The sequence below is a fragment of the Argiope bruennichi genome, chromosome 6, assembly GCF_947563725.1.
Source record: "Argiope bruennichi chromosome 6, qqArgBrue1.1, whole genome shotgun sequence".
In the NCBI taxonomy this organism is placed as follows: domain Eukaryota; kingdom Metazoa; phylum Arthropoda; class Arachnida; order Araneae; family Araneidae; genus Argiope; species Argiope bruennichi.
The window spans coordinates 63,696,325-63,768,413 of NC_079156.1; the positions used below are offsets into that span (position 1 = coordinate 63,696,325).

At 27.6% G+C, this 72,089-nt stretch overlaps 2 protein-coding genes across 4 annotated transcripts; one reads left to right on the forward strand and one right to left on the reverse strand.

The window, feature by feature from the left end:
* The first annotated feature begins 5,389 nt into the window (after window positions 1-5,389).
* LOC129971101 (probable serine/threonine-protein kinase kinX) lies at window positions 5,390-37,232 on the forward strand. The gene is made up of 9 exons (XM_056084580.1): window positions 5,390-5,470; window positions 17,859-18,099; window positions 21,415-21,488; window positions 22,728-22,784; window positions 22,871-22,927; window positions 27,627-28,875; window positions 32,233-32,345; window positions 34,349-34,543; window positions 37,085-37,232. Exons 1-9 carry the CDS (start codon window positions 5,434-5,436, stop codon window positions 37,141-37,143), a joined length of 2,082 nt encoding a protein of 693 aa, XP_055940555.1. The 5' UTR covers window positions 5,390-5,433; the 3' UTR covers window positions 37,144-37,232.
* A 1,302-nt stretch (window positions 37,233-38,534) lies between these two features.
* On the reverse strand, window positions 38,535-49,681 carry LOC129972091 (evolutionarily conserved signaling intermediate in Toll pathway, mitochondrial-like). Of its 3 annotated transcripts, none has more exons than XM_056086072.1 (5): window positions 49,645-49,681; window positions 48,891-49,435; window positions 47,918-48,141; window positions 44,480-44,687; window positions 38,535-39,019 (listed from the first exon to the last, which is right to left on the reverse strand). In XM_056086072.1, the coding sequence occupies exons 2-5, from the start codon at window positions 49,426-49,428 to the stop codon at window positions 38,712-38,714; spliced, it is 1,278 nt and encodes a 425-aa protein (XP_055942047.1). In that variant the 5' UTR covers window positions 49,429-49,435; window positions 49,645-49,681; the 3' UTR covers window positions 38,535-38,711. The 3 variants fall into 3 exon arrangements, with proteins under 3 accessions (XP_055942047.1, XP_055942046.1, XP_055942048.1); XM_056086071.1 differs by having other exon boundaries at window positions 49,564-49,674; XM_056086073.1 differs by lacking the exon at window positions 49,645-49,681 and adding an exon at window positions 49,548-49,566.
* Between the last annotated feature and the right edge of the window lie 22,408 nt (window positions 49,682-72,089).

Below are 72,089 nucleotides of genomic sequence, written 5' to 3' on the forward strand. Positions count from 1 at the left end.
TGCTTTAGAAGAACGAATTCAAGAAAGTAGAATTAGCAGCTCTTTTGCTGTATTTGCAAAATCCACAAAACATTTCTAGTTCAACGAAGAAATCTAGTGTACTTTCTTTGGCTTCAAAAACCGATATTATCAAGTGATTTGGAAATATATTGTCTAGAATATTTCCGAATTCTTATGTGGAAATCAATTCTGATGAAGAGCAAATCGAAAAAAACTACTCATCAAAGTAATGCCTTTTCAAAAGAAGCCATAGAAAAATCAATTCATAAGTTTCTTCAAAACCCTGAAGGAAAACTTACAAATCCAAAAACACTGAAAGCTGAGTTTTCATTATTTGAGGCAACGAATAAAAGAAAAAAAACTTAGATTTGTTATTTGATGCCATGAAAACTATAAAATCAAGCTCAACAGCTAGTTGAATGAGTATTTTCAATTTCAGGCAATATTGTGTCCAAAATAAGAACAAGACTTAGCCACCGTTCAGTGGATATTTTATGTTTTTTAAAATCCCATTTTCTTAGGAGAAATTAAAATTAATGAAAATAATATAAATTTTATTTGAAGTTTTTGTTTGAGTTTTCGTTATTTTGTCTAAGTAATATGTATATGAATCCTTAATTTTTAAAATATTTTAACTTTGACTTTGATAATGATTTTGTTTTTTGTTACTTTATATAAATTAAATAAAATATTTTTCCCTATTCTATTTTTTTAACAAAAATTCGAAAATCGGCTAAAACCGGTTTTTTGGAAATATTGAGTTTGAAAACCGGTTTTTCAAAAAGTCGGTTTTTGTATAAACCCTAGATTTAACGACGAATCTTAGTTGAATCAGGATTCCTCCAGTTTTGACTTTACTATTAGCCTGCCTGTTCAGACAAGCACAGAGACTTATTTCTAAAAATGCTTTTCTTGCTCAAATACTGCAAATGTATTTGAAGATTCAAGAAGTTCTTAAACTGATTTTTTTTTTTTTTTTACCTTTTGACATTTCTATTGATAGGTGAAAGTGTTAATACAATTTCTCTACAAAGCAAAAAAAAAAAGAAAAAAAAAAGAGGTGTCTAAAATTTATAATAAATACATAATATGAATAATCAGGTTAGATGTAAAATATAAAAAAAAACAAGAAAAAAAACTAGAAGGTTTATTGTTTACAATATAATATAATTCATATAAAAAGTAAAAATTTATTATAATTTTGTTAAAGAATTTTTGTAGTATACTCTTTTTTCTTAAAGGACAGCATAAAATACGAGAAGAGATAAAGAAAATATTTGGCAAGTAAGATGAAAACATTTCCAGAAGCATCTAACGGCAGAAATCCAGTGCCAATTGTGTCACAATGCACTGTAGACATAAATTTGGCCAGATTCCTTTTCTGCTTAAAACATCTGTATAGAATGTACTGCTTTCACGCTTTTCGTATTTTTCTTTTCTAAAGCAAAAAAATATCTGTTTAGAAAAACGATGCAAAATTCAAGTTCAGTATATCAATTCAGTTTAAATCTTTGTTATAATGAAATAACAAAGAAACCGAAACTTAAGTACTTAATTTTACATTTTATTCGCTTTTTTTTGTTTGAAATGCAGGCAAGCAGTTTCGTGTGACACTTGAAAGAAACGTTTATTCTTTCTTTTGGAAGCATTATGGAATCGTTCCAAAAAAGTGGGGAGTAAATCAATATGTTTTCATTACTAACGGTTCTATTTTAATCAGAAAAAGAAAACTGTAAGCTACACCAGCTTTGAAGCAATCGTTACAGTATTTTGTATATTTTTTTTTCTTTTAATTTAAATGCGTTAACGTCAAATAAGAACTAAAATAACTTAGTTGTAATTATTAATGTGCATGTAAAATGTGTCAGGGAGTTGATTTAAAATAAAATTAGGTCAATGCATTTATATTTGTCAAACATAATTCGCATCTTGAAAGACTGAATTGTTTATGCAATATTCTAGTATTTACATAATTTTCTCAAAAACAGAGAAAAAGATTTCTTCCTACTCGGATATAACTGAATATTTTTGCATAATTCTAATATCAACATAAACTTTTCTTTTTGAATAAATCTGCTGGTTAAAAAGAAAGCTATTTTTTATTTTTTTTATTTCCTCTTTTAAGAAGTTATGCACAGACAAAATATTCGACCTCCGATTTTTGTTGAATTTTATCATTCAAGATCTATCTCTAAGGGCCCTAAGTAACCATTTTCCGACTTATGTCAGTTTTACTTTCTCGTATACGTTGTATAGAGAAAGTATAGTAACCGTCAAAAAATTCGAACTCGTGATTTTGACGAAATTCTGCATTTTAGATCTCCTTGAATTAGATAAACATATTTTTGGAAAATGTCCGCCTGTCTGTGACAAAGATAACTCAAAAAAGGTATGAGACAAACGTATGAAATTTTATATAAGGCCTTTACACCAACTAGTACGGCCTTTATATCAAATTTTCACCAAAATCCGCTCAGAAGCAGTCTGTCTGGCTGTCCGAGTTCTGTTGCTATAGTTCTATTGCTATAAGCCTAATTAAATTGTAGAATTGTTGTGTGTTACAAATTTTGGACTCAATACTCTAACGGCAAGAGGTGCAAAGAGGTTCAAGTTTTTTTCACCGAACTGCGAAGCTCAACACAAAACTCTTCGCAGTAAATAATACACGAAAGAAATCGAGGCCCGGGAGGGGGTACTCCACTTGGTTTTATTATTTATTTAAATGGTTTCATTTACTCAACTAATAAATATATGAGCCGGCGTCCTGGCATACCCTTATACCCTGGCCATGGGGTAGCGCGTCTTCCCCGTGATCTGGGCGTCCTGGGTTCGAGTCCCGGTTCGGGCATGGTTGTTCTTCGTCTGTTCTATCTGTGAGATGTGTGAATGTGCCCCCCTGTAAAAAGGGGCTGTGCAAGCGAATGTGATGCGTGAGTAGCTAAGACGTACTCTTGGCTCTAGTCGGCTCTACTTAAAAACAAGAGACGCACCCTCGGCTTAAAATCGCTGACTTCGTCAGCGAGCTTGTCTATGTCAAGTGCTATTAGAAACAACAACAACAACATAAATATATGAATTTTGAATCGTAGGCAGATGAACCGAGGACAATATTCATTTCTTCTAAATTCCACTTCATGTTAGCGTGGCACTCATTTAAATTGTGACACATCATACTAACTGATTTTTTCAAGCTATTTTAATTGAAAAAAAAGAGAGCCCGATAGTTGTTTCAACTTGAATTGTTTATTTAGAATATGGCTAAAAATGCTTTAATCTCTAATTGCGCAAGATCATCGAATCTCAATTGTTTCGCTGTCTAAACATTATTAAATAAAAAATTGCGAAATCAGGAACGACTGCAGCGCGCAAGCGGTTAACGACCATAATTCGTTGAAAGATTTTGTTCGTTATCAGAATCGTTCACAAACGGATCACCGTTTCAAAATAGATATTTTTTTAAAATTTGATCAATAAATTCCTGAGCCCAAAAATAAGTAATATAATTTATCACTACGAATATTTGTTTACAATAACAAATTTATCACAACGAATATTTATTTATGATAACAAATATATTACAACAAACATTTGTATACAACAGCAATGCATATATTTTATTAGGTTTGTATGGTCATATAAACTATTTTTATTTAATTTTACTTGCTTTATCTTTATAAAGATAGAAACATTAATAATCGACTTTTTTCACTCATTTCTTTATTTGCTAACGTTTGGAAATTGCACATGGGCGATTTTTCAACGATCATACACTGTTTTAATATTTTTAGAAAAAAAATCAGTCAACTGACAATTTCAATTACATTTTGAGTTAAATGACTGTTAACACCAAATTGTAACAAATTGTTAAAAAAATTGATATGAAGATTTCATAATATTTTTATTATTTAAATAAAAAATAAATAATAAAAGAATAACAATAAAAATATATTTCCGCTTGGACTAATAAAAGTGTGCTTTTTAAAAACCGTCTTTTTTAATATTTTTCAACTAACAGTTTTTTTTTTCAAACCAATATTCAGAAAAAACCGTTTAAAAAAAATCAGAATATATTAATAAGCATACATCAATCAAAAAACTTTTCCCTGTTTTTATCAAAATATTGATATGCTTAACCATATTCTTCGAATGGGTATTATTACAGGAAAATTCATATTCACTATTACGAAATTAAGAATATTGGTATTAAATTCTTTATGGAATATGTACTTTTTTAAGCATCTCAGCCATATATAGATTACTTAAACAATATAAATAAATATATTTTTAAAAGCACACAAAAAAATGCACGAAATAGGGGGAAAGAGATACTCTCACTTTAATTTCATATTGCAAATTTTGAAATCAACATATTCTTCTCTATAAATTTACAAAGTAAAATTCGAATTTGCGAAAAATTCTCGAATATATTTATTCAAAAGTTTTAATCTTTTAATAATTTTCTGAACAAGTTTGGAATGTTTTCTGTGTTTATTCTTTGGGAAATTACTTTTTTATATTTGAATAAAAACATTTTAATATGTTTTTTACATCTTTAAATTCCAATTTTTTTTAATTCCGAATTTTGGTAAATTTTTTTACGGAAAATTTCATCTATCAAAATCGATTGATTGTTTAAATTTGGTTTGTTTATTGTTAAATTGTTTAAATTTGGTGCAATAATTTCTCAATATGTTTTGTAGTTCCTGGTCTACAGAATAAGCAATCTATTCATTTAAAAATATTTAATAGTTATTTTAAAGTTTCAGAATACGAAAAAGTAGAAATTTCATATTATTTATTGTTTGAAACCATATTTAAAGTTTGGGTAGAAATGCAGCTTATTTCTTAATTGAGAAACTAATATATTTTCCTAAATTATCTGAAAGATTTGGAATTCTTTATAAACTTGTAAATTAGGAAGTTTTTGCTTTATATCTGTTTTTATATAAAAAAAATTCTTATAATTTTCAAAATATTATCGCCATTTAGCTGATACATTCTTCTTTCCTGGGAGTGTTTTCTTTTTTTATATAAAAACTCAATAATAGAATACTTTTTTATAAAATTGTCATCATCAAATAGCTAAAAATACAAATAACTACGTTTCCATCAATAATCAGAAATGTTTTGATAAAATTATTATAATGTTTTTAGCCTATATTGATAAAAATGGCCCGTGTTAAGCTTCAAATCAATCTTATTTGCAGAAATTCGGTTAGTTTATTTTTTTCGATGGAAAAATATAGTCAAGAAATCAAAACAGCACGTTATAACAATAGATTTTTGCGAAAAATGGATAAATATTCCTGGAATTGTTTGTTTACGGATCTAAGATTTTTGCGCAGGTCAGAAAAATTAACATCGTTACTAAAACAGTCACCATCCATCCTTTTTAGCTATGTTTTCGACTTGAAGATTTCCATAAAGAACATTATGGTTCAACTACTGAATTCCATCACATTCATCATCTGTAAGTACAGTTTAATTAAAAATATCATTAACCTATAATCATTTGGTGTTGACAAGAAGCAATAACATAAATAACTGCGACTTGCATGTTATCTAATTAAATTTATTCTGTGACATCTGCATTGTCATCATTTTCAAACATTTGAATGAATTTTGGACAATTTAGTAACTAATCAAAGGTATTATTATTGATTATAGATTTGACTTGAAAAGTTATAATCAACAGTAATATATAGATTATAGTTTTGACTTTAAATGAAAAAATCTTAAATACAAAAAAGATTGTAATCATTCAAGAATCCAATTTCAAAATTTTGATGAATTTTCAAGTTTTATTACTTCTCTGAATCCTAAAAATAAAGGAAGTCACAAAATCAATTCTTTATAATTTATTAATCTTGATGTAAATGATTTAAATTCAACTTCCTCAAAATTATTTTTCCCCTTACTCTTGTTTGGAAAGATTTGTATAGCTTGTTATTAAAAAAAAAAAACGTTCATTAATAGATGTTTCTGTCAAAGAGAGAAAAAAAATCGTCTGCTATGCTAATGACATATAACTCTATTTAATGCGCTCATCCAGAATTCTGTATTCTTGTTCGTGTTGTATTTAAATGTTAGAGTTTATAAATCAACTAGAAATAAATAGTTGTGTTTCTGTAATGTAGTTAATTTTATAAGCAACTTCACTTAGATATAAATAATTTGTTAAAGCAATGTTTAATCATACTTTGTGATTTTTTATGAATAAATGATAACAAGAAAAATGAGCTTTATATCAATTATTTCCATCTGCTTTTAAGACTTTTGTTTTAACGTACATGTACATGTTCTTAGATTTCAATATAATGCAAAAAATAAAACAAAATTTTTAATTTTAATTGGCGCCATTGGTTTTTTTATTATTATTTACCATGTATTTAATCTTTTTCTGCTTTTTCGTATCAAATAAAGAAACTTGATTCTCAACATTCCCAACTTCCAGATTTTTGGCAAGTTTACACGTTTTAGGCTTCTCTGAATCCGAATCATTTTTCGAATTTTGTGCATTTGTCGGGCCGTATAGAATATGATAATTCCAAAACCCATTTAATAATTTGTGTTATCTAAAAAAAGAATTTTAAAGAAATTGCGGCAAAATAATTACAAGAATTTGTTTTAATCATGATAAAAAAAATTACAAAATATATTTTTAAAAAAAGCAAGAAATATATTAAAAGCAAGAGTAAAAAATGTTTTTACATATGTATTAAAATTTTTCAAAAAAATTGAAGATTAATATTTTAGTACATATTTTTTAAAATTTAAAGGCAAAAAAAATATTTTTTATATCGTCAGCTCACATATAACAACAGAAAATATACGACGAAATCAAAAGAGAATTTTGAAAATGATTTCAGTTTAAAAAATTTCTATTCTAAATTATATTCTAAAAATTCTTCTTCCTATTTTAAAATGTATTCTAAATTTCTATTTCAGAAATTTTAAAATTGATCCTCTATTTAAAAAAAGTTCTATTTATTATTAATATAAATAAATTATACATAAAGTTTGATATATTACGCTGTGAAGAATTTTAAGTAAAATAGCGTAAGGCATGGAAAACAATACAAGAAAATTCAATCAAAATGATAGCAATTCCCTAATCATTTATTAATAGTTAAAAATATATTATAAAACATTTAAATTTCAATTTATTGAGAATTACTTATAACAGTTCTTTTCTCTTTTACAATTAAGTTATGAACTTCAGATTTCTGCTAAAGATATTTTTTTCTACTTTTTAATCTTAATAAAACAATTTTTTATATACCTTACCTGTCTTAATTCACCAAGATGCAAATTTCTTTTCGAAGGTAAGAAAAAAAAGAGTTGTATTGAAAGAGAGAAAGAGAATTTCAAATTAAACACATTGTATGTGCAAAAGAAGGTCAAAGTTTAATGAAATTAATTTTCGCAGTTTACTTTTAATCGCTTAATCTAATAAAAGACACTATTTGTTGCATTTTTTAGAACTATAAAAAATCATAATTAACCGCAGTTAATCATTTAGCGATGCGGAAGATAAGATTAGTGGCTAAAAAATCTAAGAAAAGAATCATTGATATTTGACGAATTTGTTTCCTTATGCTATTTTATGTAATTGTTTTTAAAAAATCCGGTATAAATTGTTCAGTAGAATCCTAACAAATCATAGAGAGGACTGTTTACGACAAGAGAACGATATGCAATTTTATGATTAAGTATTGAATTAAGTAATATGAGAGAAAATTGTAAGAGTGCGAATTTAGTGATCATGTGTATTGTAGTCTATGATATGAGTGAAACTTATGATGATAAACCTAATGTTGAACCTCATAATGAATAGAATGGTTTCCGGATTATTTAAACGGAGCTTTTATGATTACATGTGTTTTAGTCAGCAATTCCACAAATCTACTTCTCATGATGTTGAATCTAATGACTCTTGCTTATGAAAGTGACACTTTTGAGATGACATATGTGTGTAAGTTTATGATTACATAAATCGCATTCGCGTGATGAATAGCGCGAACAATCGATAATATAATCCACAAATGATGTGTCGAACACAGTGATATCACGTGGACTACTGTCTTAATATGGATGCAGATTAATATTGTTATAGTGCACCAAGAGGCATTGTTATGTTAACATTAGGAGTGTGGTATATTAACGTCTCGATAAAGTGATTTGCGCGGTCACAGTCAACCACATACAAGTGATCACAAAAGCCCCTCTTCAACTACCTTTGATGTTAACAAACCATTGTCATTTAGAGCAATGATCACAACTTATAATGATTTAATAAAACTAATGAGAATAGTTTCCCCAAAACTTTCTCGCATACTCTCTAATAAAGATGTTATCCCAGTGAACGACTTACATGGCAATGGCGTACAATAGCAAAGAAATATTAACCTTTCAACGAAATATTATAGAGGTGAATCTATCTTGCGATTCTTGGCAAATGTATTGGCGATTAATCTCTGAAATGCGATCAAAAATATCCTAAAATCGAATATATGTTTCAGATGCGTGCTTCCAAATCGATAATGAAACAAAATTTTTGGCATAAAATTACACATAAAATCACAAAAACGGTACTGAATTTCATATATTTAAGTTATTGCGTTTTCGAAAGTACTGACCGACAAATGGTAACCCTTTGTGAATTTTTGCTCAAAATTTGGTATGCGTCTATACTATAGATGTTAAATCTGTGTACCGAATTTTATCTATCTAGCTCTTGTAGTAATCGCGCTGCTCAAAATTTGATAAAATCTGCAAATTTTGTTTCAAGCCTATATAGAAGTTTTTGAGTTATCTTTGTAGCAGATAGACAAAAGGACATTTCCCAAAAAAAAAAATGTATTTTCCGAACTGAGGGAGACCGAAAACGTAAAATTCGTTAAAATTACTAGTTCGAATTTTTTGATGATCACTATATATTTCTATAACTCGTATACGAGAAAGTAAAAAAACTGCAAGTTTAAATCACTAAAAATATAACATTGTTACGATTTGTCTGGTATATGGTAACATACAATCGGACGAAGCTAGCTCCGAAACATATTTGTGCTCCGGTATATAGCAATTTAAGGTCACATCATAATTAAAAGCGGCAAAATGAGTCTATAAACATTCGGCATTTACATTTATTTTTGACAGAACGTGAAATAGGTGATATTAACCTTTTATCTCTATCATTTCGATTAGATTAGCTTAAAACAAAAGCGCATCTCCAGACGCTGCATAAAGGCTTGTGTATTACGTCAAATGACGTATTTTAACAAGCAAAATGCCTATCAAACAGCTGAATAGAATAATAAAAAAAAAATAGTAATCGGAATATTGATTAGTAAGCTCTAATCTGAAATGCGAAAGGTTGCTTTTCGTTTCGAGAACAACCGATTGTACTTTTCTGGGAAAAAAAAAAAAAAAAGAGAAGAAATGCAAGATATCATCTGAAAAGTCTCGATCGTCTGCTCCTAAAGTTATGCGCACAAAGGTGGCGAACTTGGGAAATGCAGTCACGGCCAGATTGATTTTTAAGGGGAAATCTAAAGTCAGATATATTTTTTAAAACGTATACGTTCCTCATCACTTAAGAGAAGAAAAGTTCAGCAGTAAAATTAATACACCGTACTAAAATGTTAGATATAAAATGTAAAGTTAATGCTACACTTTCTAACTATAAAACGCGAATAAAGTTTTAAAAAATCTAATTCCATAAACTATAATCAAAATAAATTAATAATAATTAAAATAATACCAATCCAGTTTATGCAATATTCTGATTAATCCGTATGGTCAATTATTGGAGTTCGACAATAGTTTAAAAGTGCAGTTAGTTAAATAGATGAGGTCAGGCACTCAAAATTGTAAATCTGAACCAAATTTTAGATTTAATTAAAAAAATTAATAAGTTTCAGTAATCATTCTCGATTTCTTTTGATATATGGTTAAGCGAAACACAAAATTTATTATATTACAGAAAGTTCTTAAACATTTTTGAAATGATTCGATAAAAAACAAGATAAAGAAAAACTAAAAAAGCAAATGCTTTGAAATAAAAATTTCTGGCAACAGTTTATTATTTGAAATTAAAAATATTATCAGAAATAGCGTCGATATGATAAACTATCATTATCACAGCAAAAGAAACAACTGTTTTAAATTAACCCTGAACGATAAACTAAGAGCTTTCTGTTTAGCAATGTCTGCAAACCAGGAAAAAATAATTGAAGAAATCGGTTAAGGCCGGGCTCTTTCTTACTTCCCGGTATCTTTGAAACTTTAAGATGGTGGGGTTAGGGTTTAGGTGGCCATTGATAACATACATAGAGATCTTGAGCATTCATCTTAATATAAATAAAAGCAATTATGACTATGTAGGTGTGTTCCACATACCCTCTTAAACAATAGGGGCGCATTCCCTCAAATTTTGAGCAAATATTATGCAAGAAAAGCAAAAGAGCATTTTCACCTTTTCAAAGCAAAAGGACATTAAATATTTACTTAATTAGAAATTATCCATATATTACTTTTTTTTTCTCACTTTGAACCACTCTATCATTATTTATTTAATTTTAATTTTAATACTTTTATTAGTTTTAAAGCAGTGATTTAACGATGTTTAAGAGCAAGAGTAAGTGAATCGCTCGAATTCAAAAGAAGACATCACGAATAATCATTTTTTTATTGAAGAACAAGAACGCATACAAAGAGTTATTGCTAGGACACGTTAGCAGAATTCTAAAAGAAAAATTTCAAAACAGAGGATTAGAAATTTGTATAAGGAATAACTATTGTTATGGTTTATTTTTATGCTTCTGATTAATAAAAAAAATAAATATTGAATTAATTTTCTCAAAATATTCTTTAAAACCTTTCTACAGTGAAAAAAAATTTGCAGTTGCAGTACTAATATAACAAATATTAATAACATGAAAACGATTGCTTATTGGTAGTCTTTAAAACTTCTTTAAAAACCTCTAATTCAATTAGAATTCAACTGATATTCTAATTTAAATTTTAAAAAACGTTTCAAACTAAAGGAGGATTTGGTAAATTATAATATTTTATGTAAAATCATAATATTTTATGTTTTTATATTAAAAAATTATAGACGAAAAGATTTTAATCTCAAAAAATGCCGGGTATGACATTAAAAATTCCCTAATACTAGTATGAAATAAAAAGTTTCGAAATCGTTACAATGGTTGTAAAAGGAGGTACCCTGTCGCGGGTTTTTCCCATAGAGAGTATACAGCGAAGTATTATTTTTCAGATTTGTTTCAAAAATAGAAGATAGAGGAGGGAGGGGGACGATTTTTGACAACATATTTAAGAGATATAAGCTTTCACGTGAAACAAAATTGGTGAAATCGGATCAGTGGTTAAAACTGAAGACTGATTCTTTGCCTTTTTACGGTAAACATAAAAACTAATTTTAATAAAATTTTATATAGGGAAAAATAAGTATATGGTTAGGAAATGGTAATTGGTTTAAATCAACATATTTACAGCCCATTTTTATGGTCTCTTTTAGTGCACATATACTTTGTAAAAAGACGTATTTTTCACATCCTACACGCGCTTACGATTAAAAGGAAACATGATAGCATTTATTGAGTTATCTGCGGGAGCTGGTCGATAACAATGAAAACACGAAAAAGGCCTATCTTCTAAAATGCGCTGATTGGATATCAGATAGATGACCTTGTGATATGGCATTGCGTGACTGGATGTTATGTCTTTCAGCCTGGGCTGCAAAGGAAAACCTACCACTGCTGTTGAACAAAAGCACGATTGTTTCATCTGTTTTTCCTAAGTTTCCATTATCTCTATTTCAGAAAAATTTCAAATCTCATTTACGTTCTGTGCTTTAAACTGATAAATAAATCTCGGAATAATGGAATTATTTAGGCCTATTACATTTTCAAATAACTTTAGATGTAATTTCATTTTTTGATGTAGAAAAATTAAACAAGAATTAAAAATAAAATTGTAGCTATCAATAAGACATTTATCGAAAAACTTTTCATTCCATTTAAATGCATAAAAGTCCTTTAAATATTAAGAAAATAAACAGCTAAAATTAAAAATGTGCAGCTAAATTTCGTTTATCTTTCCTTGTTGTTACACTCATCACATTTATATCCTCTAGAAAATGTCCTCTTCTAGACGGTCCTGTTAACAATATCTCACTGATAAGCTAACAAAAATTGCAGGTCAAAATATCATGAACACATGCAAATTGCTTAAAAAATCCTCTTTATTTACAATACACTTTAATTGTAAATCTCTACTTATAAGAAAGACGAATGTGTGTGTGTGTGTGCAGGACAAATAGTTTGGTCTAAAGCTACCAAATTTGGCCCAGATATACTTGGGAATGTGTACCTTGGAGCGATTTTGTTGAAGTCTTTATTAGAATTTTAATTAAAGGATATACTATATTTTGATATTTTTATGCGATAACTTTCGAAAATATTCCTGTAAAAAATATTTTTATACCGTTCAAGAAATTATCTTTCCAATGATACAAATTTTAATTGCTGTAAAATTCTTTAGTCTAAATTTAATTAACTTTTGAACATATTTTTTAAGTATATTTCACAACAATATTTTTATCGTCAAAATTGAAACTGAAATTGATTTAATCGAGATTGAAATCGAAATTAGATCGAAACGAGAAATTTTGTTAAGTTTAAAAAGGGAGAAAGTGACGTAAAATCGCAGCTTTACTTCTTTTTTTTTTTTTTTTTTCGGTTTCGTATATTTTATCATTAAATGTTACAAATAAATTAGGAATGCGATAAAATGACATAAATTGGAAAGATATATGAACGATGGTTTATAGAAATTTTCAAATGTGGAATAATTTCAGAACAAGAATTTCAGAAACCTTTCAGAAATAAATAGAACATATTCTGTACAAGTTATGATACAGAAGATTTAATAGGGATGTTATATTCAAGTGTTCTTGAATTATGGGCCATTGATCTAAATAGAATTTTAAAAAAAACTTTTAGATGCCAAAATTAATAAAAAATATTTTTCTGTGAGATTCTTACATCAAGAAACAATAATTTCATTATAATAGGCCAAATAAATGCTTTAAATGAAATTTCCTTTTAGCTACTTCCACTTGAATTGGTTAGATTTTAATTGTTTTTATTTAACTTGAATTGCTCCATGTTTGTGAAGATAAAATTTTGTAATGGATTGTTCACTCTCTTTTTGGAATTGTAGTTTTAAAAATTCTTAATCTTTTCTATTCTATATGCTTCATAATCTTAAAATTTTATTATCAGTTAATCAGACTTAAGCGTTAAATTTGGAACCGGAGGGTTTCATGTTCGTGACCCGATTCCACAGAAGAGCCGTCGTGTAAGCGGGTCTGGTGTACGTTAAATCCGTCCGGGCCAAACGTCCTCCCGTTGGTTGGTGCGGTGTGGAGAAGTGGGTGCCAGCTCAGGTGTCGTCTTCGTCATCTGACCGCGGTTCAACATTACGAGGTCCGTCCCAAATAGCCTTAGTGTTGTTTTTAAACGGGACGTTAATATAACTAAACTAAACTTAATCGTTAAATTTCTTTCAAATATTAGTGGCGCCTCTTCGTTTTCGAATTAAAAAAATATTTCAAGATCAAAAAATAAAATAATGCTCTAATAAAAATATGTTGTAAATATTTTCTTTATTAAATTTATACTTTCTGAAAATAGAATAATCAATATTTCTTTTAAAAAGATTGGAGAAAATTTTATGTATTTTTACTTTTATAAAAAACTTCTATTGGAAGATCTCCTGGTTTCAAAATATTTTTTCTGTGCAACTGCATCATTTAATGTCGGTGTTTGTATCATTTCCAAAAATGGGAAATGTGAGAACAAAAATGTGTCATCTGCATACTTGATTCAACAATCGAACCCGTGATGTGACGAAAATTTTACGACAACAAAAATCAGACACGAAATTTATCAAATTACGCCCTTTCATCATCTTTTTATTGTTTGTCAGTGCATATTTTGTCTCAGTAATTGTTTTGGAATAATCTTTTTTAGAATCAATAAATGCTTACGGATGAAAATTGCAATGTAATAGTCATAATTTCTTCTTCTTTTTTTATTGTTTTGTAGTGATAGTGGTGGATTTCTATCTGGGTAGAGTAAGCAGCTGTTTAGGGCTGCTGGATAGATGGGAGATGTGGGATACAGCCAAGTAGATTAAAAATGTTCTTGACTAACTAATTACTTTAAAAAAATTCATTCATAAAAATAATGTGGTATGAATGAATCAAGATCATTATGATCCATGCAATGGAAGCAAGAGGACATAAGTTTTCGGAAACATTTCTTTAATGATCACATTTCACACAAACACGAAACGGAAAGACAAAACATTAACGCGCGCACAGAAGACTTGTATGTACAATTCAAGGAGAACCCGCTTCATCCAGAAGCTATCTCCTGTAGTGGCGGTAGTTTGGTGTAAATTGGACATGGCTTTGATGAATGTCTTGGACTTTCATCTTCCTTTAGTGCTTCATGACAGTATAGCACATCATCTCCTTATAATAACAATCGCAATGCAGTGTGGGATGTGTACCTAAACAAGCAACGCCATCTATTATCCAAAAAAAAAAAAGAAGATAGAGTAATGCAACTGCTACAGTAATAAGCTTTTAAGATAATATACGTATACACAACTATAGTGGAATAGACTGCTATTTGATTCAATACAATTACTTAGTTATTACAGTATTTATAAAAGCCAAATATCTTTTTAATATAAATAACAGCGAAATTGGATACCTATTGGTCGTAGTAAATAAATAAATATATTTTCATAGCCGGCGCCCTAGCATAGGGGTAGCGTGTCTTCCCCGTGGTTTGGATGTCCTCGGTTCGAGTCTCGGTGCGGGCAGGGTTGTTCCTCTTCTGTGCTCTATCTGTAAATGTTCCCTTCTGGAAAAGAAAAGAAAAAAAAAAAAAAAAAAAAAAAAACCCTGCTCCTTTTTTTCTTTTTTTTTTCTTTGGCTGTTTTTAGTTTCTTGTATTCAAGATTATGGGGGGGAAATTGAATAGCTATTCCTTTGATAGCTATTTAAATTCTATTTTTTAAAATTTTATTTATGAGCTTTTACTGGTGTAACGCCACTTTTGGCACACATCTAATCATCATCAGAATACTGAAAAAACAAGAGACGCTCACTTGGCTTAAATCGCTGACAGATAACTGTCAGCTGGCTTGTAAAGTGCTATAAGTCACAACAACATATTTTCATAGTATAATATAATCAGCAGGAGTAGTCTCCTAAAAACTTTTTCACATATTCTAAAAAACTTGTCATGCCAGAAAATTTAAATGACATTTGGCGTACAATAGTTACGAAATATTAATTTTTGGCGTGAATTTAACATTTTTGCTTAATATATCGTCTCATCCTTGGCGAGCTATTTGGCGATTAATGGCTGGCATGTATTAATTGTATTGAAAAATCGAATTTGTGTTTCAGACGAGTTTTTCTCAGCCGATTGAAATCAAAATTTAACACAAAACTCCACTTGTAGTTATAAATTACCATACTAAATTTGATATAGTTAAGTCACTGCATTTTTGAATTGTGGCGTTTACTTATTTCTAAAAGTACAGACCGATAGACAGTCAACCTGTAGTTGAATATAGCTAAAAAATTGAGAGATGCCTACACATAGATATTGAATTTGTGTACTGAATTTTATCTATTTAGCTCTCTTCGTTTTGTAATTATCGTGTTACGTTATCTTCGAACAGCCGGACTTCCTCTGAACAGATTTTACACAAAATTTGATAAAAATCTGAAAATTTAGTGTAAAACTCATATACCAAATTTCAACCGTCTAGCTCAAATAGATTTTGAGTTATTTTTTTCACTGACAAATAGATGGGTGGATATTTTCCAAAAATGTATTTTTCGCACTAAGGGAGATTCATCACGTGGAGATTCGTCAAAATCGAATTCTATTTCAAATTTTTTGACGATTACTATGCTTTTGCTATATTATGTATACAATAAAGTAAAAAAAAGCGATCTAAAATGAATAATTTACATGTTTTTTTAAATAAAAAATATATTGAAATATGAAATTAAATTGGGCAGTTTTTTAAAATAGGGATTTAATAATATGGACTTTCTAGAATTGGAAAATGATCAAATCCGTCAATGAGTATAAATAAAGAATTATTAAGAGAACACAAAGTTCGAAGAATCATCCACCAACTTTTTAATTAAATTTATATGATAAATTCAGAACATCAAAAGAAAATTCTTGATAAGATTTCAATTAGGTTTTGAATAAAAAATTTACCATGTCACTGAGTGAAAAGAAACACTTATTAAGCTAATCTCGGTCGTAAAAATTTGAGAATTTTAGATAATTATTAATTAAACTAAGCGATAGCAAATAATTATTTTTCAAATGCGCACTTTATGAGTCCGCGGTTGCTAGGTGGTACTCGGCTTCGGCACCGAAGGGTTTCTATACCGAATATAATTTTTTATGTTATTTAGAATATTTTTTCTCTTGTAAATATACGAATACATCAAACGATTAAAAGTACTACAAGTCTACAATTAGAATGGATACCCTATACATTTGTATTTATAAAATGTGTTTAAAAAATGTTGTATTTATCGTATATACATAGAATTTGTCTGTTTCAATAGACCTTATAAGTATCACACGCCATTGGATTTTTGTGAATTTGCTGAATAATTTAATTTATTGATACGAATAATATAAAATATAATTTTTTATGCTATTTAGAGCATTTTTCCTTCTTGTAAATATATATCTTAATCTAAAACTCCCAGTTCATGATTAAAATGGACATCCTATACATTTGTATTTATAAAATTTGTTTAAATAATGTTGTATTTATCGTATGTACATAGAATTTGTCTGCTTCAATAGATTTTAGAAGCATCGAGCGCCACTGGATTTTTGAGAATTTTCGAATAATTTAATTTATTGATATCACTAGCATAAAATATAATTTTTTACACTATTTAGAACATTTTTCCTCTTGTAAATATACGCCTATATCTAACGGTTAAAAACACTACCAGGTCACCTTTAGAATGGACAGCCTATTCATATGTGTTTGTAAAATTTGTTTGAATAAAATTGATTGTGTTTATCATATGTACATAGAATTTCACTGCATCAATTGATCTTAGAATCATCGCACGCCACTGGATTTTTCAAAATTTTCTGAATAATTTAATTTTTGTAATTTATTGATACGAATCGGATAAAATATAATTTTTTATACTATTTAGAACATTTTTCCTCTTGTGAATAAACGGCTATATCTGACGATTAAAAAACTATCAGTTTACGATCAGAATCGATACCCTATACATTTGTATTTATAAAGTTTATTTAAATAATATTGTGCTTATCATATTTACATAGAATTTGTCTATAAATTTGCACTTTTAACTAACATAAATGTATTTTAATATACATTTGTATTTATAAAATTTATTTAAATAATATTGTATTTATCATATGAACACAGAATGTGTCAATACATTTGGACTTTTAACATAAATGTATTTTAATATACATTTGTATTTATAAAGTTTATTTAAATAATATTGTGTTTATCTTATGAACATAGAATGTGCCTATATATTTGCACTTTTAATTAACATAAATGTATTTTCCTATACATTTGTATTTATAAAGCTTATTTAAATAATATTGTGTTTATCATATGTACATAGAATTTTCTGTTTTAATAAATCTTAAAAGTATAGCATGCTACTGGATTTGGGAGAATTTCCTGACTAATTTTATAAATATATTCCACAGGTCTTGCACCACTTATTCTCTGCATTTCAAATGCTGCTGAGAGGAGACACGAGATAGATGTTGCTCATGGAGATGAAGATATTTTTAGAAACACACCTCCACCTCTACCACCACCGTCTTCGCCCTCCAAAATCGATATCTATGTCCATGATTGGATAAGAAAAGTTCTTGAAGCGAATGAAACAGAATCACCCGCTGATGTTCAGAAAGATGGAAATTATCCTCCTATAACAAAAGATTTGTAAGACAATTTTTTTTTCGTGTTCTGTTCAGGTTTATTTGACCTAAAACGTTTAAGAAAAATTGAAAAATGAATTATTTATTTTATAGATATTTCGTCATGGTGATATGTTATTTCTCTGAAAAGGATTTTCTTTCATTTATATATTTATTATAACTTTTTTTTTCTTTCAAATTCTATTAATGTATGGTTCAAGTTCAGTATGAGCTATTATTTTTTTTCTCTTACTCTTGCTTAAAATTTTATACTGTATATTTCTATTTCAACTAGAAAGAAGTAATTTAACAATTAGACTCAAATCTGTTTATTATTTTTTTTAAATATCAGTCACAGCGAAGATTTTTTTTTTTTTTTTTGAAGTTTCACTCACAACAGAGATTAGCAATTATTGATCTGAGAAACGCTTAACCGTTTCTCACTTGATATTTAGCAGACATACATATATCAAAAACAACTTTGAAAAAAACAGCCTTGCACATATCAATGATGCATATGTAACGTTACATATAGGGCTCTAAGAATTTGTTAAAGAGAGCGCCAATGAAGAAAAAATATTCCACTCAACAACTTTAATTCAGATTGATTTAATTGAATTAATTATTAATTGCAATTCAATTAAATTTAATTGATTACATATATTTTAGGGCAGATCTAGGATTCTAAGAAAGATGCTGATGATTTTTTTTTTTAGCTTTAAAAATGTAATATAATCAACAAAAATGATTCGATTTGATATTTTTGTTGATTGAATTTTGACGTTTTCACTAAATAGTTGTCGATCTGCTTGACTTTTTGACGCAAAATACATCAAATTACGTTTACAACATAGGCTTTTTTTCGATATGAATGATAGCTGATCCATTGAATGTTGTCTATTACACTGAGCTGCTTTATATATTTAGTACAGGTGCAGAAGAATTGCTAGAAAGAAAATCAACTTATCCGACATGTGAATAAGGTGTGTGTGTGTGGGGGGGGGGGGTCCCTTCACCTTCATCTTCCGTCCATCACTGTAAATACGCACTTATATTTATGACTTTCCCTATTTAACCTTCAGTGTTTTCCTGAAACATAAAAAAAAAAATGAGAAAGGATGAATCAACAGGTAGCATTTTGGACAATCTATTATGTAAAAGGGAAGAGCTTCAGATACCCCCCCCCCCTCCTTCTTCGATTCATCCTTGATCAACACAACAGGGAAGTTGAAACTTAAGTTTAAGTTAGTGTAGAGGTTACACAACTCTACCATCTTCTCTTTTGATCCAACAGATGGCGTTACCTTATTAATATCAAGGTATATTTCCCATGATCCTTCTTAGAGTTCATTATTTGATGGTATTCTGAGTGTCGTGTATTTTCGTGTTTGTTTTGTCTTGTGAAATGTGGAACTTAGAAAATAATTAAATAACTGTTCATGAAACTCGTTTATTATTTTCCTCTACCTCATAATGAAGTTATAAAGACATAGTAAGTTTCTACATTAGTAAGAAAAATGCATCCATGCCGTTTTAGAGAATTAAAAAAATAATTTTCTTCCTTTTTTGTTTACCCCTACAGTAGATGAGTAGTAAGGCTAAATTACATCCCAGATCAAAATTGGCGTTAAAAAATGAAATACATGCATTTAAATTTTGAGTTCATAAAACCCGCGCACTAACATGTATATACTCTATTGTCGGTTCTTTAATATGTGTTTATTATCTATCTGACAAATGATAATAAATAATCAAAAGCTATTTTTTTTATTTGGGAAAAACTCAGTTTTCAGAGAAATGTTATTGTTAATGCCATTTAATAATATTAACTACTAGACTTTCAGATACATTTTTATTTGAGCTTATGGAATGAATACAAAACATAGGTGCCTCAATCTCAGGAGACACCCGAACACAAGTCAAACCTGATTGGTTTGTCAGATCAGAGAACTGAAAACTGCCAAATTCGTTTCCCACCAATTTTACAATAACAAATTTTTATCTGCGAAGCGGTAAGCATTGTTCCGCATTGCAAGGATAAGTAATAAACAGGGAATTCAAAAGTGCGTTATGCGGCGCTGAATATTATAAAAAACGCAGTTATTTTAAACGCATTTTGTAAAAAAACAATTCATAATATTTTCTTTTCAAATATAGAAGTAAGAGTTTCTCCCTGTGAAGTTATTGCCTTAAGTTCCGAACACATATGTTAAAATGGATCCAGTGAGAGCTTTGTAGATCTGTGCATTTCATTTTTATTGAAAGACAACATTTATAAACCTAAACAACATTTATAAACCTAATAAAACTATATAATAACAGTTCATAATATTTTCTTTTCAAATATAGAAATAAGAGCACCCTTGCCGGCGTCCTGGCATAGGGGTAGCGTGTCGTCCCCATGATCTGCGCGTCCCGAATTCGAATCCCGGTTCGGGCAGGGTTGTTCTTCATCTGTGTTCTATCTGTGAGGTGTGTGAATGTTCTCCCCTGTAAAAAGAAGTTCTGAAAGCGAATGTGTGTGAGTTTCATGAGCTCGAAGTCAGACTTCTGCCCTCGGTTGCTCAGGGGTCTTTACCCTCAGAAGCTGCTGCAACCCCTTTCCGTGATAACGCGGATACAACATCATCATCAAAGCACACTTAGAAACATGTAGCAGACCCTAATTTCTCCTATATCAACTTTATTATAAAACAGATGTGAGTGCAAAATTTTAATCAACTGAATTACAAAACAAAATACTACAGTACTGATATCTATTCCCAAATTAATTTCTCCAAAGTACGCATCTAATTGCCAAAAGGAAAGATAAATAGCCAACAGAAGATTTCTCATGACGTATAGTTTGAAGTCATGTGATCGAACGAACCAATCAGGTTTGACTTGTGCTCGGGTGTCTCCTGAGATTGAGGCCCCTGTATGCAAAACAACAGCAAAAATAAATAAATAAATAATGCGACACCAAGCATAATCTGATTTACTGAGCTCATCATTATCACCCATTTTTATTAATATAATGTTTTATTCTAAAACTTCTGTTGGATGATGTTGGATCACTCATCATGATAATTGCTTCTCATCATGACAATTCTTTGTTTGCAAAAATCAGTGACTCTTTTGTCAGCAATTTTTAAAATCGCTTTATTAGTGAACAATTGAAACATTTTCGGTTTGAACAACAAACGCATACATTTATATCACAAGCAAAAAAAAAAAAAATAATATCTGTATTAGTATGATCGATAATAACCACAGAATGTTTTTGTAACTATTGTTTGACATCTGAGAAATTCAATGTTAAAAGTAAATAAAAAAAAAAGAAATTTTATTTTGGTTTCAGTTATCAAGTCGGAATGAAATGGATCATCAAGAAATATTGCCTCAATGTGAGTTCAGAAAACGCTTGTATGCAAGGTAATTCTGTTTCTTTTGTTACTTTGATTCTGCTTTTTTAAACAAAACTATTCCAGAGCCGTTCTTTTACTACAGCTAATTAAATCAATGATTAGAAAACATTTTGCTAAAGAATATCAAATTTCGAACAGCAATGGTATTATGTTGAAATATTTTTAAAGAATATAAATCAGTTGAGCAAATATCAAACTAAAGAATTGCTTAGTTAAATTAAAAAAAAAATCATTATCGTCTGCTGCATATTTTATAATATTTTCTAGAAACACTTTGATTTTTAGAATTCCACACATTGCTATGCATAGTCCATCAATAAAAGGTAAGTTTCAATGTTTGGACATTTTAGAAAGAGTTAGTTTCAGTACATTTGCAGATAGTTCAAGTTTTAATCGAAAATGCCATTATTCTTTTTCTTTTCAAAAAAAAAATTATCCGAAATTTAACTCCATTATCATATGACTTTTTTAAAAATATAATTAAGATAATATTCACAAACTGTAATTAACTTTGTAACATAATTTCGCAAATGTTGCAAAGATTTAATTTTACTTTGCAAGAGAATATTGATTATATTTGATTAGGTAGTATTATAACGAAATCAGAATTATTCATCGACTTTTGTTTTCCCAAGTTCGTAATATTACCCTATGTATTCAAAATAATTTGGTTGAATGGTAATTCGAATTTTGTTAATGTATGAAAATTACATTATCCCTAACAATAATCCTACGTATAGGCCGAAAACTTTTAAGTAAAATTATTAAAAAAAAATTATTTAAGATCTAGTATTGGTCAAGAAAGTTTATTTTCGTAGACGTTTTAAATGTTATATCCGAATTTGAAAATAAATAAATAATATAAAAGCAAAAAATAAAAACAGTTTTTTGATGATATTATCAACGGATTTGCTATAAAAATAAGGTGAGAAATTGGAACAAAAATCGTGTATTTTAACGTAATTCTAATAATTCACATACTCTATTGTATTTGATAAACTTATAAAAAATTTATTATTTTCATATATATGTAAGGCTTTTTTATTATACTATTAAGGACTTGCTTACCAATTTGTGCAATCTAATAAATAACAAAATTCATTAAATTATTATTTTATTGCAAGAAATATATCCATATAAATTAACTTTATACCAGGGCCCGCTTTTATTCAGATAGATTTTGGCTTCATTCACTTGATTTAAAACATTTTTAAGTAATTTCTAATAATTTTGATTTTTTTTCAAGTTGTTTTGAAGCCTCATGTGTATGAAGAAATTCCATTAAAGTTTCGGTTATTTAGAAGTAAGTGTTTTAATAGTTTTTAGAAGAAGCATTCTATTTTCCAAATGTGCGTTTTTTCACTATTATAATTTTTCTAAATATTTTAGAAGGCATTGATCCCGATTCAAATGTTAATGGTTTAGATGAAAAGGAAGTCCTTAAAGGTAAGCATATATAATATTAAAAATATGAGCAGATATATTAGAGTATATTTATTTACTTATTAGCTTATATATCCTTTATAACAATACCCATACAAAGCACTATACTCATAACCAAAATCTTTTATCACATTCTGTACAATACTTTCAATTTTATCCCTTGCCACAGTATGTCCCTTACTGTGTTAACACATGCAAGCAGTAGTTTAAAAAATATTTCACACAAGAAGAATACAGTTAAAGTACAATACTAAAAAAATAATCCAGCTTTACTTGTGAATAGTCTCAAAATTTTAATTTCAATTATCTGAATTATACAGAGTGTTCATAAATGAATATTCCTACTTTGCAGAGCTGTTATGAAAACAAAGCAAAATATTGTTTGTTAACTGGTTCTAAAACCCTCCTCGCTTTTGCGCATGCGTTAAGATGGGTTTAATTCGACAAAATAGGGGTGAGAAGAAAGATGAAAGGAGCAGATGTTTACATCTATAATTATATGAAGCTCAATGTGTGTGTGTGTGTGTGTTGGCGCTCTACAGACCAGGCCATTTGATCTACAGCTACCAAATTTGGTACACGTATACCTTAGAGGTCGGGAATGTGCACCTGGGGTCCCTTTTCTTGAATTTTTAATTAGAATTTTAATTATTAATTAAAAATTAACTTTCCCGCCAAAAAATCTTCCATTTTTCCCATCGCCAAATGAGTAAGGCTTCAGTTTTTTTTCCCAACAGTAATGAGGCTAGGGTTAACATTTTTCGGCCGATTATTTCAAACGATTCTGTTTATTTTCTTAATGTTTTATGCATTTAAAATTAAACATTGTTTATTAATCGATCCTTCAGATTCATTCTGAAGTACTTTTGAATTAAAATAACACAGAATAAAGGAAATTAAAAATGTCTAAACTGCATAGCGTTACCCCAACTGGCGTAGAAAAATTCACGCATATGCGTTACCGTAACTGGCGTTGAAAATTCACGCATGCGCATTGTGTTCTGATTGTTGGCAATATTATCAACGGATGATTCTTGATTTAAATTATTTTCAGGTTAGTTGTAGGCTTTTGGAATTAAATTGTATTTATGTTAGTTATATATTTTTTGTATATGCTTATAGTTTTAAGTACATCGTTTTTTAAGTAGTTTTTTTAAACCTGTTTTCGACAGATTATTTTAAATGATTCATTTTATTTTCTTAGTGTTTGATGCATTTAAAATTAAACATTGTTAATGAATCGATCTGTTCATGATGAATCTGAGAAAATTTTGTTGACAAATTCTTGAGATATTACATAAATTAAGAAAGGTATTCTTTAGTGCCCATAAAGTTTAAAAGCTCAGTGACTCTGTTATCAGTAATCATATTATAAAAAAAATGCTTTGTTTCAGTAAAAAATATTATTATATTAATTGCAGATTAATTCTTTCCACTTTAATTTAAAGCATAAATTCTACGGGAGCTAACAGAAAATTAGAGAGATACATATTACGTTATGATTGAAGGCCATTATAATATTATGAGTGAATTATATGATCATCAAAATTTGAAGTTTTAAAATATTTTGATGAAGAATCTATTATAGTAGGAATTGCGTAAAATATTTAATTATTAAAATTTAAACGAACTTTAAGATTGGCGAACCAGCTGGTCGCCAAAGGCGGCTAGTTTAGCAATAAAGTTAATTCCGGAAATGCGCACATCCTTCCACGCTTCGTTCTTTAGTGAGATAGAATCATCGAAAAGCGGTTGTCTCATGATACTGAAATGAACCTTGTTTTTATCGGAAATCAAAAGTAACAGTTGAAAGTTAAAATTTATAAGTTCCCAATGGCCTCCAGAAATGCGAATAAAACCGAAGCGGTACTTTAATTATATCCGATATTTTTTTCTGCATACCTAATGTGAAGTTTTGAAGGGTTACAGATATGGGTGTATAGTGGTAGTCTTTTTTTTTTTTTCTGGCGGTAAATTGTATTTAACTTTTCAATAACAAATTTTGATTTCCGATAAACAATAAGGTTTGTTTTGTTTTAATAACCGAACAAAGTTGGAATGTTTATTTATGGACACCCTATATTTTAGAAAATAACCAACGTACTTTTTTCGATGAATGATTTCTAGTAAAAGGAAAACAATGTAAAAGCAGATGAATATCTATCAATATTAAATGAAAGAGAAATCGGACCAAATAATAGATAATAAAATAGAACAAAAACAAATCAATAGATTAAAAGTGAACCTTACTTTGGAAGGTGTATACGTGTGTGTGGGGGGGGAGAGGGTATCATACAGTCAGCAGTAGAACTGTGCTAATTTTCAATTTATCGAAAGAAAATCGATATTTTTGAAAAATCGATTTTTCTATGCTAGTTTTTGAATAATATCGATCTATCAAAATCATGATCACGATATAGTTCAAGATAAATAGCGATACAATAAATCGATATTCACAATTAATTTGTACTTTCGATTTTGTTTTTGTTACTGGTTAGTATTTATTTTTGTTGCTCTTCTTTCTTTTTCACCTTCATACAGAATTTTTGTTTCTATAAATCTTGTCATATTCTAATACATAAAAATACTTGTTTAAGCGCAATGTTATAAATTGTAGTATGCGGACATTATTTTTGGTATTGACACACTTCATTAAAGGGGTTTTAACAAAATTATTTTCTAACTATTTTCATTCAAAAGAAAATTAATATTTTTATTATATAAAGATAAACTTTCTTTCATTTGGAGTCGTTCCGATCAGCCAATATGTTAAGAAATGCTATTCATAACTTATAATAGCTATAAGTTAGCTTAAGACAGCTTAGACAAACTGTCTCCTCCCTCTTTTTTTTTTTTTTTTTTTTGTTCACTTTTATCGAAAACGTCTACTTCGGTCTTTCATTAAAAAAAAAAAAAAAAGAAAAAAAATCTCTCACTGACCTTCATGTACTTGTTTATTTTTATGAGCCTTGGATTTACTTTGTAACATTCAGAATACTCTAAGAATTCAAAGATAATGATGGGCTTTCTTATCGAATTTCAGATATTGCAAAGATTGCCAAATTACATTATACATATGATGCCAAGATTTCTCAAACGTGGTTGCATTCCTTGGTTTACTTGGCGATTTTCTTCCAGATTGCGTCAGTTATTCCATTCGACGACGGCTTGTATTTTTTGGCAATTTATCTTGGGAGGGGGGGGGGGGGGGGCAAAAATAAACAAGTACCACTATTTATGAGTTTATGTGTTCTGAGGTGATGCTGAGATATATTTGGTTTACTAGACATTCTTATAATTTTCTTAGAGGCCATTCTTCAAAAAGAAGCAGGGCCGCGGTGGCCTGGTGGTAAGGTCTCGGCTTCGAAAGGTTCAGGTTCGTGACCCGATTCCACCGAAGAACCGTCGTATAAGGGGGTCTGTTGCACGTTAAATCCGTCACGATCAAACGTCCTCCCGCTGGTGTGGTGTGGAGAAGGGGGTGCCAGCTCAGGTGTCGTCCTCGCCATCTGACGGCGGTTCAAAATTACGAGGTCCGTCCCAAAATAGCCCCAGTGTTACTTCAAATGGGACGTTAATATAACTAAACCAAACCTAAATCAAAAAGAAGTATGTATGTAATCTTCTAAAATATTATTTAGGTAAACATTTTTGTAAAGAATTAATAATTAATTTGATGAGCATCATAGCCACTTGTTACACTTTTTGCTTGATATTCATTTTTGGACGAATGTAGAAGTGTGTAATGTCCTTGGGTGGGACATTATGATAATTTCATTTCCTGATTCATCATTTCACCTTTCAAATAATTTTCTATTAATGAAATTACAAGGAATTTATACCATATATTGTTTACTTAATATTTTTAAAAATCGGCAAACTTTATACCTGGCTTCGAAATTTAAAATCTTAGGCTACTTATTGGCAAAATAGCTTTCTTATAATTCCAGTATTTTGATAGATATTTTTAATAACTCTGTTAATTTGAATGTTGTAGCCACTGAAAAGGGGACTAGTATGTAAATAGATGATTTTTTTGAAAAACGTTCGAAAATTGTTATATTTTTGGAAATATGCATAAAAAAGATTGAAAAAATAGCTATAAAACAAAATAAACCAGTTAATTGCCAAATTTTTTGAAAAAAAAATTGGGAAAAAGGTTTTTTTTTTTCTATTAAAAAGAGGTATAAAGCAAAGATCTTCTAATTTAGAGGCTTATCAAATGATTTGCTTAAAATTTTACAGATAGCTTAAGTAATATATTTTCTAGTTCCTGAATTAAAAAAATAAGCTGTATTTCTATACATTCTTTAAAATTTGTCATTTGACTGGCAGATAACAAGAAATTTTACTTTTACTGTAATTAAATTTTACTTTATTTTTAAGAAAATGTAATTTTAATTTTACTACTTACTAGGAAATTTTACTTTGTGAAGCACTAAAAAAAACAATAAAATGTTTCTAAATGAATAGATTACTTATTTTATAGTTCAGAAACTGCAGAATGTATTAAGAAATTACTATGCCACATTTGGATTCGTTAAATTTTAATTTATGAGATTTTTCGTAAGAAAATTCTACCATATTCTTTACTTGAGAAAATAGAAAACTTTTAAGTTAAATTTTTATATAATATATCATACATAATATGTGTACATGATTCATGTATTAACTCACTTTTTTCTCATGATAAAATTCTCAGGTTACAGTGCTAAAAAACTTAAGAATAAGTACTTCAAAGATGAGAAGAATTACAAAAACCGCAATGCCTTTGATCAATTTTATAAATATCTCATTAAGAGGAAAAAGAAATTACTGTCTTCATCTAAGAATACTAAAAGTGAAAATTTCATCGAGATAGTTACTGAGCAGAGTTCCCTTGGAGCATTCAGCAACTCCTCTCTAGAACAAGCATTAAAAAATCTAAAAAGAAAAGGAGAGATTAAAGAAACAGATAAAAAGAAGGCACCCACTTTTTTGGAAAAGTCTGAGTATAGACCAGGGATAGATCAGTCAAAGAAAATCGTCTATGAATTTCTTGAAAAAGTAAATGGTGAAACGGATAATAAAGATGATGCTATGATATTTGAAAGAAAGGAAAAGAAGGAGCAAAATGAAATTAAAGAAAGAAATAAGAGATCAGCAAAGAATAAAAAAGGAAAAAATATCAAAGAAACTACCCCTCTTAATAAGAAAAAAAATTTAAAAAGGTCCGAAGAAGAGGATTATGATGACAACGACGATGAGGATGATGATAATGATGATGGACTTGATTATGATGATGATAAAAAGGAAGTAAAGTATGATGACGACGACGACGATGATGATGATGATGAAGGTAATGAAGAAGATGATGATGATGAAGATGACGATGATGAAGGAGATGCAAATGATCAGGAAGGCATGCCAAATGATTATAGATTTTATAGAGATAATGAAGAATTCGATTCAAGTGCGGATGATTCAAGTGCACATGATTCAAAGGATCATGATAAATATGAGACGGGTATGCACGATCCAAGCGTACACGAGCCAAATGCAGGCATACCAGATGTATACGATCCGAGGGAACACGAGCTAGTAACTTTACCAGATGTATACGATCCGAGGGAACACGAGCTAGTACCTTTACCAGATGTATACGATCCGAGGGAACACGAGCTAGTACATTTACCAGAGGTATACGATCCGAGGGAACACGAGCTAGTAACTTTACCAGATGTATACGATCCGAGGGAACACGAGCAAGTACATTTGCCAGAGGTATACGATCCGAGGGAACACGAGCTAGTACCTTTACCAGATGTATACGATCCAAATGCACAAGAGTCGCCTTCACAGGATCAACCTGAAGTTTCAGAGTATACAAGTGTTCAAGATTGGAATAGGTGCCAATTACCTTCTCCTCGTAAAACTTCGGAGGTATTGTGCAAAGTACTACCGCAGAAAATGTAAGTATTAGTGAATTATCTTAAATACTAAATCATCGTGTATGAGGATTAAACTTTGAATTATGCTGGGTTTCCCCAAAAAATATTTGATTTAAATGAGTAAACTTTTTAAAGAATTTAACAAATAAGATATGGATTTACGTAACTAATCTATACTTATAATAAAGCTCAATGTGTGTGTGTGTGTGTTGGCGTTCTACAGGCCAGGTCATTTGACATACAGCTATCAAATTTGGTACATGTATACCTTAGAGGTCGGGAATGTGCACCTGGGGTCCCTTTTTTGGAAATTTTAATTAGAATTATTAATTAAAAACTAACTTTCCCGCCAAAAAAATCTTCCATTTTTCCCACCGCCAAATGAGTAAGGCTTCAATTTTTTTCTCCCAACAGTCATGAGGCTAGGGTTAACATTTTTCGGCGGATTATTTCAAACGATTCTGTTTATTTTCTTAATGTTTTGTGCATTTAAAATTAAACATTGTTAATTAATCCATGTTTCAGATTCATTCTGAAGTACTTTTGAATTAAAATAACACAGAATAAAGGAAATTAAAAATGTATAATCTGCATAGCGTTACCCCAACTGGCGTAGAAAAATTCACGCATTTGCGTTACCGGAGCTGGCGAAGAAAATTCACGCATGCGCATTCTGATTGTTGCCATGACAACCGTTATCAACGGATGATTTAAATTATTTTTAGGTTAGTTGCATGCTTTTGTAAGTAAATTGTATTTATGTTAGTTATATATTTTTTAAATATGCTTATAGTTTTAAGTACATCGTTTTTTTTTAACCGGTTTTCAATGATTCAAATTATTTTTAGGTTAGTTGCATGCTTTTGTAATTAAATTGTATTTATGTTAGTTTAAAGTAGTTTTTTTAAACCTGTTTTCGACCGATTATTTTAAACGATTCATTTTATTTTCTTAGTGTTAGATGCATTTAAAAGTAAACATTGTTAATTAATAGAACTGTTCATCATGAATCTGAGAAAATTTTGTTGACAAATTCTTGAGATGTTACATAAATTAAGAAAGATATTCTTTAGTGCCCATAAAGTTTAAACGCTCAGTGACTCTATTATCAGTAATCATATTATTAAAAAAATGCTTTGTTTCAGTAAAAAATATTATTATATTAATTGCAGATTAATCATTTACACTTTAATTTAAAGCATACATTCCACGAGGGGTAACAGAAAATTAGAGAGATACATATCACGTTATGACTGAAGGCCTTTATAATATTATGAGTGAATTATATGACTATCAAAATTTGAAGTTTTAAAATATTTTGCTGAAGAATCTATTAAAGTTGGAATTGCATAAAATATTTAATTATTAAAATTTTAACGAACATTAAGATTGGCGAACCGGCTGGTCGCCAAAGGTGGCTAGTATTCAATAAAAGACGTCTCATTGTTTTTTTAATATGCTTAAAGTATTAAATACCATTTGCTGTATGTGACAAATTGAAAGAGAGGTTTCTAGTCAGATTCTTTGAAGTTCTGGAGAATCGAAAGTCCCAATGGGTTTATAATTTAGCTTAATAGGCAAGTATAAATAGCCGCTGTGATAAACCAGTCTTAAAGAGGATTTTAATTGTATGCAGGAATTTAACTGCTCTTTCAATAAAATTTCAAATTCGATAAATTATTCAAAATATCTTCTCTGTGGTGAAGCTATTCATGAACAAAAGTAGTTATATCGGTGACATGATCTTATACGTTTAACTGTGTTTTCCTTTCAAATAATTTTCAAGTAAGTAAAGAATTTTTTCGGACATCCAGCATTTTTCATTATTAAAAAAATTCAATATTTTTGTATTAGTTTATTTTGATTTCTTTGAGAAAATTATCAATTAATTTACTTCTTTGAAATGAATGATTTATTTGAGAATGAAAAAAATTATGATCAGAAAACTAAAATAGAAATATTTAGATGTTGGGTTTAATTTATATACAATAGTATTCCGATGAAATAAAATTAGATTTCTAAAACATTCAATAAAATATCAAATTTTCTTTAAAAAAATATTGTTGGACTTTGAGTATAATATTTTAAAATTTCATTTCAAAATTTGTTCAATTGAATGTTTAGGAAATTTAAACGATTAGTTTTAAATTAAAATTTTATTCAAGAAAAACAGATAAATAGACTTGAAGAAAAATATTTCTTAAATAGGAGCTTCTACGAATAAAAAAAAGCTGTTATTCAGTATCGAGTTTCAAAAAAAAAAAATATTAAAATAAAGTGTTCTGATGGCAAAAATGCGATTAAATAAATAAAAAAAAAACATTCCCACTTACTTTTATTGGAATAACGAAGAACCTCTGATTAGAATACTTTTCTTATGATGAATCTTCGTTGGTAATTAAATTACTTTTCAACATTATGCAAAATCTGTAATTAATACTTTAAACTTTCCCGCTCTTGTTAATGATATCAAAACGTATATTAAAATCTTCCACTATTCAAAATTTCAAACTCGTTTGGACTTTAAAAATAAACTTCACTCATTATAACTTATAATGGACTGTTTTCCTATTGCCTGATACAAGGCAATCTGCTGGTCTGTGCCACATACGGCTGTTTTAATTTATAAGTTTCCTTTTAAGTTAGTAAACAATATGCAATTAACAAAAGTTTTGTAGATTTTTGTGGCTTTTCTGATTGACAACTTTGGCGAGCAGACGATATTGAACATAAGTTTTATTTAAAAAATAACTACAAATGCTGAAGAGTAAATATGAACCTATAATTTTATTTGAAAATAAAAGTAAAAGCAGATTCATCGAATTTTAATAAATTTTATCAAGAATTTTGGAAAACGATATTTCATTCAAATTTTTTTATTCTTATTTTTAATGACGAATGCATTTAAATTTTGTTATTCACAAAATATCAAATATATTACATAACACTTGGAATCCAAGGACACTATTTGTCGAAAGAAAATGATTATTTAAGAACGATTGAAATAATTTATTTTTTACTTTTATAAATAAATGCAGCCTAAACCATAAAATTTTTACTTCACTGAATTTCTTATTAGACTGAAAGATCCTGAAGTGAATAACTTATTATCAAATTTTTATTCTTTTTATTATTAATTATAATCACAAAAAAAAAACACTTAAAGTCTACATATGTAGCCAAGGGCTTGAAAATGTTATTGAGATCTAAACTCGCAAAATGCCATTGTAGTCATATGAGATTTTTAAAAAATTAGAAAAAAAAATCAAAACGGATTTTTAAAATTTATTTTTTTTATTTTATTTGCCTTAATAATTTCTTAAACAAATTGAAACGAACTGTTCAATACTGATGAAAGCAAAATTTGTTTTGTTTCAGGATTTGCAAACTATACTGCATTCACGGACATACTTTTCCAGAAGGCATTACCAGAGAAACCGTTTGTGAGCTTAAAAAAGGTGTTTGGTCAAAGAAATTCGATGAATGTCTGCGTAAGATGATTTTGAATCATTTAAAGAATAATCTTATTTGTAAATTGTGCTAAAATATAATTCAACTTTGAATAACTATTATAAAGGGTATCTCAAAATTAACGAAATATTTGAATTTGCCACCATCCGTAAAGTAAAGTGTTAGCAACCCTATTAAAAAACCCATTTGACAGCTGATAGTTTAGGGTTAGTAAAAATGGAACGTTACGCAATAGAAAAACGTGTTTTTATTGTTGAACTTAAAAAAAAAAAACAATAAAAGTCTGGCGGGCACAGTTCAAAAATGTGAGAATTGGCCCTCTAGATCGTGTGATTTAACACCATTGGATTTCTTATTATTGGGTTATTTGAAGTCACAGTTCTATGCCAACAACCCCACAAGCACGCGTGCATTGAAGGAGGAAATTCAACGAAATTCAGCCACATTTATGCAAAATGGTCGTGGAAAATTTCAACAAAAGATCGCGCATGTGCCAGCAAAGCCGTAGAGGCCATTTGCTCTATGCGTTAGTTCATATATAACCATATCCTGTATCCTTTACAATTCAATAAAAATATAACAATTTAGAGGGAAAAAAAGCCCCTATGTTTTTTTTTATTTAATTCAAATCTTGTGTTAACACGTTGTTCTATCGTGTAACGCTCCATTTTTACTAACCCTAAACTATCAGATGTCAGATGGTTTTTTTTAATATGGTTACCAACACTTTATTGCAAGAATGGTGGCAAATTCAAATCTTGCGTTAATTTCCCGACACCCTTCATAAATACACTGCATAAAAAACATTATGTTCACATACATTGCAAAGTAGAGAATTTCGATATCGTAATTTTTAAAAACCTTCTAAAAGAAAGTAATCGAAGCATCTCTGGGCATTCGTTTAATTGAAGAATCTTAGTTAGGATTTTCTAAATCTACTATATACAACAACTAAAGTTTTAGAAAATTCGATAATGTACAATAAATTTAGTAGTACACAATATGGTATGATTTTGAACAATATTATTAATATATATTTTAAAATCCTGTAAGGAAAAAAAAAAAAAAAAAAAAATCCTGATTTAAAATTAAGAAAATCTTTTGCGCCCAATGAAATAAAGTTCAAAATTTGATATATTACAAAAAGTTTGACAAATTTCTAAATTTAATAGGAGAGAGAGAGGGGGGGGGATTGCATTGGTCTCCAAATTAATCAATCACTTTCATATACAGTGGACTTTTTTGGGCTTCACTACCCATAGCTCTTATCTATCTTATTACCGTTATGAAGATAAGGTATCAATCTAAAATAAATAATCTAAAATTAATCATTTCTCTTGCTTGATGATTCATTTCCTGTCTTATTTTAACGTTTTAACTGCTTTTCTCCCATTTTTGTTTATTATCGAACTCTCGGAATGATAAAGTAAACAAACATCATCAAGTTCCCTAAGCGGAAAAGTGAAGGAATCCGGTAAAAAACAAAAACAGAACTCTTAAAAATAATTTCAGGGAATACTGCATCTCTGCAGTCCTAATGGAATAACCTGCTCTGTACCAACGTCTATTTAAATAATACTCTATTCAGATATGGATACTACGCAGTTATAAGTCATAATAAATAAATAAATAAAATACGTTTTAAAAAAATATTAATTAAATTAATATTACCGTTATTAAGATAAGGAATCAATCTAAAATAAGTCATTTAAAATTAATTATTTAAATTAAAAATTTGAAATGAAATTGGTCAACTTATAAGATGAAAGAGTTCACAATATACGTTACTTAAGGCAACAAAATGTCTAATCGTCACTAGACATAACTTACATTTGAAGACAAAAAATATTTAAGTAAAAACTTATTTTATATAAAAAAAAAAGTTATATTAATGCATTCTGTATTGCGAAAAATGTTTGGGCTTTTAATACATAGTTTTAAACCAAGCCATTTCTTTTAACTATGAGAGAAAATATATCTTAAATAATGTATTGCTGTATTTTATAATTTTCTTCTATTACAGCTTTTGTGGACTGCACATTAAAGCTGAAAACTGCTGGATATCTGAAATGTACCACTAACACCGTTCAGACAGGACCAAGATGTCAAGTAGAATGCCAGAGGTATGCTACGAAGCCGGCGGTCAGCAAAAAGACTCATCAGTGTGATGTAACTGGGAGATGGAATCCGCCCTTACCACATTGTGTAGAACGTGAAGGTACGCTTTTTGTTCTTTTGTCTTTATAGCTAGCCGCATTTGGCGACCCGTTCGTTTACCGGCAATGTTAATGGCGTTTAATTTCATTTAAATCTTTGATACATATTTCCATGATTTTTTAGAAAGTACTTTTTTCACCATCAAACTGTAATAGATATTAGGACCTTGTTATTTTAATATCCTTGCACTTATTCTATTGATTTTAAAATGAAGCTTTTTCATAAAATCAAATCTCTTAATGTTATTAAACGACCAGAGTAAACTTTCTCCTAATTAAGAGTCTTCTTTCTTTATATTATAGCTTCATTTTCTTATTCTTCGTGTAAGCTCCAAAATTTATAAACAGAATATTTATCTAGTTTTCCTTAAAGAAGAAAATCCCACGATTAAGTATTTGATGAAATAATGTAAGCGTGTTGATACTCACTGTAACAGTGAAATATATTGCCGTAAATTACGCAAAAATATTTGTACAAAATTGTCGAAATTCAATAATAATAATAACGACAACCCACGATAAATAAATTGGCATTATTAAAAAGATTTTTAAAAAATTATTCTTGAATAATAATATTTTTGGGAGTTATCATGGAAAAAACACACTTAATCCTCCCCCCCCCCTCAAAAAAAAAAAAAAATGTTCCGCGTTGTACGCGTCCACCATGTAGAGTTCGTCTAAGCCAAATTTTGCAGCTCTAGATCAAATGGTTTATCCTATAGGGTGCCAATCACGTACGCACACAAAAAAACTTCGAATTGAAATGGCATTTTTTTTTCAACCGACAAGAGACCACACGTCAACGAAGTTTACGTAATCCGTGTTTTGTTAGCAAATAGGAAACGCTCCCTTTCATCAGCAGAACAAGTTGCTTAGGAAGTTATGCCTGGCTTAGACAGCAATTTCCGGAATCTGGATATCTGACTAACAATCAACCCATAAAAGATTGAACTTTTGTGACACAATAGCCTTGTTTGTTCCTACTATATATCAAATAGTCTAGTAACTTTAGTAAAAAAGAAAAAAAAAAAAAAAAAAAGATGTTCCTTCAGAACATTTTTAAGCCAACGTGTTTTTTTATTGTTATTATAAGAGAGACGTTATTTAGGCCATTTTAAATGATATCTCAAAAGTCCTCGAATTTGATTTGAATTGAAATTAGAGACAAACTGAAGAGGATTTTAGCTATCTTTTCATAAATGATTGATTATATAAAAAAAGTAACAGTTAAAATGGAATTGATTTGTAAAAATCAACCAATGAAAAATTTCACTACACTTAGATCTTATATTATCTACTTTTGATATTAGTTGCAGGGATTAGTAAATTAAACATTAACTGTTTAAGTTTTCAATTAAATATTTTATTATTTTGCTCTTAATGCCTTCTGCAAAAAAGTATTCTTAAAATTCCAAATTTTGACAGTCATGTAACACGTACTATTTTAGAAGCCTTACACTATTCTGTTCATTGTGCTCTGCATTTTCTTAATTTTCTTTCATCTCACTTAAAGTTTGAACTTTAATTAATCATGAAAGTGATTAAAATCCAATCAATATAAACATTTCCATGCTAAAGCTATTTAAAAATAGACAAACTTTAAAAATTCTTTCAAAATAGTTTATTTTTGAAACTAAACAATAATTGTAAATAAAACAAAACTTCAAAGAGTTTTTAAAAAGAGCGTACTTTAAACAGAAGTTTACATATCAAAGAAAAATAAACTTTTCATATCTTCACCATCAACAATAAGGAGAAAAAATACAAAATGAAATATTTCAAGCAACAATGAAAATCATTTGATATGGTTTGATTTACAATAATAAAAACATATTGTAAAATAAGAATAAAATTATTTTTAAATTAATTAAAATAGACAAAAAAAGCTACAATTAAAGTGTTAATGAAAGATTACAAAGCTACAATTAAGTCAATCAACGAAAAGATTTGTTTTTTGAAATTTTGAGCTATATATTTGGTTATTATGGAAGAAAATATCAAAATTTTGCTTAATTTTAATTATTAAAAACTCAAGCAAACCTTTAATTATTAAATTTAAGCATACCTAAGAACAATTAAAAAAATTATTCCAAGGTATCCATTCTTAATTCTCTAAAGTAATCTGAGCTAAATTTAAGGCAATTCTTTTGAAAATACTCATATTCTTTTTAATTATTAGAGGAAATTGGTATAAAAAATAATGCATTTAAATATTAATATATTTAACTATATTATTTTTAAGTATTAAAATAAATAATATATTTAACTATATTATTTTGAAAAATAAAAGGTAAGAACTATGTAAAATCAAATGACCATGTGTAGTTAACATACAGCATTTACACATAAATCTTAAAAAAGCATTAATTGATTTATTTTTCAAAAAGAAGCACACTTCTTACAAACTTTTACTTCCAATTTCTTATTTGCATTTTTTTTTATTTTTTATTATTCAATACAATCTATTGGAATATCAAAGCATGGGAGAGTAATTCTTTTAATTAAAATAAAATTAACTTTTCTTTTGCATATTTTTTTTGCAGGAATTGATGTTGTACAACCTCCACCTAATATGTCCCTTAGAAGTATGGACTACCCATAATGATGTTGCAGAAAAAGTACAACCTTCTGGTGTGATGTAATGGAGAATGACTAAAGCAATATGATTATTTAATAATATTAAAATCTTGTTAAGCAGAAAACAAAATGAAATAAGCTGTTTCGAAATTGTTAATTTCTTTTTCTTTTGAAATATTAAAATATGTAAAATGTAGATTCAAATGATGAAAGCATATGCTATATAACATTTCAGTTTTCATCAGAAATGAAGAAGTACAACAATAAATTATATAAGTTATAAACTAATATTTATAAAATGCTCAAATGATGTGAAAATATTACTGAATTAATAGCATAATGGAGTATTAACTTTAAATCTTCTAAAAATATTTTGAATTGATGTTACACTTCTTAAACAGCTAATTAAAATTTATTTAATAAACTGAACGATAAAAAAAGGATTATACAAAAATAATAAAATATCTAAAGAGAATAATAAAAGATGTTTGCTTAGTTAGATTTTATTTAATATAATTATTTTGATGCAAAATCCTTGAAATATAATGAAAAATAAGGTGCATTAGATTTAAATGCCTCTGAATGAACAGATAATTAAAATCTAAATAAAAGTAGCACGAAAAATAAGCTGACAGTTATAAATTAAGATACAAATAAGATCAGGGCAAATAAAAATGGGAAATGCCAATATCCATTACGAGCATGAAGAATTTCTCCTGATAAAAATTGTAAGTTAAAACTGTTTGAATGAAGGTAATACACTATCTACTAAAAAGTGTTAAACAATATTAATGTGTCTCCACAATGGCTGCAAGTTGGAGCAGATTTTGAAAATAGCAAATATTTATATGTAAGGCATATTTGTATTACACATTTAATGTAGATTTCAATAAGTTAAGTCAAAACGATATCACAGTGTCCTTAAATTTGGAAATCCAAAAAAATTGGATTTGGTTGAAGAACTGTTTCGGTGACATTGAGTTTATTACTTTCTTTTCTCATGTTTTCCTTTTTCTTATCATTGAGGATATGTCTGCTTTTAGAAAAACATTACCATTAAATATATTATTATCAAAAAGTATCAGTATAAATGAATTACACCTTCACAGGATACTGAATTTCATTAATAAGTCTTTAATTAATATTAATGGGCATTCAAAAATTTTAGTATTAATTTTTTGACACATTAATCTAAATAATAAGTAACAGAGAACATTTGTTTTAAATTTTGTCATACTTAGGATAATGAAAGGAAAAATACTTAATATAATAGAATAATAATAAAAAAACAATACAAAAATTAATATTATATTTATATATCTTGAATTTCAAATATCAGTTACAATAATTATATATAAATTACATATTGTTTATAACACAGGTCGTGAAACAAAGGGGGAAAAAAAGGAAAAATAATTTAAGAGTTAAGTAAATTTTTTATTTTTTTACTATACAAATGCTAGAAGATAAAATCTAGATGCCATTCAAAATCCGAGTTTAACTCCTTCAGTAATTCCTTTCTTGGAGACAGACATAATGTTTTTCATAACTTTAAATTACAACCAGTAAATTTATCTAACATAACAAAGCAATTCAGGATTTTGAGTCAGATGACTCAGCAGTTTCTTCTTCACCTTGTTCAATATTGTCTTTTGTAGTATTTATAGCAACTAAAGAAGATGGCGAAGTTCTAATTTTAAATAAAACAGGTATATTGTCCAATTTTGGATTTGATTTTCTAAGAAATCTAATCCAAGATAACACAGAGTCTTTGCTAGATGTTCCAGTGCAACACATAGCCATGATAGTAGAATCTTCCTGCTCATGAACAGATTTTGGAGTAAGTGTTAAGGATTTTGGTTTTGGATCGCCAAACATATAAAGAGGTATATTTGATACATCTGAAACAAATATAAAATTTTCATCAATAAAAAAAATAGCAATAATGGAATTAATTAGAATGAAATATATATAAAATGAAATTTATCATATTTACAACAAAATCTCACATAATTAACAATATCAAAATAATGCTTTTTTGATGACTTAAATTTAAATTCAACATTTTAAAATATGACATAATTTTAAAATGGAATTGAATTTCTAGTAACCTTTAGCCTTTTTCAAGCATTATATTTTTTAAATTTACTCATAAATATATAAATAATACAGTGATAAAGTTCACAGAAAAAAACTTAATATTGTCACAATGTACATGCATATAAATCCAGTTATATTACAATTATTTGTAAAAATATTAAATATGCTTCAAAATATTTTTAATAATTTAATGAGCTTAAAGAACAAAATTTATGAAGACAATATTTAAAAATTTATTTTTTTAGAGCATAGCATTTTTTTTTTTTTTTTTTTTCATTTATTAGCTCAGAAGTTATTAAAGAAACAATTCAAACTTCAATTAATTTTCATTAAAAAATTATAACTAAATTTTTCAAAAATTTTTTTCTTAATGTGCATCCAATATCCAAAAATTTGGTATTTCAGTACAGAGAATTTTGAACTGAACAATTCTCTCACAATTTGCAGATATGAGCATATAATAGATATGGGATAAGTTTATAAGGTGTAATCATATTTAGTTATATTATTATATTAAGTATATCAGGTTTTATTAAGAAACATTTGCCTAATGTTGAAACAACTGTGAGAAAATTAAAAATTATTATTCAATAATAAGTAGTATGTAACAAAGCAGACAATTTTTTAGGTCCATTGAAATATTTATATGTTGACGCAATACGAATTTTTTTAATTAAGAGAATTAATTCCGATTTTATATATTTATATAACAATAACACAAGCACTCAAAATATCACTTCACACTTTATATTGTTTTAAAAACTATTATTAATGTGACATAAATATCAGTAAAAGTAAAGAATTGCAATTCAAGAGGAAGAAAAAAATTGAATTAGTTGATTAAGCTTTAAAAAACATGAAAAGTCTGCATGAAATTAAAACTAATATAATTACTAATTAATTAAAAACTATACCTGTCATTTCAAAATAAAAAAAACTGTGCTTAATTTTTTTTTTTTTAATTTATGACTTCAGAATATCACAAGTCTTTTAGGGGCACACCAAATATGAGGATAAGAAATCGCCAGATGTGTAAACTATTTGTAACTTTTCAGAGAAAAGCAGAAATCATGAAGTGGTTAATCACATCCAGATGACAGGTCACATTTTTTTGTTACAGGGCTGGTGATGGCTATTTTAAAAATAATCTTAGAATCCTATTTCTATCAACAGCTACCCAAATGGTCAAATATCATGATGAGTGAACATAATCTGTTTTACATAACTCCAAAATACTTATAAAACTCTTTTTGGAGTTGTTTCATCAAACCTCTTTTTAAAGTCAGGAATGAAGTTATTTTTTTTTTATTGCAGCATAAGAATGAAGTCCAAGAACCTTATTTAACAATTAGAAAAAATAATAAACAACAAATTAAATTTATATGGATGTAATAAATATACTAAAATTTAAAAAAAATATAAAAAGAGCAATTTACAAAATAAATAATATTTGAAATAATGAAATTAAAAAAAAAAAAAACACAAATATCAATCAGTTTTTCATTATCAAAATCATGATTGATGCATCAGAAAAAATGAAAATTAGTTCAGATGATATACAAATTGAAATGATCTGTTTACGGTATATATAATAAACAAGAAATGACCAAACTCACAGATAGTTTTAATCAAAGGAATTTGTTTAACTTTCATACAAACAAGTAACATTTTTTAAATTCTAATAACTGTTTTAAAATTTAAAGAAATATAATTAAGAAATTTTTATGAATTAAAATCACCCATCATTAATTGTAAACATTTTATAAGAAATAAATTAAAATATTCAAGAATAATATTTTTTGAACAGTATGGTATGAACAGTTCTTTTTACAAATCACAATTAAAATAAGTGCAAAAATTGCAATCAATGACACAAAGAAAAGATGTTAGAATTATTAATAATTTATTTGTTCTGCATTATTCCTTTGTTACTTCCCATCTATTTTTAATGAATTAAACTGAAATCTAACTTACTATAAGGTTAATCTGGTTTGTTAGCTTTAAATTACACCAGCACATTAAATTATCCATGAATAATTATTAAATTGGATTGTATACTTAGAAAACACAGCACACATGAAAGTTAATTAATACCAGTAAATTGGCTAAGAAAAATACTTGATAAAAGTTTTGCTTCCTGCATCGATAATTATAGCACAATAGAGAAGAAATTTGTAATGAAATAGCCTCTTTTTTTATTTTGAGGTTTTTAAGATTAGAAAAAGTAATTATAATACATTTAAATTTATGATTTTATATGTAAAATAAACTTTGACTCAATGTATCAATTTTAACAATTTTTGAAAGAAATATTTTAGCAACACATACCCAAATTTGGCAGACATATTTTGATATAAATATTGGAGATATTTTGAATATAAAATTATTTTTTTACTAATACTAATATTGATAATCTCACATGATTTAACATTATAGTTTTTGGATTTGAATGTTTCCTTCTTTTATTACTCTATTTATGAATAAAATACAAAAACATTATATACTTATGTTAGAATAGTTAGAATTGACCTTTGTGTTATAAAAATCTAATCAATCAATAATATTTTATAGTATGTAGTTTGCCTTTTTGAACATTTATTCATTCTTTTTCAACATTCTTCTAATAAGAAAGTAAAGAAAATGATTACAGTACATTTAAATTCATAATATTTTAAAATATATAATTTAACTTTTAGGAGCACTAAGGCTTCCTTTTAAACTTTAGAATTTTAATTTACTAATGTTTTAAGTTAGCCCAAAAATTATATAGCCACAATATGGCTTTATTAGGAAGAAATGCTTTCAGATATTACCATAAGTAAATGCTAATACAAACTTTATATATGTAATTCAATTTTTGATTATTCCTCACTGCAATTTATTTTTAGAATTTTCATTTTATTGAATTTATACGTAATAAATAAAGTTACCGACTTTTTTAGGAGGTAAAAATTTTATCTTTTATATTAAGTAGAAAGGCATGAAACAAATTACAACAAGTATTTTATCTTAACTGATTAATATAATTTTAAAGAATGGGACTGCTGCATTTATATTTAAATAAATGATTAGAATCTACTTCTAATTTCTCTATTAGAAAAAGCAATTACAGCCCTTTTCTTGATCTTAATTAATATGCCAGCTATAATATTATTTGTGTTTAAAACAGAAAATATGATTTTCATGCCTCAGAAGTAAATACAAATTCTTATTTTTTTAATGTTTTTGTTTCAATCTTATTAATTGTAACAAAAAGAAGAGTATAATAAACTTAAAGATATAATGTTTACAAACTAATAATCAAATTAAGCTTAAATGTAGTATGCTTTAAGTGATATGCATTTAAAAAAATTCTGCAGTGTAAGGAATAGGACAACATCAATGATGGAAGAATGGACATGCATAATTACATTTCAATATATTTTCTTAATAGCTAAATATGCTAATGATTATAGTTTCAAATTTAGTTTAATAAAATTAGCTTTGGTGTGTTAGAATGCAATAGCAAATTGATGATTTTCAGTTTATTAAAATATATAATTTAGTGTACATTATTATGTTATATGACACACACACACACTTTAAATAATATAAAGCAATAATGTACAACCATAAAAAAGCTGAGCTTCCATTAACTGAAACAAAGCATTAAATGAAATTCCACTCTCAGAATTTCAAAATCAGTCCTTGTTTGGCATGTCCAAAATCATAATTCATTGAATGAAAAGGATATCAAAATACATTATTCATTAATTTTCTCAAACCTTGTCCTATTTCTCCCTCATATGAGGAGGTGAAAGGCAAAAAATGTTGCAATTTTAACTATGCAAATAAAATCTAATTGTTAGCATTTTGTTGCTATTGTATTTTTTAAAAATAAATTAAGGAACACACTATTAGAATTTTATAAACTGCACTCTTGGTAAGTATAAATTAATGAAATAATAATAATAATAAAAAAGAATTGTGAAATCTGCACCATTATTTTCAACTCTGCCCTTTTAATGACAATAACTGTTTTATAGTTCTATACAAAAATTAGTGAAAATTATGAAAAATTCTTAAGTACTGATATATTTAAAACCTTTGTTCTTCAGATCATAATTAATGAAATGCTGGAAACTGTAACCAGCTCATTAAGAAGTAAATAAATCTAAATGTAAACCATTCCTTTTTATTCCAATCTAAACAAATATTCTGTTTCTATTTTATTAATTTAAAATAAAAATTAAAAATAAATTATCTTTGAAATTATTTTAAAAGAACACTTACTGAAAGGGTTACAGTTACTGGAGAAGGTTAATAAGTTTTAATTTTGTCAATCCAGTTAATTAAATTTCAAAAGGCAGTTATTTTTTTTTATCAGAACGTGTTATCAGATAAGTGTTATTATTTTTTTTTTTGGTATACCATTAGAATTTATTTTTACTGCTAAAAATATATTGAACTAGCTTGCATATTTTTGTTGCACCAAACAAAAGTTCAAAAATTTTTTCTGTATGTGACTGAATTTTCACTACATACTATGGAGTTTAAATTCATTCAGAAACTGAGTTTAATATCTCTTAATTTGATCTTTCTATATTCATTATTAAGTTAAAATTCAATCAACTGACATATCATGCTTCCTTTTATATTGTTATAGATATTTTGTGCAATTTCTTTTGCAGTAATTCCACAACATTTTAATAATTCCAAACCATTAGGAAGTTCAAACTAAAAAAAAGTTCTATAATTTTGTTGCAAGATATCCGATCAAATAAAAAAGAATTTTTTTCGAAAAAGAAATAATGTTCGAAAATATTCTGGAGCATTATCAAATATTTCAGAATTTATAAGATTATCTCAGAAAAGACAGAGAATATTTTAAAATTTATAAAATGATCAATTATCTAAAAAATTTAAATAATATTATATTGTGTCCTAGATTATTACAAGATACAAGAATCTTTAAAAAAAAAACTTTTATGAAATTTGGAAAGCTTCAGAAATGTTCAATGATGTTGAAATATATTCAGTAAATTTTACTTATGTGTATATGTTTTAGAATTTAAATTTTTTTACAATATTATAAGGTTCTCACTGTTCACTCCTCACGAAGAGGTTATAGCAGGGAAGCCTAACAACTATTGAATTTTTGCTTAATTAATAAATTAGTATTACCCAAGTCTATCTGAAATAAGTTTTAAGGTTCAGGATGAGTTTTGAAACAAACATATCATGACTTTTATTTATAATAAGAATTTCTAAACTATTCTTACCATCCTCATCCTCTTCCACAACAGGATAAATTTTAGGATCAGCACAAAGCACATAGTATGACATTGATATTTTTCTTAACCATACTAATGTTGGGCCTTCAACATAAAGAGCTTTTTCTTCAGGGTGCTCTTCAATAAGTTTTTGCTGAGCAGGAGCTTGAGCACTTACTATCCATGTTTTATCAACTGAATCTTCCAAGTTTTCAGCCTAAAGAAAATATAGATTATTGTAAGAAAATATTCAATCTTATTTAGTCAATATTCAGATACCTTTAATAACAATATAAATTGAAGAAATAAAATTTTCATACGTACAGCAATATCAAATATACAAATACACAGATTAAAATTTAAAATATTTGATCTAAATAGTAATCATAACTGTCCCTTTAAAAGCTTAAGTAAATAATATGCATCAAAAAATATAATGTGGGTTTTTTTATTGCTATTAAGTACTTTTATTTCTCTAATTACCACAAACAATAGTCATATTTTATCTTAAAATACAACACCAACAAAATCTATATCTAAAATATGATCAAATATTCACCAAAATTGGCTAGTGCTTGGTCAAAATCACATTCATTTTAAACTTAATGCAAAATGCAATACTTCCTATTATTCCTTTCTAAACTTATTTTGATTCAACATGGTATAAGCATTATTTTTTTTAAATAACATTTTACCGTATTCAAGAAAATAATAGAAATTTGTGTAGATATATATTAATTGATATAATAATATTTGGCCAGTCAAAGCAGAGTCACAATAAATATAGCATTTTAAGATAATAGTATCATATTTTTAGTGTAGCAAATCAACATAGTTATCAAAAATATTATAAAGTAACAAAAAAGTAATAATTTAAAAATGATTCAGAATAAATTAATATTGTAATACAATTTTTAACTAAATAAATTATAGTTTTTCCAATTTAAAATGATAAAATCAATCTAAGAGTATCTATATTAATAATAAAAATGGAAGTGTATTAGCATTCTATAGCCAAACCATTTGATCCACAACCATCATGATCGGTATATGTATACCTTGGAGGTCAGGAATGATATCTCAAAGCAATTATTTTGAAATTGTAATTAGAATCTTAATTAATGAAAATTAAGTGAAACTTCAACATTTTCACAATAATGTCTGAAAATATTATAACATAAAAAGAAATATTACACTATTTAAAAATATAAAAAATTATATTTTTAATTATACCAATTTCATACTTTTGTGAATTTTTGAATATATATATATATATATGCTTGATCAACAGCAATAAATTACATTGCTGCCCTGAAGTTCAAACTGTTTCCATTGTTTCATCAACTATCTGATCGAATAATTTTTTTCTCTTGTTAAGAAAAAAAAAAAAAAAAAAGGATTTAAAAGAACACATATTTGTGTTCTTTATGAGCCATATAAACATTGAAGTAACAGTATTGCAAAATTTAGAAGATAGATGAACTGAATATTTACATTTTTAACAACCTCATGATGTCATGGGACTGACATGATGGGGTCGAATAGAAAGGTTCATGTACACAATAAACAGAACATATGTAAAGATATTTAAAATAACATTTCTTTAATGTCCAGCAATTTTATGGTATCATGGACACAAGGTTATATCTAAATGATTTAAGTGAAATTAAAGATAACCAATATCTCTGGTGAACCAGCTCTTCACCAAACATGACTAAAATAATAAAGATGAATGTGTGTGTATGTGCATGTGTAAACATTCTACAAGCCAAACTGTTTAACAAAGTGTTAACAACTTGTACATATATACTTTGGAAAGTAGAAATATGCAAATCAAAGCAATAATTTCAAAATTTTAATTGATTAAATATAAACAAAAATTTTAGCATTTTTCAATAATAAAATTAAAAAGTATAAAGTACAGCATAAAAATTATTTTTAAATCATCTTAAAATTAAAAAAAAAAATATGCATCTTTTTAATGATACCATTTTTTAAACACACAAATTTAATATCCATTTTAAATTAATTTTTAAAAGATATTTTAAGCATATCTTCAAACAATTTATTTCACACATAATAAAAATTAAATTTAACTTAAACAAGCACTTTATGCACTGAGGGAAAAAATTAACTTTTATCAATGTGTTGCCATCATGTTAATAGAAGCTGAAAATAAAAGATATGTTAATTCTTATTTCAAGATAAACCTACAAAAGTGTAATTTTTAGCATGTGTCTGTAAGAAATGAAATAACCATGATATTTTCTAGAAAGACATCATATCACATAGAAAACATAGTGTATATATATATATATATAGTTTGAATAAAGTAAAGTATACTATTCTATTTTATGCAGTCTGTATTTATGCACAACTGTCAGCTGTAATGCATAAAAACATGTTTGTGTGCGTACACACACACACACACACACACACACACACACACACACACACACACACACACACACACACACACACACACACACACACACACACACACACACACACACACACACACAGGAACCCACATTCACCAGGTCCCAACATTAGTATTAAGACATATAAATGTAACAGAAAAATGGCTTAAATGAGGTAAGGAATACTATTTTATGCAATTTGAGTCAATTTATATTTTGATAAATTGCAAATTTTTATACAAACCTTTGATCTTATGAATTGAATTCAGTATAAAAATCTTGAGAAAAATCATTTTAAATAAAAAGAGAGTTCACTTTTTTTTGACTAAAACTGAGAGAGTTATGAAAATTTGAATATTATTATCTCAGAAAAACACATTGTTTTAGACTACTTTACTGACCATCTCAAAGCAGAGTACGCCAACCATTAGACTAACTGAATAGCCTAAAATTATTAAATTGTTGTTTGTCCTAATTGACTGACATGCAAAACTCAGATCAGATTTGACCAAAAAAAGATAGAAACATTTTTTATTTGTATTTAAAAGTTGTATATTTGCTCAGTTGAATAAAAATGTCAAGAATAATTTATTAAATATTGATTTTTTAGAACCAAATTGTATAAAATTTAGACTTTATAGTTTCTTTTTTTTTTTTTTTTTTTTTTCAGATGAAAATTTACTGACTGAAATGAAATGCCAAATGGGTAGCAAAAGTTTTTCTATCAAATTAGGCATAAAAAATAGAATAAATCTCTTTAAAGGACAAAGAAATTAAAAACAACAACATAAAAACACAACTCCATACCACTCAGTTGAATGGAATTCATTAAGAATTTAATCTATAGTTCCAAGAAAACTATATGCAATGCATAACTCATAACAAATTCTCATTTTAACGAACTGATAGAAGACAACTATCCAAAAAAGTTGATTCTGGCTTGTTGAAAGAAAAAAACTCGAGAAATTAAAAAAATTAATTTTATGTAAAATTTAAAGTATAAAAAATATATAAAGTAAGTACTTGCGTTAAAATCCTCTATTTTTGTTCTTTTGTCAACACACATTTTTTTCAAAGCCAATTTTGCAAGTTCACGAGGATCATCTGGTAGAGGGTCAGGTAGCATATAAGGATTGATGTTTTTTAATTTCGGCATCCAATACATCATTCTACCATATTTTTTATACACGTGAGAACTTATACCAAATGCCGCTTTTATGATTTCTCCCATTTCCTTATCAGGACATATTCCTAAAAGAAGAGTGAATAAGATTTACATTTAAAATTATTTTTTTTTCTACAAAAAAGTAGACAATATCTTAAAGAAGAAAAATGAACTCCATTTCATGAACTTCAGATTATATATACAAATAATTCAATTTAAATTAAAATAATTTTATTTTTAATGATACTGAAAATAAGTAGATATCAATTATTGAATGATTATCAAATATATAAAAGGGCTGCAGTGGCCTGGTGGTAAGGTCGCGGCTTCAGAACTGGAGTCCCGATACCACCTAAGAACCATCGTGTAAGATGGTCTGGTGCACGTTAAATCTGTTGGGCCAAATGTCCTCCCACTGGTGAGTTGTGGAAGTTTGGAAAGGGGGTAGCAACTCAGGTGCCATCCTCATCATTTAATCATGGTTCAAAATTACAAGGTCTGTCCCAAAATAGCCCTAGTGTTGCTTTAAGATGGGATGTTAATAAAACTAAACTAAACTAATATATATATATATATATAGATAAAAGAAATCCAAATAAATAAAAGTAGAAAATTATATTAAAAATATTCAATAATTTTAATTTAAATTTCTTTTTAATAATTTGATAACTTGTATTATATAGATTTATACATGAAGGTAATAAATCCCTAATTGAGATTTGCATAATTAATCTTTCTATCAAAAACAGATATAATAATAAACTTTTTGAAAAATAACATATAAAATAAACAAAAAAGCATCAAGATTGAACTCAGCCAATTTAAGAAAAATTACCACTGTATTCCATCTTGTCAAGTACATAAATTGCGCAGTCTTGATGCCTAGAAAAATGATAGAATTCAGCTTGAATAAGATTCTTGGGTATCATTTTCCCTTTAGGAAATACATCTAAAATTTTCTTATACACTTCAAGGTCCCCAGGTACACCAAAATCATCCATGTATTTTAAAGCTGCATAAATAAATTCAACATGACCTCTTCTTATTTTGTCATGTGGTGCAAATGTTTCAGTAAGAATCTGCAGAAATGTCTGGCGGTCTTTCTTCTGAACTTTTTGAAAAAAAGTCGCTCTGGGAGCAAGTTCCTTTTTAGATGGTTCCATACTATCTTTTTCTCTAAATACTTTAGAATTTGATTTAGAAAGATGAAAGTTTAAAAACTGTACTTTAACTGGAGAATTCAGATGTTTCATTGATTTGTAGCAGATCTGATGGAAGCGTCTAATATTACGTGATCGTAGGCACAGCCGGTGATTAAATTGAAATATTTTGGAAGCTAGACTTAAGCTTCTTAGTTCTTGTTGAAATGCCATGATGCACCTAAAAGAAATAATTAATTACTGTTATCAAATAATACAAAAATGGAATAGAAAGTATTAAAAAAATAATACAACATTAAAGACGTATTTGTTTTTAAATTGTGAAACTTAACCAATAAAATTACTAACAAAAAAGACGATATATGTATATATATATATATATATGAGTAATTTATTAAAAAAATCTTTAATAAAAAAAAACCGGCATACAACTTTCACATTTGCTTATTTACTATTTACCAGTCACATTGCATAACGGCACAATTACAGTTAAAATAAAATTTAATATTTATGCTTGAAGACATATTTTAAAATAGCCCGAATCTGAAAACGTTGACAAAAAGGGGGAAATCGGAATATTTTCCATTGAAAAAAAAATCAAGAAAGGTAAATTAATCTGGATTTATTCGCTTAATCTCAGAAGAGAATGTCAGAATAATTCGCACATAACTGTAACTGTAAAAATTAAAGGACAAATATAAATAAATAACTTCATGTTTAGAAGTAGCTAATAATTTGTTTTCAAAGTTAAATTTTTTGGAATTAAGATGCTTGCCCAAGGTAAAAGGAATTGTTAAGAGATTCATTTATTACCGCATAAGAATTTTTCTTAAATATTTTCCACATTACTTATTTTTTGTTTTCCATCATAGAATTTAAGAGCTGAAATATTTAAAAAAAATGTAATTAGAAACATTTTTCTTCATAATTCAGATGCATTCTTTATCATTTATCAAAGAATGCAAATTTTTTGAAATCCTTAAAAGAAACAGTGTAAGGAGGAGGCTGATTAAAAATGAAGAAAACAATCTTTATAATTTCACTTCTTTAGTATGATTTTATAATTATTTATAGAGGTATTATTCTTCTACAAATTTGTTGCATACATGGATGTGTAATCAATATTTTTATCATAGACTAGAAGAATTATTTTAAATCTAATCACATCATTTTTCACTAAAAGGCAATGGTAAATTGTTTGAAAATAATTTGCACAGTTATAGTGATGGATTGATAATTTTAAAATTTTGAAACATTTTATTATTTTAGGTTTCTGTGAAAGCAGTTTATTCAATAACCTCTTATTTCTTTACTAAATGCTGCTTTATCATATTGATGACTTATACTGCTGAACTAGAATTCAATAATCTAAAAAAAACTTATGTCAAATATTTCTTTTTTTTTTTTTTTCTTTTCTTCATTTTTTTTTTTTTTTTTTGTTCATGTAAAAATGTGTTGAATAATTTAGATTAAGTAGACTGATGTTTACAGATAGTAACTTTTACAGCTGTGTTTGGCAGAGCATAGACATGAGTTTTCTTTTTCCTAACGCATTTTTTTAAAAATGTGTTAGAAATACTGATATGCATATTGTTAATTTTTAATTTGTTTTAAATTTAGACTGAAAAATACAAATTATATTCATTTGTTGTCATTACCTTAACTCTATACAGTACAAATGTTAATTATATATATATATGTTAGATTTTTATTTGATTTGTAATTAAATATAAAAAAAACCAGTTGTTTATTTGTTAAGAGAACTTCGAAACATTTATAGCTAGATTTTCATATACTATTGATAATATTAAGGAACATTGTGTTCTTTTAGTATCATCATTATATATTCTTTTCTTGTATCCATTTATGTTAACTACCATATATGCAATTTATAAATTGCTTGATTTAGTAAAATTTCAGTCATTGTAATAAACAATGGTATGTATTATTTACCTCCAAACTAAATAAAAATTAGCTAAATGTAATATACAAAATTAATTCTATTTTAATGATTTGCAAAGCATTGAAAATTTTTTCTATATTTCCAAAAATCCTTGAAAATGTGTCGTATAATTCAACAATGTTTCATTTGGCATTCATATATCTAAATATATTTTTCAGGTGTTAGGCTTTTCAAGCAAGGTCTTCATGAAGTTCCACATATGGTTATAGGATCAATAGCTTTTATTATCTGTAAGTTTTTTTTAAATATGTGAAATAAATAATATCTATCATAATAGTATAGAAAAGGTTTATATTAAGTAATTAATAAGATAATCAAGAATATGTGATATTTTAATCAAAGTAAGTAATGCCAGAATAATACTGTATTTGTTAAAGCTACCTCCATCAATACATTCATCTGTAATCTACCTACTTTTTATTATTCTTTTGATTGTATACATGTGAAAATAGAGTTTTCATTCATTAAATTACTTAAGGGTTCATAGGTGTTATTTGTAAACAAAAATAATATATATATATATATATATAAGCAGATAGACCAAATATGTCAAAGGATGGAATGTCTTAAATTATTGATTTATATTAATAATAAAGCTGAATATGTGTGTGTATTGGCACTTTATGGACCAGACCATTTGATCTACAGTTACCAAATTTGGCACATGTATACCTTAATGGGCAGAATGCCCACCTGAGAGTGTTTTTTTTAAACATTTTAAATTAGAATTTTGATTAATTAAAAATTAAGTTGAATTTTAGTGTTTTACCACAAAAATGTTATTGCACGAAAATGAATTTTACACCATTTCAAAAATTTAAGAAATTTTTTTAATTATACTAATTTAATAATCATGCAAATATTTTTTTCTTAAATTTTGGCTTATTTTTTTTGTTTCAAATATTTAACAATGGATGATTACATGGTTGCTTTGAAGTCCAAATCATTTTCATTGTTTCATCAGTTATCACTTTGCAGGATTTTCTTTTAATGTTGAAAGCTAAAGGAGAAAGATTTTGTTTAATATCTTTGTTATGTCTGATTTTAATTGTTATTATAGGAATATTAAAGATATATTATCATGAAATTTAGACGTCTGAACATTTATATTTTTAGTGCTATGATGTCATTGGATTAATCTGCATTACAAAGAATAATGTGCGCATTGAGTGGAGTATATATAGGACAGTTAAAATAAGACAAGTTTAATGTCATATAATTTGTTAGAATCATGAAATTATGTTTATATGATTTAAACAAAGTATAACTATTATTCCTGCCAAACAAGCTGCTCACCAAAGGCAACTAGATGTCCTTTATCAATAGGAAAAGGACTCAGTAATGTCAAGGAAACCTCACACTAAAAAGGAGATTTAAAATTCTTGAAAATCAAATGATACAGCCTACAATATTTAAACCAGTATATATGAAAAAAATAAGTATTTTCATTTTAAAGCATATAAAACAATTTTGTGCTGTAATTATTTCAGCCCAAAAATGTTGTGCTAGTTGATCTCCATTGGGAAGGTCCATGTATACAATAAACAGAGCATATTAAGGAGATTAAAATAACATTTAAAAAGATATCTGACAGTTTAAAGGAATCATAAACCTGAAGTTATATTTAATGATTTAGCTGAAATTAAATATAGCAATTATCGTTGACGAATCAGTTGGTTGTAGTAGCCAAATAGGTCTCCCTCATAAGGACTCAGTACTGTTATGTTTCTTAACATTAATAAGGAGAATTTAAAAATCAGCGATGCATCCTGTAATATTTAAATCAAAGTCTTTGAGCACATAAGTATTTACATTTTAAGATTGAATATAAAATACTTTTTTGCAATAATTATCTCAGAGTTACAAGATGGATAAAGGTGATCAAAAGTACTAAAGTTTAATATATATTTTGATGATTTAATTAAATATATTACAGTTACCTAGAAATGGTCCTCAAAATGTGCAGCTTTCCTGTCATAAATGTTTAGTAATATAAAAATATCTTTTTTATGAAATCATCAAGACATAATTCCACAAAATATTTAATTTTTAAAAGCCAAATAGTATTTTTTAATAGCATTGATAGTTGCCAAAGGTGGCTAATTCATATATAAATGTAATAAGATAGAATATCTGGACTTTCCATTCATATATAAATGCAAAAATAGCAACACAAAAAAACAAATGAGTTTTAGTTTATATTTAAAATTAATTTCAGTATTATACTATAATTATAATTACCTCTTTAATTTTGAAACATACTTATTTATCTACGAATGGATAGATTTTCCATGCATATATGAATATGATGAATCCGAAACCATAGCTATAGACTCTTAAAAAATAGTTTATATGAAATGTATGGTTCTATATTTAAATGATTTATTTTATATTTTGTGTTATTGTAATCAAATCTAATAGAAAAAAAATGCATTCCACATTATGAAATCTAAGGACTTGCTAATGCATGGTACTTATTTATTATTTTAATTTTCCAGCAAATTAGCTATTCTGAAGCAGTGTGATTTTCATATTGAACTTAAAAAGTATAAAACATTATGAAATTAATCAGGATATATTAACAATCTGTAAAAAGATAAATTTTAGATAATCAAAATTATTTATATTCTCTTGTGTTTAGCATATTTCATGAAATTAAAATTTTCTTTTTGCTTTTTATAGCTGGTGGTCTTTTATATGTAACAGCTCAGCGCCATGAAAAATATAAGGGTAAAAATGTATTATGGAAAAGGAGATATGTTGGTAAGTTTGTTAGTTTTAAAATATATCTGTTAACCTTTTTTAAAAGTAATTTGTATCAATTATATGGTTACACCTTTAAATTTGACATATTTATTAATTTGTTGGCTAACTGAGATTGGAATGGAACAATCAAAGGCTTTCTCACTAATTTTATCCTTTTATGATATATAGTTAAATAATTTTCAGTTCATCTGTTCTTCATGTTAAATATCCATTTTCATTTCTATATTGCTATTTTAAATATTATTTACAGAATATAAAAACTTGTGTAATTTACTATTGGTAATTTCTATTTATGTAATTTTTTCTTATTTATAATTTTTACAAGGTATACTGTATCTTTGTTTAAATTGCATACTTACCATATTAAATTGTCTTTTTTTATATATATTACATCTTCTTAACCTTCATATTTTAATAATTCTAAGCTTACTTGATTGAATTAATTGTGTTTATATAAAAATTAATTAGTTGTAACATATTGCTATTTGTTTTGAAATATTTTTATTAAAATTTTTTTTTCTTGTGCTGTTAGGTACATTAAAATAAAGTCTGAATGTTATGATAATTAAATTTTAATAATTATTTAGTGAATTATGTTTAATATAAATTATTTTGCTTTTTCAGCTTTTAAATTTAATATTTACTCTCTTGGTGATGTTTTATTTTTTAAAATGAATTAAATTAATGTTGTTTTTCTCGGTCAGTTTCAATGTTTCAATTCAGAGTTGTTTCAATGTTTAATTTATAATCAAAGCTTACACTTTTTCCTTTCATTTTAGTTGTCAGAGAAGAAAATTTTGATCCTTCCAAACAAATACATAAACCAGGTACAAAGTATCCAATCTTTTAAAGGAGAAGCTTCTTGTCTAGTTGTTTTCAATGATGCGTCTTATGTTCTTTAATTTTGTAATTAGTTTTTGAAACGATGAATGAAGTTATATTTCATTTACAAATAAAGAATATGACCATTATTAAGTCTCTTTTTTTCGGGGGGGGGGGGGTTGAGCTAAATTCATTGTAGGAATATAACCTATTGGAATAATCAAATATTCCTTATTCAAAATAAAACTTAGTTGAAATATCTGCAGATTTTCACCAATTATACTCCCAAACCACTCTTGGTTAAAAAAATTTCATTTTGTCTCATCTTAAAAACCTTTGTTAAAAAATATCTTTTTAAATTAAAGCAGTTTTTAAATGATTGGGGACTGATATTTTCATAATAAATTTACAATAAAAAATAGGAAAAAAAAAATGAAATTACAACCTCATCGTAGCAAATCATTTTCAATAGTTGCAATACTTTATAATTTGTGAAAAATAATTATCTACTTCAAATACCTTGTATTCTGTGCAGGTGATAACTTGTTTGAAAGCTCTCATTTGTTACATTATCTAATTTTCTCTTTCATCATTATGTCTCCAGTTCTTTTGAAATTGTAGAGAAATATATATGAACATGATGGATGTAAAATGTTCTTTTCTTAAATATTCAGAAAAAAGAATTTATTTTATGCTTCCTGCTGCTGATAGGAAATTTTCAGTTTTCAGATAAGAATTTTTATGCTGAATCGTATCAACATGCAATGCCAAATAGTTAACAGCAACCCACATAAATTGTAGATTAAGTTATTACTGATCATTGTTTAAAAAACTCATGTTTGAATTTATTACAAAATTGTTTATAATGAAAACAATATTGAATTTTATAAAAAAAAATTATTAAATAATAATTTGTTGAATTCCAGCAGTTTTAATTCTTTAAAATATAATAAATAGAACAATCTGAAATATACATGTTATGGACCTTTTTAAAATCAGATATATTTCAAGTATTGGTTTATTACAGTTAAAAGATGATGCTGAGAGTCATGATTCCAGATTTTAATATGATGATATTTAATCCATCTTATAACAAAAAGTCTCCTCCAAAGGCAATGTGTGTTAAAAAATTTTTTGTTTGTATTTAGTATTTTCTTTAGTTGTTTATTATATCTAATTTGAAATATTTCTGTGAAATTATATTATTCAAGTTTTATACATCACTTTATGAAATATATTTCACATCATGAGTTACATTAAAGATGTTGATTTTGGAAATAATTATTTCTTAAAGTATTATTTGAAAATATTGCCATTCTTTTCTTAACAGCACTTTTAGTAGTCAGACTATCACAGTTCTGTTTCTTCATGGTGGATATTTCTGTTCTGATCCATTTTTTTTTTCAGCTGGTGATATATAGAGTTCATAGTAGAGTAGTTGGGATGATTAAAGCTTATGTTGATTTATTTAATAATTTGAGCCAGGTTATAATATGAGCATAAAATTTCATTACTCTTTCATTCATTATTTCCTTTACTGGAAAATCTTAGTGGTACTAGTGAAAAACAAGATGGAGTATTTCACCAGTATATAGATAATGAAGGACAGATTCACAAGGAAGAAGGCAGGACTAGGGCTAATTCAATACTTATAACATGGCATATTAATGTTGTAATCTACAAAAAGATTTTAAACAAAATTCACTCTTAAAATGTTTAAAAAAATCATTCAATGTGGAAAAAAATAATTGTTTTGTTTTTATTTTATTCTTCTCATTTTTTATTTTTAATCAAGCTCTTGTACATTTAAATGAGCAATGCTGTATTTTTTTCTATAAATTAAACTGTGCATAATTTACTAATAAAAGAGTTTCTAATTTAATATCTATATTATATGCCTAATTTAACTGTTAATTTAAATAATACTACCATCATATCTTACAAATAAGAGATGATGGACAAAAACTAAAACTCAATATAAGAAATACACTTAAAATAAGTTTTTAAAATATTCCCTTAACATCAAAATTTGTGCTGGCGCTTGCTAACATAACATTTGGTTGACATGTTTCAATCTGACAAATGTAAAATACAATGGAGAAAAATTTTCTTTTCTCTTAGCATCAAAAAGAAATTCAATATCTTTTGGTTTTTCTTTCATTTTTTATATGTTATTTAATTTTTATCATAAAATATTGAATGAATGCCTTTTACTTGTATAGTACAGACCTAAAAAACTGAAAGCAAATATTAGTTAAACACAAATTGTATTTAAAGAAATTAACTCTGAATTAAAAATTCAAGTAGGCACTTAATAATAATTCCATAACATTATAATTTTTTTAAAATGCTGTTTGTTCGTCAATGGATAATTTATTGTTATTGCAAATTTTAATTGGAGCAAAAATAATTTTTTTAATAAAAAATAAATATTTTTGAATTTTATTTTGATTTGAATTCAGTTTTGATTCAAAATTGTGTGTTTCATCTATTTTTTAGTAGATGTATTATGATTGTTGACAGAAAATTTATATTTTCTGAAGGGCTTTATCTTTAGACATTTCAGAATTATAATATAACAAATTCAGCTTCCAAAACTTAATAAACAACTCAGTTTGATAAGCCTTCCGTTACTAAATTATTTATTTTATTAAAATAGAAATGTATAAAATTTATTTTACATTCAAAATAATAAACGCAAAGCTCCAAAAAAGTGATAGATGTGCTTATGCAATTAAATCTAAAATTAAATCAATATTTAAACTATTCTTTAAAATTCGTTAAATATTTGAACACATTATGAAATTAGTAGTTTTTCCTGATTTTTAAAAGAATTAGAGAATTGTTCTCACTTTTATGATTGTTTGTTCTTCCCTCCTCTATTTTTCTAATTTTGCATGAATCATTTCATTTTAAATTTACTCGAAAGATGGCGCTGCAATGCTAACATAAACTACAGAGGAGAGTCTGTGATACAAGCATATAACCTCCAATTTGTATTCCCGAATCCGAATATGATTTCATTATAATAATGATTATTTAGTCGATGTTGGAGATTGTTGTGAATGGTTCGAAAAGAAAATCGTTCCTCAAATGTCTAAGATGTTATCTGCTGTCTGCGTTTCGAGCATGATTTATTAATTACTGAAATGAAGAGTGGTGAACAATTATTTTAAGCAAATCGAAACGCATATTTATGACTAATTATAAACCTTTTACCAGCGTTCATTATAGCCTAAATAAACTCTATAAAATAAAATCAGAAATTGTAAATAAATCTTGGAATATCTATGATGCAATCGGTACTAGATTTTTTTTTAATAGTTGCTATTACTCTTAAATAAGATTCCATAGAAAGTTTTCCAATGTACACTTTTTGCTTTCTCGTATGTGAAGAATATAAAAACTGTACTCGTCCAGTGGTTTCCTAACTTTTCCGATCCTTGACACTTTTTTTTTGAATGCATAATTTGTCCTCTACACTCTTTATAAATTTCCAAGTTTTTTTTTTTTTTTCTTTTTCTTTCAGAACAATCAATAATTTCTATTTAATTTTGATAAAGATAAATCATAACAATCAATGAGATGAATGAACTGGTTTTTCAATACTCATTTATTTAAATTCTGGAATTTAGACTGAATGTAATTACTCGCATTTTCTCATCCATATGATATGTTCGTATGATCCATACGATATGTTCATTTCATGAAATAACTGCTGACAACCAAATCTCGCACGAATAAATTGCAAATATAATAAAAGATATTTTAAATTTTACTATTTATTAAAATTATATATTTTGCAATATTTGTGTAAAGAAATCTAGGACTAAATCAACCATTAAAATTGTCGAAAAATTAGAACTCGGGATTTTAATGAGTTTCCCTAATATTAGCCTTTTTAAAGTCTGAAAAAATTATTTTTTGATATTTTATTTGTATGTCTCTATGAGAACAATATCTCGAAGACGAAAAGAGCTTGAAAAAGAATTTCTGTGCTGGAAGCTCTGTATCAAATTTTGGATAAAATCCATGAGTGAAGGCTATCTTTTCAATCTACTGTGTGCAAGTGAATTCGACATCTCCAAGTCGCAGTGAGCTGGAAAAATGACATTTGACATTTTATCCACAGGATTATAGATTTATATGGAAATTTGTCATTTAGTGTTTATGATCATGATTTGAAAAATGTCTGGAACTATAGTAGGGAAATTATGTGGTTTTGTTACCAAAAATTCAGGTTGAAACAAAGTTTAATCAAAATAAGTTAACTTGAAAGATACTTTTCCGAAATACAATCTCTTTATGACGAAGCTAAAAACAAATTACGCTTTGTTGTTTCCTATGGCACTTGCGATGGACAGCGATTCAAGCCGATAGGGTGCTTCTCTTGCTTTAGTGGCGCCAACTATTGCCAAGAGTACGACTTTGCCACTACAAACGTCACAACTCTTTTTACGGGGCGGACTTGATTCATGCCTTTCATTTACTCAACTACAGATCGTAATTTAGACCTGAATCAGAGAACGATCACCCCTGGTCCAGTACCCCCAGTGGTATTACTCTCGACATGGAGGATTTTGCAACCACGACAGATTTATACGCGTACCAGCCACCACACACGCGGGGAGTCTTCGGCCGGTGGGGTTCGAACTCGCAACCCAAGGGATGCGAATCCAACACCCTACCAATCAGGCTATCCCGGCCTTGGCCTGAAAGATATTGTTCCGAAATACAATCTCTTTATGACGAAGCTAAAATCAAAATACGTTACGATGTGCAAGCATACGAGAATGTATACTTTCACATTACGCTAACATCATACCATTTTTCGAGGCAAATTATATTTATTTTTAATCTGTTTTGAATAAAAATTTATGTATAAATTTAATTTTTGTTGTTCACCAAGTTTTGTTGTTAGTTCAAGTTTTTTTGTTTAATTTTTGTTGTTCATTGCATTATCTATAGTTTAATGCAATGAAAAGATAACAATAAAATTAACTTAGAATCTTTTCGTCAGGAATGTAGACAAAATTTAATCAATTGTAGTCAAATCAATCAAATTTAATCAATTAATCAAATATAGTCATTTGCTGTTGTAAGAATTATTTTGCTTGCTAAATAATATGCTGCTTAGTGCTATAAATGATAGTTAGAAGTTGATTCATACAATAAAAAAAAATTGATAGCAAAATTTGATAGGTGTCTAGATTATAAATGTTAATTCTGTGTAACGAATTTTATCTATCTAGCTCACTTCGTTTTGTAGTTGTCCTGTTAAATTATATTCGAATGGCCGAACAGACAGACTTCTGAACGTATTTTGTTCAAAGTTTGACAGACTGCTAATTTGGTATAAAGACAGTATACCAAAATTCATCTGCCTAGCTCAAATCGTTTTTGAGTTATCTTTGTTATAGACAGACAAAGAGATGGACATTTTCCAAGAATGTGTTTTTTGAAATAAGGAAAGTCGAAAACGTGAAGATTTGTCAAAATCTCGAGTTCGAATTTTTTGACAATTGCTATACTTTCTCTTTATTACATATACGAGAAAGTAAAAACAAATATTTTATTTTTATTGCATTAAGGTAAATATATTCTTGAAAATGTTCTGCATTCCATTTAATGGCATAAATATACATCCTTTCTTTTAGCGTAAAATATTCGTTTTTGTTAAATTGCTGTTCTAACCGATTTCTATTATTTGCATCTCATTTTATTATTGCATCTCATATTATTTGCATCAGTGAGATAGGAATGAAAAAAAATGTATCGATGACCGCAATGTCAGTCTTGGAGATTAATGCGAACATGAAGCTAAATATGATAGGCGGTATTAAAAATTAGTGCACCGCTGTCGCTATTTACTCTTACAACGCTAGTTTTCAAGTTCGCCTCTCTTATCTTTTATGTTCCCTTTCTGCTCCGTAAGATTACAAATATTTAGCATAATTAATATATTCTTTAAATTTCAAATCCTTTGAATTGTTAATTGCATACGGGTAAATTGTTAATTTCACTATAGATGAAGATTGCAACACCTGCACCATGAAAATATGATCTTATTGAGTTCTTATAGAAGGCATGATGATTCACATAGAAGTAATAGAATAAATTCCTTTCGGATATTAATTAAATTATGAATTCCATCATTTCTCCTTTTACTTTAATATTCAAGTTGTAAGAGCAGAGACCTTCAATTGGAGAAGTGTATTAACGCAAGAAATATATCTGGTATGATCTCTGTAGATTACTGCATTATGCTTAATACTTGTAAAAATAAATATATGCTTTACAGTTTTTAAAAATGAAATTTTGATTAACATATTTTGAAAGAATGCAATATTATAATTTTCTTGCCTCTGTTTCGCAAAAGCAGCTATATTTGAAAATGTATATTTTAAGATTCTTCTACTTTAATGTATATTTTAAGATTCTTCTAATTTAATGTATATTTTAAGATTCTTCTACTTTAATGTATATTTTAAGATTCTTCTACTTTAATGTATATTTTAAGATTCTTCTAATTTAATGTATATTTTAAGATTCTTCTACTTTAATGTATATTTTAAGATTCTTCTACTTTAATGTATATTTTAAGATTCTTCTAATTTAATGTATATTTTAAGATTCTTCTACTTTAATGTATATTTAAGATATTCTACATAGCATAACTTTATTCTATACTAAGTTTTCTCATGTCAAATCAAACTAGTTAGAAATAATTTATGTAGCTTGAATTGAGAAAAACAGAATTTAAAAATAACAGAAATAATATTCATAATCATAGAATTTTTTCAGACAATATACGATATTGTTTGATTTCGTTATGAGATGCATTGCATATTTTTTAACTAAAGAAAATTAAATAAGCTATTAGAAAAATTGATGAAAGCAGATTTATAGATTTTTTTGTTGACAGTTATTAATAACCTGATTAATAAATATTTATATTACTGTTGCTAACGATATATTTTTTTCTCTCGTCTTAATGAAGATGTCGCCTCCAAGGTTGTTTTTCTTTAATTTTTTTTCTGCGTTACCTTTCATAAAATTTTCTCATGAAGTGTACCAATTAACGTATGCTCGTGGCTTAGCGAAATTGCGTATTGACGTCATTTCGGCACCTTGTTAATCTTCGTGCGACTCTTGCAGAATTATTTCCGTAAACAGCAACAGGTCATTGCGTCCAGTAACTTTTATGACCAACTTTATAACCAAATCTGGAAGGCACGCATTGAAAAACTATTTGCCTTTCATCGTCTATTCCGCAAATATGAGAACAAAAATAATTTCTAAGCTAGTCATATCTCATTTAGCTGGAACCCAGCATTACAGTAAAAAAATGTTCCTCCAAGATTGAAATAGACATTCTATTCAAGAATGCTGTTCATTTACTTCGGTCTTTGTTGAGTTTCTTGCAATTGGATAGTATTAAATAAGATACATTTGATGCTTGTACAATCTAATTGTATTAAAAGAAAACTTATTTTATCGAGTGTGTCGATAAAATTATTTCTTAAATTTGTGTAAATTGTTGGTCTAATTTCTATTTTGGGTCAGTATATACTCAAATAATATGTGGCTGGTTAGTTTAATTTCGGAATCCACAGTTTGAATATCCAACGTCGCGCTGTTTGATACTAAATGCGCAATTTGTTCATTATGTGTTGTGACGTCATGTAATGACTGATAGCAAAATAAATAACAGAAAAAAATTAGCTGAATAAGTTGTTTCTTTCCATATTAAAATTTAGAAAATTACATATTTAATGATATTATTAGATCTTACATTTATCATTAGATCTTACATTACATTTACATATTATTAGACCTTACATTACATTTACATATTATTAGATCTTACATTACATTTACATATTATTAGATCTTACATTACATTTACATATTATTAGATCTTATATTACATTTAGATCTTATTTAATGATATTATTAGATCTTACATTACATTGATGCACAATAATTACCAAATATTAACTTTTGGCGTGAATTTAGTATTTTTACTGAATCTATCTGTCATCCTTGGTGACTTATTTGTAGTTAATCCTTGGCATGTGTTAATAGTATCCAGACAATCGAATTTGGGTTATAGACATGTTTTTCTCAACTAATTGAAACAAAAATTTGACACAAAACTGCACTTACAGTCACAAATTCCCAAATCAAATTTAATTTATTCAAGTCACAGCGTTTTTAAATTATCTCGTTCATTTATTTCTGAAAGTACAGTTCGACAGACGGTCAACCCGTTGTTGGATATGGCTCAAAATTATTTGAGAGGTATCTATACTATAGATATTAAATCTATGCACCGAATTTTATCTATCTAGTTCTCTTCGTTTTGTAATTATCGTGCTGATTTATTTTCGGTCAGATGGACTTCCTTTGAACATATTTTACTCAAAATTTGATAGAAATCTGCAAATTTGATGCAAAGACCGTATACCAAATTTCGATCGTCTAGCTCGAATCGTATTTTAACTACCAGAGGGATATTTTTGACAGACAGAGAGACATTTTCTAAAAATGTGTTTTTCGAACTCATAGAAGTCTAAAAAGTGGAGATTCTTGAGTTCGAATTTTTTAATGATTATTGTACTTTCTCTATACTACGTATACAAGAAAGTAATAAAAGCGCTTAATGTTTCGAACAGCCCGATTGCAGCCTGTTTTCAAATGAACGTAATAACTAAAAGTGGATGTGATATTTCGTTGAGCATGAGTAGAAATGCTTAAGCTAATAAACAAAATAATTTAAAATGTTTATAATATTTCTTTCGGTCGTGATGGCAGCAGGCGTGTTGAAAAATATTTTTGTAAATATAGCTCTTTTTTGTGTTACTTTATAAAACAATCGAACCAAATGAATATATTTTTTAAGAAAAAATGCCTGTTATACAATGCAGATGTAAAGAACCAAATATTGAAATTCTTTGATTTGCTCATTTCGTTTTTCGTCTATCATATTCACAAACAAACTATTTAATAAAAATACGCCAGAAATGTTCTTTCTTTTTTAAAAAAAATCACAGTGGTCTGGAATATCGAAATTTATCAAAATTTCGGGATGAAAATTTTTGACCATGAAATATTTTTCCATGTATATTCGTACTAGAGAAAAAAAAAATAAAAATAAATAAATAAATAAATAAAAGATAGGCAATGTACAAAAAGGAACTGCAATGGTAAGCAAGCAATGTACTAGAACTACTTATAAACAAAAATTTTTATATTATAAAGCTTCATTTTAAGATAATATCAGAAAAATCTTTGCTATCGTTGAGTTATTATTTCGCTATTTTCATATCGTCAGATCCAAAAGGGGGAATACCCTTTATCGAAAAGCTGTCGAGAATTTGACAACGCCCTGTAAAGTTAGATTGTGATAAATGCAATAGATAGCAGATTTGGTTTAGAAAAATGCAAACCATGCCGGATCTTTTTATTTTGATTCTTTGCAAAAATTATTAATAAATTATAAAGAATTATTTTAAATAGAAATATTTTCGAACTGTTTGCAGATATAATGAAATGCTATTTCATGCAAGCAGTTAGAAAATATTTAATGAAACGTGACGGGAAATTTCGAAACAATCATTGATAGTACATTATTAATAATAATAATAAACTAAATGCTAGATCAGTCTCAAATCACCGACAAAATGGAACTGCGTCTAGAATAAATTTCAACTACAGTAAATTTTTTTGTAATACGTAAGTGCTATTCCTAGAAAATATGAAATTATTTATTAACTATTTACTAAAATCAATTAGTAAAAACATTTCAGTAATTCAACATTATGTTTTTTAAAGTGCATAAATCAAGTTTATTATTGCATTAAATCTCTTTCATCACAAATATAATTTAATAGCTTCGTCAAATATTTTCCTTAACTTGTCTTCCATCGTGTATGCTAGAAAATTTTATCATAAAGCATTTCCTACTGTCAAAAACCCAGAATATCTGTTCTCGAAAAACAGCAAAACCGCAAACAGTAACATTCTTGCAATACCAAACCAGGTCACCTTTCTATAGAAAATCGTAAAAATAATCTTACTATTATTCCGCGTGATGTCTCGCGCATTGTGGACTCAGACGTTGCAAACAAGACGAGTTTTGTTAAGTCACCTATTTGTAAGCAATAACACGCAGAAAAATCCAAACTCCTATTGGTTACCTCACGTTTTCTTTATGCCCAATACAAAATAAATTTTTTTTTTCAGAAGTTTGAGCTTTCACAACTGAAATTCCATTCCTTCTCGTGCTACAAATATAAGTAAATAGTAATAAAAATAAGAATGTAAATCAATATACTGTTCACTAAATGTCGTCTCGTTATTTCCTGTCCCCTTAAAGGGCCTCCTAATAAACAGATGGATGAACGAAGAAACAGTATACTACGGCATTGCAAGTTCGTTATATGTTCGCTAATGGCAAAGGCCGTCCGCAATGTGTTCGCCACTATCAATTATAGCGATGATTTAATAGAAAACCCTTTCATATAAAATTTTTTTTTAAGGTTTTCTAATTTTTTTTCGTGATTAAAGTTCAGGTGAAGATTACCTAAAGTTTTGTAATCCTTTTGGAAAATGCTGGCTTTAACCTTTACTTTACGCCAAATTTTGGATTTGTATTTTTCTTTCTTTTGTATAATTCATTTTTACTCTCTGCTGAGTTTCGAGAAACTTCGTGATTAATAGTTACGGCTAAGGTCAAGGATATATATGGTCCTTTAATGATTGCTTGAAGAATTCCGATATACCCTCAAAGAAGGCTGGCACCTGCCTTAACATTATAACAGATTCGTTTATTTGAAAAAGGCTAAATAAAAACCCAATAACTGAAAAAAATTAATCATCGATTGAAATTTACTTTATTTGATATAATATCCAACACTGAAACGAAAAAATATCTTTTGGTAACTTTTATAGAAAACGTGAATTAATAAATTGTCAAAGGTTTAAAGTATAATTTGCGAGAATGAATTTCTCTGCAAGTTCAGTTTTTTACCCTCATATCCGCTTTGGATTGGTCGGGTTTCTCTATTTTGCATACATTCCATATTCATAATTAAAAAAAAAGAAAAAAAAAAGCAAATTAAAATGAGAGAAAATGACTGATAATTGAAATATCATCGATCATTTATATTTTCCAAAATTTATATTTTCTTATCAGTATGTTCTTTTTGTTTGATTTACTTTTATTCATCACCAAATCTTCAGAAGGTTACAGTTAACTCCGTGAAAATATTTAAGAAGGTTCTTAAATTTCTCGAAAATTTTGATTGACACTTCCAAAATAATAGTTTGTCAATGATCAAGAAAGATTTGATTAATTAAAATTATAAGAAAAATTTTAGAACACAGTTTTGAGCGCATGTAATTTTTGAAATGTATGACACTGAAGAGCAAAATATTGATTGGCAATAGATTTACAGTAAAAATTTCTAATAAAAGTTGCTGACGATTAGTTTCCTCCAACTTTAATCAAAACTGAAATTCATCAAATGCTAATTTTAATTCATCTAATCTAATTTTATAGCGAAATATCGTTTGGCAATTTATTTGTAACAAAAAGATTCCCAAAAGAATAATTTATCGAAAAATTTGATAAAAAAGGATTCTTTGATATGTTTTTTATTTTGAAAAGAAAAATAACGTTTGGCAGTTTATTTTAATAAAAAGAATGTGCTAATGAAGAGACAAATGATTAAAATTTTGTAAACGCTATTACTATCGTTAAATTTTATTGTAAATCACTATATATCTAAAATGTGACATCTGAGTGATGAAAAAGATTCAGTATCAGGTAAGACGTACTATTTAAATTTCAATACAGATAATATTTGCACACATTTCTAATGCTAAAACTGTTCGTGGAAAATTATTTGCTTTCACCTGCGAAACATTTTCGTGAAGATTGCACTACGGTGATGTATCTTAATTCCAAGTACACGATATTACATGTATTACGACCACATGAATGAATGTTTCTAAGAAATGAAAAGGATGTTCATGTTTAATCAGAGTAGAATTTGTAGATATATATTTAATTGGTTTTAAAACACCAAATTTCCCTATTGAATAAAATTCACCGCTTTTTTAAATATATTCTAAAACGTATTCATCATGATGAAAATTATCATTTCATTTCTAGTTAAAGCATACAAAACATTCCACTATTTGAAAGTGATATGATTTACTCTAGTAATTTTCATTTAAATAACTGCACAGTTATACATATTAATCTGTCAAAGATATCTATTAAGAAAAAAAATATGTAAATTTTGTGTTAGTTTCAAAGATTTTGATGTTAATAATATTTTCAAAATACCTAAAAAGAGCAGAGTGGAAAGTAAATATTGGATATCGAATTTGTTTTATTAAATTGAAAGTTTTAAGAAATAGACCAACTTAAGATAAATGATATTATAGTGTGTTGTGTTAATTTATTTTCGAGGTTAGATAATTTTTTTATCCAAATGTTAATAAATTAAATCTAAAAACTAATATCTGAGTGAAAAATGTTTAAAAAAGAATTAACAATAATTGATTTTCCAGACTGAAGCAAGTTTAATAATACGGGTAAATCTTATTATTCCTTCGTAAATTACATTTCAGATAATTATACTTCTCCTGAGGTTTGTTTTAGTTCTGTAAAGCTAAATATGGTTGTAGATAAAAAAATATATTTAACAAGCTTCTAAATAAAGCGCATGTGGCCTCCGACATTCAGTATATTATAAAGAAAATGTACTTCTTGTAAGGCACTTATGGTGAACCTTCGAGACCAACTATTCTAGACCTTCATTTTTTTAGGCCCAGAATATTATTAATTATTTCGTTTTAAATGCACAACTCCCCAAAGCAGAACAATTTTGAGAGTATCGATCATTTATGTTGTGCACAAAACGATTTTATATTCAATTATCAGAATCTTATTTCAGAGCTAAAAACCTATCTACAAATCATATTAGAACTATGGTTTGTAGAAAACTGGAAAAACAAATTCATATTTCTCTCAGTAGATTTCGATTTCTGTTGTTGTTTTCGGTCTCATGTCTCCACTATTGTTCCTTGCAATCTTTTTGTATTCCACTTACATTGCAAAGAACATCATGGAATGGCAGTAAAATGTATTTCTACTAATCTTACAGAGTTTCTAAATGACCATTAAAATTCGTATTACCAATTGAAATTTGGATTTTCTTATTTACATTTAAACTCTTCTTCTTTCTGTCTTGCTCTGTTTTTGCTTTTGAAACAATAGAAAAATTAATAAATGATTCTCATCATATATAATATCAAAATATAATTATTATATTTTAACACTGATATTTTATTTACCATTCACTATTTAGTAAGATAAATATTCTACAAAACTGCAGTAATTTAAAAAAATGAATTATAGTTGCATAATTCCTTTTTATTATTATTTTCCGTTATCCTTTTCCACAATACGTCTAATTCAGTAAGATAATGTTTTATTTTTAAAACTACAAAGAGCATTACTGCTGATTTTGTTAGTATTGTATCATCGGATTTCTCCAGATTATTCTTTGTGATTTAAATTGCTACTTTCAAATATATTTCTCATTTTTTGAGATAACCAGGTGGAGTGATCTCTCAAAACTTTCTCGCATACTCTCTAATAAACTTGTTATGGCAGAGAACACCTTACATGGCAATGGCTTACAATAGTTACAAAATATTTTTTGTCGTGAATTTAATGTTTTTACAGAATCTGTCGTGTCATCCTTGGCGAGTTATTTGGCGATTAATCCCTGGCATGCGTTAATATCCAAAAATCAATATTGTGTTTGAAATATGTTTTTCTAAACCGATTGATTGAAACAAAAATTTGAGACTAAACTTCATTTCTAGTCTCAAAATCCCATATCAAATTTGATAAATTTAATTCTTTATGTTTTTGAATTATCGCGTTTACATGTTTCTGAAAGTATAGACTGGCAAACAGTCAACCATTTGTTGAATTTGGCTGAAAATTTGACAGGTGTCTACACAATTGATGTTAAATCTGTGTACTGAATTTTATCTGTCTAGCTCTCTTCGTCTTATAATTACCGAGTAAACTTACATTAGAACAGAAGGGCTGATGGACTTCCTCGGAAAAGGTTTTACTCAAAATTTGATAGAAATATGCAAAATTGGTATAAAAACCGTGTACCAAATTTCACCTTTCTGACTTGACTTACCTTTGTTACTGACAGACAGACAGACGGACATTTTCGAAAAAATGTGTTTTTCGAACTTCGGGTGGTCTGAAAGGTGGAAAATGAACAAAAAATTAGGGCATCAAGATACTGTAAAAAAATAAAAGAACTGAATGTATATTTTAATTGTTTGTATTAAATAAAAAAATAATGTTATACGCATAGTAAGATATAAATACAAGACATTTAATATATCATTACTGTTGAATATTATTTATCACCCTATTTTTGTTGATGCTATTCAACTAATAAAAGATAAATAATAACTCTGGCTTTTATTGCGAATATTTTTTTTCAACTATGTTGCAAGAAATACTTCTAAGAGAAAAATATACTTAGGTTAGAAAATATCTAAGGTTCGAAAAGATATAGCATAATCTTTTAATGTATTGTTTTGCTTGGCGGCAGAAAAGCAGAATAGTTTTATATGTAGTTTTCTTGTGCTTTGATACCTCAAAATAGGTATTTTAACTCTTAGTCTCTTGTTCAATATGCATGCATTACCAAAAATAAAAAATAAAATATTGAAAACTATTACAAAGTATTTCAAAAATTAAACCTAAATATTGTGGAGATTCTCAAATCATTGCAGTTGCACTGGACTTATGTAACGTTAGTATGAATTAAATCCAATTTTATTTTTCAGGAATAATCAAAAATAAAAAAAAGGAAAAATTATAAAATAAAAATTACAAAGAAAAATATGAGACAAAAAAGAAGAGAATAAATGAAATAACTTTCTATTTTGAGTTTCCGAAAATAAGAAATTTCTGCAAAGCAGTTCTTTTATATAGAACGAAACATATTAATGCTTACAGGCCGTTAATAGTCGATGACCCATTGAATATACCAAGTATCCAAGAAGGTTTATGCCGCTGAAGGAAAAAATGAAGTTCTAACAGCATGTGGCGGCTGCCCTGTCAAGATAGTGTCAGAACTTGACGCTGCGTAGATTTGTGAGGCGTGTCGAATCTGCTGAAGATAGTTCTGTAAGAAGTACTATTCTGAAGTAAATGCATCAAATTAAAAGAATAATTTACAGCCGTATTTGTTTTATGAGTTCAAATTGGGTAGTTGTGCTGTTGATGTTGATCTAAAAATATATTTGATTGGAGAGACATCAGTGAATGGACGTATCAAGCGGAAGCTGATATGTCCAGCTGAATTCAGCTGATCTAGAAATAAGAGTCTGGGAGACAATGCATTATTTGGATCTCTATCGACTATCGATAAAGTTCAATATTTTGTTTATATCAAATATGCACATAGTTTTTCAAAATGGTTTTGGAGTATTTGATTCTATACCATGATTTGATTGACCATGGTATTTGACAAGGAAACCTGTTAAGTAGGTGTCTCGCCTGTTGACCGAAGAAGACAAATTCTAATGATCATTATTAGCTTATTATTACCGTCAAGTCTCGAATAAACTTCAATTGTAGCCCAGCTATTGAGGAATGGAATTATACATAATAACCAAAAGAGAAAATATCTTTGGTGGCTCTGGTTCTTTGACGTTTGCCACCAAACGAAGGTAATGCTTGCTGTTTCATAGATTAATGCTGGTTTTCCGCATTTTTCATAACTAGATTGACAAAACAATCACAACCTTGTCGCAGATACAAAAAACGATTACAGTTACATTTTATAACCAGTACTAGTGAATTAAAAAAGGGTTGGTACTCTTTCAAGAAAAAAATCCAGACCTCATAAGTCAAATGCGTCCAAGGCGATGATCAAAACACCTGGAATTTGGCATCTTAATTCATCAACGTTGCTTCGTCTGACTCTCGCTTGATTTTAATCAGGAGTAAATGTTTAATTGAACAGCAATTCGGAAACTGATATATTGATAGAAGATGGTCGAATTTTTGTAGCCCTACAGACAAGAATAATTAGAAATGCTGGATGCATAAACAGTAACTTTTTGAGAACACGTTATCTCAAGATTCAGGAAATTATTTTGTGAAATAAAAGGCATTTTCACGAAATTTCTGAATCATATCACAATAACAAAACAGGCTTTGACTTTTCAGGTTATCTGGTAAAGATCTGATGCTTTCTTTTCCTTGATGAAAGATGGGAATGAAATGAGCAGTTCATTATTCGATTTTTTCAAAGAATGATGTAAATTTAGAAATATCCTTGGTATATGAACAAAACCTGATTGAAAACAACTCATTATATTTGAAATAAATTAAATTATAAATTTGTTTTTATAATGTGTCTAACAAATGTATATGACATAGTCAACTTTCACGTTCTACTTCTTCATTGAGTGACACAAGAAATCTGGTAATGACTCATAATGTATTGGAACATTTTACAACATCAAATAGTTAGTCTCATAAAGAAATTATAAGAGAGTGCTTATTCATTTCAAAAAACATATTTATTGAAATTGTTCTCATTACTTGATATCCAGAAAATGTCTGTTTATTTTATCCTTATCATGGTTTTTAGAATCTAAAACCATTTCCTATTTAAAAGTTTATATGCGTAAAAATTTTGTCCATGCTATCGTGTGAACTCGATCATTAAAGTAATATTGATTTGATATGATACAGTGAGGGATATGTTGTTGGGAAGATGAAAGTCTCGCACGAGTTCGTTGATGAACCATTCAGATCTGACGTGGTATAAATGATGAGGATTGAAATTTTCATTTTTCTATAACTATTGGAAATAGAAAGATTATTCAAATTAAGGTGAATCTTCGGTCCATTTCAATAAACAATCCTTGTATTAAAAGTGTTTTGATATCTGCTATCCTTCAGAAGTTTCAATAACTCTATAAATAGAGTAGTTCAATACCTCTACTCACGGGTAAAAACATTGCAATATACTTTCAATTTTTTTTTCTTGAATTCGGTGAAGTTGTTTTCAGGTGGTAGAATTTCGGTTGTCAGACTGGAGACCTCCGTATTCTAAATTCAATTCTATAGAAGATACATTGTACATATGCGTAGCATTCTCTCGAATCACCGACTTGATGAATTTTTTATATGATCAAATCAAGCAGCTGAGACTGTGGAAGTTGAGAAGATGCAATAAGTTTTAGCTTC

Coding starts and splice junctions, on each gene's coding strand:
- LOC129971101 (XM_056084580.1), top strand. CDS start 5,434: ATGGTTCAACTACTGAATTCCATCACATTCATCATCT. Junction 5,471..17,858: donor TTCCATCACATTCATCATCT/GTAAGTACAGTT, acceptor TATATTCCACAG/GTCTTGCACCACTTATTCTC. Junction 22,928..27,626: donor TGAAAAGGAAGTCCTTAAAG/GTAAGCATATAT, acceptor TAAAATTCTCAG/GTTACAGTGCTAAAAAACTT.
- LOC129972091 (XM_056086072.1), bottom strand. CDS start 49,428: ATGGCATTTCAACAAGAACTAAGAAGCTTAAGTCTAGCTTCCAAAATA. Junction 48,142..48,890: donor TGACAAGATGGAATACAGTG/GTAATTTTTCTT, acceptor CTCTTCTTTTAG/GAATATGTCCTGATAAGGAA. Junction 39,020..44,479: donor TGTGGAAGAGGATGAGGATG/GTAAGAATAGTT, acceptor TATTTGTTTCAG/ATGTATCAAATATACCTCTT.